Below are 72,089 nucleotides of genomic sequence, written 5' to 3'. Positions count from 1 at the left end.
TTAACTGTTGTTATAGAGCATTGAATCAAAATCACCTTAAATGAAAAATAATGTGTCACAAAGCTGTTGTATTAATTCTTCCTAATTTACCAGAAATATATGATAGAGATTTTGAAGAAAAATGACCCATATTTACAAATAATATGTCAAAGTACTGCAAGAGAAAACTTTCGGTGCTAAGCGTTATTCCACAGTTATTTTATTATATTTATTTTTTGTTGTTGTTTTGTTATAAATTGTGTTCATATTATGCTGTAGGGGAAACTGGGATCCACCGGAATACCAATGCGCCCCTTAATTGTCATCACTAACCAAACTTTCTAAATAACCATTTGATACACCAAAATGAAACAATAAAGAAGCAATTAATTGGACATTTTTATTCAACAATGACAAGGCTGTAAATGCCTAGACACTCGCTCTCTCGGCGGTATACAGCTTTAATACTGCATTATTAATGCAGTATTTTGAAGGCATAATTCTGTACCGCCAGTTTACAATTGTTGTGTGTATTATTTCCCTTCTACTGATAGCAAAATTGACAAATGACATCGTGAAAATTAAAAAATCCTCCAATAAACTTTCAAAAATAAGACATCTTAATAGACAGTATTATAAGAAAGCTTCATGACATTTATACTGCGATGTCTTTTGAACAAATTGATCATGATCATTTTATTTTAGCGGCACAACTTTTCAAGAAAATTTAATTATAAAGGGGGTACTATATTGAGATTTGCAGGACGTTTGCAATGAAATAACAAACACAATCAAACCGTTTATGTAAATTTTCATTTATTTGCAGAATAGGGGTAAGAATGGCACCAGTGTCCGTCCGATCGTACGTCTCTCTGTCCGTCCGTTCGTCTTTTTTATTTATACCATATTTGGTGGGCTAAACATTGCGGATTTCGATTGTTTTAAAGGGCTCAGTGTATACTCATCAAATATTGGTGGTCAAAGGGTCATTATTTTTCGTAAAACTCGAGTTTTAGGGGTTTAATCGCCTTAAAATCGCACCCCCATTTTACATAGCATATTATATTGCTATGCACTTGACTGAAAGTAGGTCACGTGTAAATGCGTTTTTTGGCTTCCCGGCGCTGCAGAGCCTAACATACGTCATATTTTCGGTAGGCGGAGCTAGATTGGAGATCCGCCAGAACTAGGAAGTAGGAAGTTATAAAGGTTTCGTGTACATGAGGAATGCCGCAACAAATCGTGCAGAAATGCATGGAAAACATTTAAAGCGACTACGTTTAAAAGTTTGCAATTTTTATCTTCTCGCGGGCAAAAAAAATCGATTGATTGATACATCAGCCATGTTTTCGTCATTTCATTAATTGTTTAATCAGATATTCAATCCATTAAGTAAAGCCACCCAATCACTCGATCGGTCAATGGGTCATTCAGTCGTTTAATCACACAATAAGTCACTTATTCAATCACTGAGTCACTCAATCGGTCACTCAGGCAGTCATCAGGTCAAAAAGTCAGTAAATCGACCAGTCACTCAGTCAGCAAGTAAGTCACTCAGTCAGCAAGTAAGTCGTCCAGTAAGTCGGTACATCACTGAGCAAGTCGTCGAATCGCAGTCAAGCATTAAGACACACAGTCACATATTGTGTCATTTGGTTAGTCAAATAATCTTTTAATCAATCATTCAGTGACTTGGACTATCACGTAATTGTCACTCAGTCATCAAAGCGTAACTCAGTCATTCAATAGGTACCTCAATAATTATTTCATTTTTTTGCACTTCAATAATCATTTACATCGAATAATTATTTATCATCATAGTATTTTATTATTCTATCAATCTCAAAGTATTTATCTTTATATTAACTTTCTCTCATAATGCCTGAGTAAGTTGCTTACTCATTTTGCCAGTTATTTACTCTCTGTGACAGTAAGTACATCAATCACTATGTCAGTCATTCGCTCACTGTGTTAGTCATACAATCAAGTTGTCAGTCACCCAATATGTTAGTCATTCACTGACTCTGTCGCGTCATTCACTCACTCCGTCACTCATATACTCACTTTGTCAGTTATTTACTCACTCTGACAGTCATTCTCTCTTCGAGTCATTCGCTCACTTTGATAATTATTCAGTCACTCAGTTAGTTACTCACTCACTCTTTTAGCCATTCACTCACTATGTAAATCAAGCAATCAGCTATTCACTGCATTTGAAAGTTATTCTCACAATCTGTGAGTTATTCAATCACATGTTCAGGCTTTCACTGACTGTAAGTCATTCACTCGCTACGTCAGTCATACACTAACTCATTTGGCCATTAAGGAATGTTTCAGTTATTCCCTGACTGTCAAATATTTCTCCCTATGTTGGTCATTCAGTCACGCTGTCAGTTATTCGCGCACTGCTAGTCATCACTCAGTTTTTAAGTAATTAACTAAGTCTGTCAATCACTCACTCAATCTCTTAATCATACACTAACAGTGTCATTCATTGATAAACTCTATTTGTAAATCACTCACTTTGTCAGTTAGTCACTCTCTCATTGTCAGTCATTCACTTTATAAGTCATATATTAACTTAATCAGTCATTCCATCATTCTATCAGTAATTCACTCACTCTTTAAGTTACTCACTTACATGTTTTTGCAGTACTCATTATCTCACTATTTTAGTATTTATCTCACTCAGTCAGTTAACTACTCAGTATATCAATCATTCACTCGTTTTGCCAATGATTGATCTGTCACCAACTCACTCATATAACAGTTAATCAGACATCTATTCTGCCAGGCTTTTTCTCACCTGGTCAGACATTCTTGGGATGTTTCACTAAATCACTTGGTCGGCCATACATTTGGTCACTTTTACAATCAGCCAATCACCCATAAGCTGGTCAGTAGGTATGCTATTTCAACCAGTTAATCACTCAGTTTGTCATTCATTCAAGTCAAAGTTTGTCATTCACTCAAGTCAAGCAATAATCAACAATTCAGTCACTAACCCTCTCAATACTCTCTTTCTTCCACCCTCACTCAGTCACTTAGTCCTTCACTCAGTGTCTATTTTAGTAGGAATCCCTCTCCCCCCCCCCCCCAGATGATAAGGTGATTGATGTTGTGACTGACAGATGTGACCCTTTAAGTATAACAACCGCAAATTGCATGGGTTATGTCTTGCGTTTTGTGTGATCGATCACTTAATGTTTTTTGATCTCAAAGAGTCGTTTATAATGCATTCATTTCAGCATAGGATAATCAATAAACAAATTTACTTAAGTTATATTTTAAATGCCTTTTGTTACACATTATACTATGCGTTTTTGTACACTGGCACATCTAGTTGTCTATGTCGGGTCATATTGTTTAATAATCGTCTGTGTCGGGTAGTTAACCAAAGGGTGATTATTGTTCCGTATTGTATTGCTTGTTCATCAAACGCACACGGTACCGTGCTGTCTAAATATAACCCAATAATATAATATGACAATGCATATTCTTCTTGTTTCTGTTTTCATATATCTACAATGCATCTGCTTAAATTTACAATTACATATTGATTGAAACAGCGTTAACAGTTATTTAAGACTTAAACGTAATGCATTATTACGTTTATTGTTCGTTAAACATATTGCGCACGTTAGTCGATATGTCTGTGGCGTGTTATCCTACTCATTTTAGATTGTCTTTCTTTGACATACGGGTTACCTAATCATGGAAATTGTAATGGTAATACATCGGTTATCTACGGAATACTCCGTACAATAACGATGTATACAAATAAATAAATTGTATGTCGAATAAAATGTTAATTAAATGAACGTATGTATATTTTTACGTCTACGACAATTCGTGCAGTGCACGAATGATATATCTCTATTAAAGTATGTTTCTGCTTGTAGCGCTGAATGGGTCAAGTGCCCCATGGGTAGTTCTTCCCCGTACCCCGGGTACTTTGAAGTATACTTCACAGTACACCTATTTTCAAATGATACTTGTGGGTATCCCGGTATACTTACAGGTACCTCATCTTTCCTAATAAAAACATACACTTTGTTTTTTGTACCAAATTTTTTTCGTACCCAATTTATTTTCGTACCCATAGTTTTTTCGAACCCAATTTTTTTTCGTACCCCAATCATTTTTGCACAATCTTTTCGTACCCAAAATTTTCGTATCCAAATTCTTTTTCGTACCCAAATTCTTTTTCGTACCCAAATTTGTTATTTACCCAAAATTTTCGTACCCAAATTTTGTTTCGTACCCAAAATTTTCGTACCTACATTTTTGTTCGTACCCAAAATTTTCGTACCCACATTTTTCACATATGGGTACGAAAAAAAATAGGTAAGAAAAATTTTGGGTACGATTTTTTTAATACGGAAAGATGGGGTACCTGTTTGTATACCGGGTTACCCAAAAACATCATTTGAAAATCGGTGTACGGTAAAGTATACTTCAAAGAACCCAGATACTGGGAAGAAGTACCCATGGGGAACTTGACTCATTCAGAGCTTGTAGCACCAAATTGGAAGCCTTTAAGACTACAAAAAAAGTGTTTATTTCACGAAGAACGTATATATATATATATATATATATATATATATATATATATATATATATATATATATATATATATATATATATATATATATATATATATATACAATGGAAAATTTAATAGATGTATGTTAAAAGTAACGTTTAACGCAAAATATGGTCCTTCACAAGACGGTCAACGTCACAACACCCCCGAGAAGGTACAGGCCAAGCTAGTCAGAACCCTTTATGTATAAACCTCTTCCTAAATAAGAGTTTATCAGATGAATGAACGTTATATATAACTATAAAAGGCGATGAAAAAGACGAATGGTACAATTTCAGAGATTCAAGGGAGGTAATCTGAACACTCTTAAAATGTTAACATTGTTTTTGTATGAATATTGTTGATATATATTTTTTTATTAAATATGGTTTATTTCACGTTTTTAGACATTCTTACTGCAATAAATTTCAATATGATATCAGCAGCACGAAGAGATGCCTCCATAGGTCTTAAGTCTGTTTAGTATAAAGAGCCCCAAATGAAAATTATCGTTTGTATATGTTGACAAAGAATACGCTCTGTATAAGACTTTATAGTTTATTGTACGTTTTACATAAAATTAAAAATAATGCGTGTGCCTTATTGAAAATGATAAAACTGACAATAAAAACAAACTTTACAGTTGTCGCTCCTTAGAGTCTATATCGGACCATTAATAAGAACCATCTATTATGCGAGAAGAGTGTTTGCATAAATAAAGGATATATCCCTATACATATGCACATGGTTACAAGTTAGTTATACGCATTGGGATATGCGAAATACACCGCAAAATTAAAGTTCTTAGTTCTCGAACAATCTCCAGTGACACAACTTGTATGTTATGGGACTTGAAATCATGTTCATTCATCGTTTTGATTGCTTAACAAGATTGATTTTGTGTTAAGTAGTGATTTCTACGGTAAGGAATAATGAACATTATTGAAAATGGTATAATTTGACAAGCTAGCAGGCTTAAACGTCATTACCCCTACGTGTCAATGTTGAACATTTTAATGTGAACCTATAAGCTTCTTATTGATTGCTTATTTATATAACGATGTATCTCTTAACAAACGGATAAATGGTTATTAAATTAAGTTTAATATTACGATAAATGGAAAATATACCCGTAAGGAAAAAGATTCAAGCAAACAAATATCATCAAGGGAGACAATTTTAATTTAATGGCCTTCATTCTAGATATAAAAAAACTCGAGTAGTCTATACTTCATTCTTTTTTAGAAAACGATACATTTCGTAGCCATTTGCGAATTTACCATACTAAAGTGTTTACCATATTTAAAATAGTATACTTGACAAGAAATAAAACCCGTCTCATTTCGAGATGTCTTTGAAATCTCTATAGTCCGTATTAATGAGAGCTCGTAATGCTACAATAATCATGATTACTAACGGAAAGAATTTACCCTTATTAAAAGCATAAATAGTGAACGTAAGTTTTACGTAAAGAAAACAACGAACTCAAACGTAAATACAAGTATCGAGCACCGGGCAACTCTGCATGTAGATAATTTGAACACAAGGGCCATATAGGTATAGAAAACACTTGATTATCATTCGTAATTGTAATTATTTAATATGAAACATTGCTTTTCTAGTTTAAAATTTTACGATTACGAAAAGTAGACCTTATTTTAAAAAATCCTATACGTGGCTTTTGACCGACATAAAAAGCTTAATTTTCCCCAATTTCTGGAGTATGTGTAGTTCATTTTCATTAAAACCCTTAAAGCCTTGCATCTAATGATTATTCATAGTACATGAATAAGTGTTCTCTGAATAAAATTACAATATTGAATTTAAGCGATACGTAAACATATATATATATAAACTATGTCAAAAGGGAGACGGTATAGGAAAATTAAGAAATGCAAGGGAGATAATTTTATATAGCGGCGCCTCTTGTCTTTCAAACACGTGTATATGCTTAATTCCTTTTATTAAACATGAACAATCTCGTTTTTACTTTTTAATTACTCAAAAATAAAAAGCGAATATTATTGAAATGACATAATTTACAATAAAAACAAACTTTAACGTTGGCACCTCCACGGATTGTATTGTCTCGATTTTTAAGAACCCTTTATACATCGACAGGAGTGTTCGCTTAGGAAAGGAATGAACTCTTATTAAAAGTATAAATCGTGAATGTAAGTTTAACGTAAAGAAAACCACGAAATACAGAACACAACCAATTTCGAGCTATAGGATAATGTTTCAGAAAATAATTTGAACATAATGCCCAAATATGTGCATAAAACACACATACATAATTCGCTATTATTATTATAAAAAACGTTCGTGTCTTTTAATAAATTAAACAATACAGACTTATAAACCAAATTACGAAAAAATCATATACACGTCATTTCGACCATAGAAAACGCTTCATTGTCGCCCATCGTTTGAGGCTGCATAGTACATAGTCATTAGAACCCTGTATGCCTCGCAAAGAGTGATTTTACTAAAAGAAGTTTGCTTTTAATAAAATTGTAAACGTTGAATTAACGTGAAACGTAAAGATATATCCAAAATAAAGCAAAGGTGGTCAAAAGGGGGTCAATTTCAAGTAAATTAAGAATTCCAAGGGAGATAATTTAACATAGTGGTGCTTCTTGTCTATCAAACACGTGTATATGCTTAATTCCTATTTTTAAAGATTACAAAAAAAATTTCTATTAGTAAATTTCGCCATAATGAGTAGTGAACCATAGTTACAATGGTATAATTGACACTAATAAAACATTAACGTCGGCTTGCCAAGGAGTGTTCATTGTCTGTATGTTATAAAAAAAACCCGTTATGCATCTAGAACGAGGTTTGCATATGAAAGGCATGAATTTAAAATAAAAGTATGAATCTTGAATGTATGTTTAACGTAGGAAAAAACACTAAATGACGCCTAAAACCAGTTTCGGGCACTCGGACAATATTTATGAAAATATGTTAAACGTAATAGTCAAGTATGTATAGAAAACACGTGTTTATAATTCGCTGTTATTATCAAATATCAAGCATTTGATGTCTTGTAGTAAATTCTACAATACAGAATTGATAACCCAATTAAAAAATATTGTACATGTAATTTCGATCACAAAAGTTATTTATTATCGCACATTTTAGTTTGTGTAGACCATTTTCATAAAAACCCTTTATGCATCGAAAAAATGATTATTCATATGAGGGATGTACTCTAAATGAAATTGCAGGTCTTGAATTCCCGTGACACGTAAAGATATATTTAAAATATAGAAAGAGAAGAAATTTTAAGCAAATTAAGAAATCCAAGGGAGTTAATTTTATTAAAACAAACTTTACAGTTGCCGCTCCTTAGAGTCTATATAGTGCCCATTAATAAGAACCGTGTATACTGCGAGAAGAGTGTTTGCATAAATAAAGGATATATCCTTATAAATATGTACATGGTTACAAGTTAGTTATACGTATTGGGATATGCGAAATACACCGCAAAATTAAAGTTTTTAGTTCTCGAACAATCTCCAGTGACACAATTTGTATCTTATGGGACTTAAAATCATGTGTTCATTTATCGTTTCGATTGCTAAACACGATTCATTTTGTGTTGAGTAGTGAATTCTACGGTAATGAATAATGAACCTTGTTGAAAATATTATAATTTGACAAGCTAGCAGGCTTCAACGTCATTACCCCTACGTGTCAATGTTGAACATTTTAATGTGATCTTTAAAGCTTCTTATCGATTGCTTATGTATAAATGTCTTAACAAAAGGATAAGTGGTTATTAAATTAAGTTTAATGTAACGATAAATGGAAAATATACCCGTAAAGAAGAATATTCAAGCAAACAAATATCATCAAGGGAGACAATTTTAATTTAGTGGCCTTCATTCTAGATATAAAAGACCTCGAGTATACTTTATTCTTAATGGGAAAAACGATACATTTCGTAGCCATTTGAGAATTTACCATACTTAATTGTTTACCATATTTAAAATAGTTCACTTGTCAATAAATAAAACCCCTCTCAAGTCGGGATGTCTTTGAAATCTCTATAGTCCGTATTAATGAGAACTCGTAATGCAACAATTATCATGATTACTAACAGAAAGAATTTACCCTAATTAAAAGTATAAATAGTGAACGTAAGATTTACGTAAAGAAAACAACGAACTCAAACGTGAATACAAGTATCGAGCACCGGGCAACTCTGCATTTAGATAATTTGAACATAAGGGCCATAAAGGCATATAAAACACTTGATTATCATTCGTTATTATAATTATTTAATATGAAACATTGCTTTTCTAGTTTAAATTTTACAATAACGAATAGTAGACCTTATTTAAAAAAAATCCTATACGTGGCTTTTGACCCACATTAAATGCTTAATTTTCCCCAATTTTTGGAGTCTGTGTAGTTCATTTTTATAAAAACCCTTAATGCCTCGCATCGAGTGATTATTCATAGTACATGTATAAGTGTTCTCTAAATAAAATTACAAATGTTAGATTTAAGCGATACGTAAAGATATCTATATAAACTATGTCAAAAGGGAGACGGTTTAGGAAAATTAAGAAATGCAAGGGAGATAATTTTATATAGAGGTGCTTCTTGTCTTTCAAACACTTGTTTATGCTTAATTCCTTTTATTAACCATGAACAATCTCGTTTATGCTTTTTAATTACTCAATAATAAATACTTAATATTATTGAAATGACATAATTTACAATAAAAACAAACTTTAACGTCGGCCCTCCACGGAGTTTGCATAGTCTCGATTTTTAAGAACCCTTTATACATCGAGAGGAGTGTTCGCTTAGGAAAGGAATGCACTCTTATTAAAAGTATAAATCGTGAATGTAAGTTTAAAGTAAAGAAAACCACGAAATACAAAACACAACCAGTTTCGAGCAATAGAATAATGCTTCAGAAAATAATTTGAACATAATGGTCAAATATGTACATAAAACACGCATAAATAATTCGCTATTATTATTATAAAAACAGTTAGTGTCTTTTAATAAATTAAACAATACACTCTTAACCATATTACAAAAAAATCTTATTCACGTCATTTCGACCATAGAAAACGCTTCAAAGTCGCCCATCGTTTGAGGCTGCATAGAACATAGTCATAAGAACCCTGTATGCCTCGCAAAGAGTGATTTTACTAAGAGAAGTTTGCTCTTAATAAAATTGTAAACGTTGAATTAACGTGATACGTAAAGATGTATCCAACATAAAGCAAAGGGGGTCAATTTCAAGTAAATTAAGAATTCCAAGGGAGATAATTTAACATAGTGGTGCTTTTTGTTTATCAAACACGTGTATATGCTTAATTCCTATTATTAAAGATGATAAATCTTGTTCCTATTAGTAAATTTGCCATATTGAATAGTGAACCATATTAACGATGGAATAATTGACACTCAAAACAAACATTAACGTCGGCTTGCCAAGGAGTGTTCATTGTCTGTATGTAATAAAAACCCGTTATGCATCTTGAACGGGGTTTGCATATGAAAGGCATGAATTTAAAACAAAAGTATAAATCGTGAATGTATGTTTAACGCAGGAAAAAACACTAAATGATGCGTAAAACCAGTTTTGGGCACTCGGACAATATTTTTGAAAATATGTTAAACATAATAGTCAAGTTTTTATAGAAAACACGTGTTCGTGTTTTTTTAATTCGCTGTTATTATCAAATATCAAACATTTGATGTCTTGTTGTAAATTCTACAATACAGAATTGATAACCCAATTAAAATATATTGTACATGTCATTTCGACCACAAAAGTACTTTATTATCGCACATTTTAGTTTGTGTAGACCATTTTCATAAGAACCCTTTATGCATCTAAAAAATGATTATTCATAGGAGGGGTGTTCTCTAAATGAAATTGCAGGTCTTGGATTCACGTGACACGTGAAGTTATATTCAAAATATAGAAACAGAAGAAATTTTAAGCAAATTAAGAAATCCAAGGGAGTTAATTTTATAAAAAAAACAACAAACTTTACAGTTGCCGCTCCTTAAAATCTATATAGTGCCCATTAATAAGAACCATGTATTCTGCAAGAAGAGTATTTGCATAAATAAAAGATATATCCCTATAAATATGTACATGGTTATAAGTTAGTGATACGAATTGGGTTATGCGAAATACACCGCAAAATTAAAGTTTTTAGTTCTCGAACAATCTCAAGTGACACAACTTGTATGTTATGGGACTTGAAATCATGTGTTCATTTATCGTTTCGATTGCTAAACACGATTCATTTTGTGTTAAGTAGTGAATTCTACGGTAAGGAATAATGAACCTTATTGAAAATGGTATAATTTGACACGCTAGCAGGCTTCAACGTCATTACCCCTACGTGTCAATGTTGAACATTTTAAATTGAACCTTTAAGCTTCTTATCGATTGCTTATTTACATGTCTTAACAAAAGGATAAATGGCTTTTTAATTAAGCTTAATGTAAAGATAAATGGACAATATATCCGTAAAGAAGAAGATTAAAGCAAATAAATATCATCAAGGGAGACAATTTTAATTTAGTGATCTTCATTATAGATAAAAAGAACTCGAGTATACTTTATTCTTAATTGGAAAAAACGATACATTTCGTAGCCATTTGAGAATTTACCATACTAAAGTATTACCATATTTAAAATAGTATCCTTGACAAGAAATAAAACCCCTCTCATGTTGGGATGTCTTTGAAATCTCTATAGTCCGTATAAATGAGAACTCGTAATGCAACAATAATCATGATTACTAACAGAACGAATTTATCCTAATTAAAAGTATAAAAAGTGAACGTAAGTTTTACGTAAAGAAAACAACAAACTCAAACGTTAATACAAGTATCAAGCACCGTGCAACTCTGCATGTTGATAATTTGAACATAAGGACCATATAGCTATAGAAAACACTTGATTATAATTCGCTATTATAATTATTAAATATGAAATATTGCTTTTCTAGTTTAAAATTTTACAATAACGAATAGTAGACCTTATTTAAAAAAATTCTATATATGGCTGTTGAACCACATAAAATGCTTAATTTTCCCCAATTTTTGGAGCCCGTGTAGTTCATTTTCATTAAAACTCTTTATGGCTCGCATCGAGTGATTATTCATAGTACATGTATAAGTGTTCTCTAACAACAATTACAAATGTTGAATTCAAGCGATACGTAAAGATATATAAAAAGGTAGACGGTTTAGGAAAATTAAGAAATGCAAGGGAGATAATTTTATATAGAGGTGCTTCTTGTCTTTCAAACACTTGTTTATGCTTAATTTCTTTTATTAAACATGAAAAATCTCGTTTCTACTTTTTAATGACTCAATAATAAAAAGTAAATATTATTGAAATGACATAATTTACAATAAAAAACAAACTTTAACGTCGGCCCTCAACGGAGTTTGCATAGTCTCGATTTTTAAGAACCCTTTATACATCGAGAGGAGTGTTCGCTTAGGGAAGGAATGGACTGTTATTAAAAGTATAAATCGTTAATGTAAGTTTAACGTAAAGAAAACCACGAAATACAGAACACAACCAGTTTCGAGCAATAGGATAATTTTTCAGAAAATAATTTGAACATAATGGTCAAATATGTGCATAAAACAGGCATAAATAATTTTCTATTATTATTATAAAAACAGTTCGTGTCTTTTAATAAATTAAACAATACAGACTTATTAACCAAATTCAAAACAATCTTATACACGTCATTTCGACCATAGAAAACGCTTCATTGTCGTCCATCGTGTAAGGCTGCATAGAACATAGTCATAAGAACCCTTTATGCCTCGCAAAGAATGATTTTACTAAGAGAAGTTTGCTCTTAATAAAATTGTAAACGTTGAATTAACGTGAAACGTAAAGATATATCCAACATAAAGCAAAAGGGGGCAATTTCAAGTAAATTAAGAATTCCAAGGGAGATAATTTAACATAGAGGTGCTTCTTGTCTATCAAACACGTGTATATGCTTAATTACTTTTATTAAACATAAAAAAAAATCTCGTTTTTAAATTTTACTTCCGCAATATTAAATAGTAAATATTATTGAAATGACATATTTGACAATAAAAACAAACTTTTACGTCGGCACGTCGGCATTCCACGGAGTTTGCATAGTCTCGATGTTTAAGAACCTTTAATACATCGACAGGAGTGCTTGCTTAGGGAAGGAGTGAACTCTCAATAAAAGTATAATTAGTGAATGCAAAATTAACGTAAAGAAAACCACGAAATGCAGAATATAACTGGTTTCGAGAAATAGGACAATGTTTATGAAAATAATTTGAACATAATGGTCAATTATGTGCATAAAACACGTATAAATTATTCGCTATTATTATTATAAAAAAACATCAGTTCATGTCTTGTAGTAAATTATGCAATACAGACTTATTAACCAAATTACAAAAAAAAAATCATACACATGTTATTTTGACCACACACAATGCGTCATTGTCGCCAATATTTGGAGTCGGTATAGTACATAGTCTTAAGAACCTTTTATGCCTCGCGAAGAGTGATTTTACTAAGAGAAGTTTGCTCTTAATAAAAGTGTTTAACGTGAAACGTAAAGATATAAAATAAAATAAAGCCAAAGGGGCCAATTTCAAGTATATTAAGAATTCCAAGGGAGATAATTTAACATAGTGGTTCTCCTTGTCTATCAAACACGTGTATATGCTTAATTCCTATTATTAAAGATAATAAATCATGTTTCTATTTGTACATTTTGCTATAATGAGTAGTGAACCATATTTACAATGGATTTTATAATTGACACTAAATACTAACTTTAACGTCGGTTTTCCAAGAGGTGTCCATTGTCTGTTTATTATAAAAACTAGTTATGCATCTAGAATGGGGTTTGCTTATGGAATGCATGAACTTAAAATAAAAGTATGAATCGTAAATGTATGTTTAACGTAGGAAAAAACACTAAATGACGCGTAAAACCAGTTTCGGGCACTCGGACAATATTTATTAAAATTATTTTGAACATAATAGTCAAGTATGTATAGAAAACACGTGTTTATAATTCGCTGTTATTATCAAATACCAAACATTTGATATCTAGTTGTAAATTCTACAATACAGAAGTAATAACCCAATTAAAAAATATTGTACACGTCATTTCGGCCACAAAAGTACTTTATTATCGCACATTTAAGTTTGTGTAGACCATTTTCATAAGAACACTTTATGCATCGCACAATTAAAGTGATAATTCATAGAAGGGATGTACTCTACATGAAATTGCAGGTCTTGAATTCACGTGACACGTAAAGATATATTCAAAATATAGAAAAAGAAGAACTTTTATGCAAATTAAGAAATCCAAGGGAGTTAATTTAATAAAGTTGAGCTCAATGGCTATCAAACACTTGTATATGCTTTATTCCTGGCATTAAATATGATAAAGCTCGTTTCTACTTGTAAATTCCGCCATAGTAAATAGTAAACTTTATTGAAAATGATAACTTGACAATAAAAACAAACTTTTACGTAGGCACTTCATGGAGAGTGCATAGTCCCAGTAAAAAAACACCTTCATGTCTCAAAAGGAGTGTTTGCTAATGGAAGGGATAAACTCTAAATAAAAGTATGGGTTTTGAATGTTTTGAAAGTGATACGTAAAGAAAACCACGAACTGCAGCGTAAAAAACAGTTTTGCGCACTCGATCATTCTCGGATTGATCTCAAATTTTAACACATTGTTCAACTTTGTCTGAAAAACAAGTGTTTATATATCCGTTTTATACCTTAAAATGATACAATGCGTGTCTAGATGCCAATTCTACAATGACTGTTGAAGCTTATTAAAAAATGATATTATATGATAAGAAACGTGGTTTTGCGCGTCACTTACGCTCGATAGGTCATTGTCGGCTCGGGTACCACTAAAATGTACACCGGGTACCCTAAAGTATAATTAAATGCACCCCGGGTACGGAAAACATACTCAAACGTACACAGGAATTCTAACGCTAAATTGGTCGTTGTGGGCATTTTTTTCAAATAATTTTTGTTCATAGTCATGTCAATATTTTGAAAAATGGCCTCTATATTATCGAAACTCGTACTCAAAACAGAATGTTGAGGCAGGTTTTATTCAAAAGGAATTTCGATTTGTATTCCATCGCGCGTTTTACGACGCCGGAATTTGGGCGGGAATAAAACTCGGGTACATTTAAGTATAATTTACAGTACCCGGGGTACATTGAAGTAGTACCCGAGCCGACATTGACCAATCGAGCGTCACTTACCCGTATGCGTCAATGTCAGAACTATTTTGGTGGGATTCTCGATAATAATAAGAGCCGTTTGTGCATCTAGAAGACAAAATGTATTTATTTCAGGTGGACGCGTGTAGTAAATAAAAGAATTAATAATGAAAACAAGTCATATAAAAACTTAAATATGACATACAATCTTAAAACGAAGCATCCGAAAATCAGAAAATACAAAGGCTATATACTAGCAGTAGTAGTAGTTGTAGTAAAAGTAGTTTTTTCTTCAACTATTTAAACTGATCATATTTGACGAAAACCAAAGCTTCCACGCCGACGCTCTCTTTTGAGTAGGTGGAGCCCATATCGTTCAAATCCCGTGTGCTCTCAAACGAAAGTCTTTTGCGGGAAAATGTTATACAAATAACAGTATATTTCATTAATTAATTGTGTTTGCAAAGATGAGTGCTAGCTGGAGTTAAACAAATAATTGTCCAGTGAAAAAGAAAATTCAGGGGAGATAATTTTAACGTTTTTTTATTGTATTGACTATTAGACCCGTGTATTTATTGGTTTTATATAAATAAATTCAAAAAAATCCAAATCAAACCATAAAATTCTAATATAATGATTTTTTTATTTTATTTTAAGGCAAGTATTAGTTACAAGAAGCACTGCCACAAAACCGGCATTCTTTGCAACACATATGTGACTTACCTTTTTTGTCGTTTCTAGTTCCGATTTACTAATAATTCTTGCGTGTTTCACTATTGTACTAATCTAAGAAATAGTTTTCATTGTAATATAGCCTTCTTAAGCAATGTTCAGTATTATAAATCCTTACCGTTTCTATCAAAAAGGTCGTCGGTCGCTGAAAAGCCATGTCCGAAAGGACGTCATATTGGAAAGAAAACAACAGACATTACGCCCACCAACATATCATTCTTTGCTTATTACATTATATGTGATTCATATACTTTATTGAGGTGTTTTGACCAATCATAGTGCAATTCATGCACTCCTGCGCATTAATTATGTGGCGCTCTTATGTCATTATTGACACCACATTTATTTAGATCACGTGATGATCAATAGTGCAATCACATACTATTCTTTTAGGGTAAATTCTGAGCTTATGAGTGTAAAACACTGAGTTATCATCACGGTAATTACAAAAAAAGGCAATTCCGTTTCCTTAAAAACGACTGGACATGGTGTTCTTGGTTTGCAACATGGATTCCCCGTGTACAGACGTGCGCAATCCTTTGAAGAAAGCGTACTATTAACCGTTTTTCTTTGTGTTTTAGACGGGAAACGTTCTTCGGGAACATATTTTTGTGACTTCTTGCATTTTTGTTTATGTTTTGCAGTTAGATAGTATTCTAAAGAGTTCCACGCACCTTTGGCGCACACATGAGGGAGTTCTAGAATACCATACACATACATTTGGTCCATTATCACGATGTTTTGCATGATTTCTTGTGTCAATATTTGATAAAATGAGTGGACAACATAATAATATAATTATTTAGACGTATTTAGATGTTATACATTCATTTGATTAGATAAAAACAATTAAAATGCTTGAACTTTATAGGTTGCGCCCCAAGCCAGACGTAGTGTGTATCCCATCTCTTTAATTTTCGCTAACTGACCATCCAAATACATGTTATTTAACGAATTAATATATAATAACAACCCCTTACTAGAAAAAGCCCTTAATTATTCGATTAAAGCAAGGGTTTTCGATGTTTTTAGCAATTTTAAAGATTAGGCGCACAGAACCCACCATATTTTGCCTGAAATCCCGCTAATTAGTAAGACGCGTTCCGTCTTTTAGTGCTCCGTGTAAATCACAAACATCCGGTGTATTGCAATTTCGCGGCCGTTTTAAATTGATTTTCCGAAGTCTTTCACACAAGACAAACGAGTGACATTTGATGAGTTTTGTACGTATGTATACCATCTTGTCCCTTTTATACATCCTAATATACTATATTTTGGTTTAATTTTAGTCTAATTACGTAGAAATCCGACTCTGTTGTTTGAGGAATGTCACGTATTTTCGTGACCTTGATTTTCTCGAAATCGTTTGTGCATGCAATTTCTGCTAAATGCATTCTTCTGTTAGAAAGCGCTTCAATTTAACTTAATTATGGCCGCTGCAAAGTTGCAAATCTCAACAGATAAAGATGTAAGCACACATTTTGTTAAAGATAAACACTGCCTGTCCTCATTCAACAAGGCGACCGCTTTTGCCTCCCTTGAATTTTGGCTTAGTTTGCATACAAACACATAGCAAAAATTCATATCTTGTTTATGTAAAATGTTCTTAACTGTTTAGAAATGTCAAATCAAATTCCCTGTTTTAAGGATAATGATTAAGATGTTTATGTCAACATAAATGTATGCCACATTAATTCCGAAAATGTTTTGACTTCAGTTTAATTATATTTTTTAAGTTTAGAAAACATGCAATACCATGATTTTCATTATTCAACAATCAACAGCATTGAATATTTTCAATATAATGTGATCTGTATTCTGATCATTTATAGTTTTGCCTTTATGATATTTTATAACACAGAATTTGCATGATTCAGTATTTGTAAACTGATTGACTACTATTTCGTTACATTTCAGATTCTGGGAAGCTGTAGAAACTGGGACTTAGAGACTTTTTTGTTCACTCTGGTGGCAAGGCATAAGCCATAGTACAGAATGGCAAGCGAAGGGGAATTGGCCTGCCGCCTTCATGACTGGGTCACCAACGAGATGCATTTCTATCCGCAGGGATCGCATGCCAGCATCCCAAAACCTGAACAACTCAAGCTGTGCGTTGCAGGGGCATATTACTTTTATCTGTGAAAATACCTTGTTCAGATATTTGAATTATTGTAGGGACCATAGTGTGCTTCATATTGCTTTAAAAAGTTTTATTTATAAGTGATTTAATGATTGGTATTTGAACTACATTTAAATGTCAATTATATTTTTCACTTTATGATATATATTTAAGTTTTTGAGCTTTGTGAGCTGTTTTTGTAATTTCTGCTTAATTTATGTCACAAAAAATAAGAAAGATGTGTATTTGATATGAATATATGTTTGACATGTTTAAGAATGTTAACTTATTTATTTCTAACTTTTGACGAGAGTTTGTTATTTATTGCTCATTATAACATCATCTTTTTCTTTTAAATGTTCACTCCAATTCAATTTTAAATGGCTAAAGGGAAACAACCCACATAGTTACTTTACATACTCTAAAGTTGTGCACAACAACTATAAAACCATTTTTTGCATTAGTTCCATTAATGATCATGTATTAACCATGTTATTAAAAACCTTCAAGTTTAAAATATAAGCAGAGTTTGAAATCATGTAATTGTTACATAGTATTCTTTTGAGATTCACCAATAGAACAACAAATAATAGCAGTTATAACTTCATTGGCGTTGCATATGTTAATTAGATTTAACTTGAACAGCAAAAGACAAGACCCACAAATTATGTGTTTCATTGCTTACATTATTCATAGAAAACTAAATTGCAAACAGTCAAAAACATGACAAGATGACAGTTAAATAATATTGTGTCATTTAGCTCTATTTGTGTGTCATCTGACATTTTTTGGGGATTCTGTGCTGATTTTTTTACCTTGTTTGATTGACTATGATATTCACTAAATTCACTTATACATACAAATAATCTTTTGCTGAGAGTTATTTATGATTTCATTCATTGATCCTTATTGAATTTGAAAATAGCCAGTGTATACTAAAAGGGGGGAAATAGTGTTTAGGCTTGTAGCTTAATACAGTTGATGGTACAAGTTTGGCCTACCCAAGTACCTTTTTTGTGATGTAATGGAGGCAAACAACAAGTAGAAGTTCTTGAATCCATGTTCTACTTCTAAATGCCTCATAGTTTGTATACTTCATTTCAGATTGTGTCGAGGACCCTGTGCCCCAATCTGGCAGTGGGTTATTAAACATGTACGCTCCACAGAGTAAGTTATGGTTTCAAACACTGCATTTTATCTTGATATATGAGCTACTTTTTTGGAAGGTATAATAATATGAAGTTATTTTAATGGTTTGTTTCTGTCTTAACTGGAGTTTTTCACAGATTTGCAATATAATTGTTGTTAAGTTGTGACTCAAAATAATATATCAATAACTCGCGTCAGAGAAAAAATATTGTTTTGTTCATGGAAAGTCATAAGTCAAAATAAATCAAGTTGTTAAGTGTTTGTTATGATTTTTATTTCCAATTATTTAGTATTAAGCATATACAATTTTGTAGTTAACTTTTTGAATGTTGGGAAAGAACTTATAAATGCCATGATAAAATGGAATTTAAATGATGCCATCATAATGACAATGCCCATTTATTTTTTAAATAACTGCTGATCCTTACTGCCACATATGATATGAAATTATTTTTCAGGACAGTAAAGACAGTTACAGGAAACTTGGCTCTGTATCCTTGCTTCAAAACAACTTTTAATCATCAAGAAGCAGTTTCAGTGATGGATTGCAAATGAAATACCAGCAGTTGTTAAGATAAAGACATATTTTGGGGGTTGAAGGCAAAACTATTGTATCTTAGATAGAATTTTTAATCAGATACTACAGTTTAATACTAAACTCTTAATTTATCGATATGATAATTGGTTATCTAATCAATATTAATTTGTAAAAGTTGCAATTATATGGTTTATAGATCAGCGCAAGGCTGAGGATGTTAACAAGTAGTTAATCTCTTCAATTAATGAAATTCAAATTTGCTATTAAGGAAAGAGCCGTTGAATATATTGGAAGGTAATCACAGTTGAAACATTTTCATGCCTTGTTAATTTTATTATAGGTAATAAAATTTCTCAATTTTATATTTGAAGAAGTTAGAGCAATCTGAAATAAGAATAATAGTTAGAACAAAAAAGTTGTATTTGTTCTAACAGATCTTGAAAAAATGTGTTGTTTTTTCGAAATCTAGGAATCTTGAAATCTGATATTCAGACTTGTTAAACAGTGCTGTTACCAATGCACAGGAAACAGCATTTTGTAGTCCTATTGCCATTCTTAACAGTATTCCAGTAAAAACAAGTCAAGCAGCCCCCAGTACCGAGTGAACTATGGGGTTGGTGGGGAACAGTTTGAGGAGACCAAATGTGCTCTCCTGGAGCGGAGAGCGGCTCTGTCAGGGGAGGTTACCACAACTCTGAGAGATGTCGGCCATTTTGAGCATGAAGTTGAACGGATAACAGCTGAGGTGACAGAGACAGGTATTGGTTGAATCCTTTGTGAAACCATATAAAGTGAAATATAAAAATGTACATAACATGTTTACATTTAAAACATAATTTTCTTTAATTTACATAAATTATTGACACTTAAAATTTGTTTTTCTTTGAACTGGTTATTTGTGAAAGGTATTATGTAAACCCTTACACAAATTCAGTAGTTTTTATTCCTAAACAAGTGCAATAAACTTCACTTTCTACACAAAAGTAGAGATTTTATGATAGCATAACAAGTGTACAATTCACTTGGCAAAGTCCCCATAATAGCATCATTACAATTTAAGAGTGTTGATTATTGACCTTTTTTTTTAAAAAGAACTTAAACAATTATAAATTTTGTGTGAAATGTCAATAGTTTAAATGAAAAGGAAAAAGTAAATTGCATACTATCTTTTTCCTTTAAAAATTTAAAGATCATGTGTACATACATTTTTATAAGGACTACCGGTGTTCGTGGGCTGTAAAAAATGTACACATTTCCCAGTCATCAAACTTTGCAGTTTGGCCAAGTAGGTCTAAATTCTTTTATTATTATTGCAGTGTTCTCCATAAATATTTGAGTAGCCAGTTATGTTTTTAAAGTAGCCAGCGACTTAGTACTAAAATGGCAGTTTTTTTCACTGTTTTGAATTGATATTTTTGGGAAAAGTAGACGGCGCCAAGATTGTCAGTGACCAGTGAAATTGCCAGCTGCTGGTGCTTCTGGAGAACACAGTATTCTTGCATTGTTATATTGTTTCAGAGCAAGAAATGAAACATAAATCTGTGATTCTGGGAAAGTCAGATTTAAAATGTACTAATGTAGGCCTAACTTGCGTGCATATCGATCTTTGGTCATACTTTATTTCACAGTTAAATCATTCATAAGACACTTGTCTACTTATTCTTCATATTGCTCATCCTCCATTGAACAGAGAACAAGTATCAGCAACTGAAGATGAGTATCAACACCAGTCGGCGCAAGGCAGCCCTGTTGACAGCATACTGTGCCCGCAGTGCCGACGTGACTGCACAGTACGGGGAGTACGTGAAGGTCATCAACACAAGGGTGCAGGATATCAAGCAGAGGGCGCAGTAAGCAGGCTTCATGGGAAGGGGGGCTTGTTATGCATTTTAAGGGGTATTCAGGGGTTACAATGGGTCACAAAAAATGTGGCCATTTTTTGCGACGTAAAAAACCTTTACATTTCCTTGTACATATAGTCAATGACATTTATGTAAGAACAGTTTATTGAATTATTGTTATTATGCTGTATTCCATTAATGTCTTTGAATCTATTATTACTTTTACAAGTATATAAACAAATACATTTCAAGATTAACTTTCAAAGTCTTAATAAGCTTTTTTTTTTATATAAATAATAACATTTTTGCACGTGGGTCATTTAATTTTCTGTTGTTGTTGAATGTTCTTTAAGCTACTAAATTGTCATGTTTTTGCCAATGATTTTCCATATTAATAAAATGTATAATAAAAATACTTTATATTGACACATTTCAAGAATCAATAAACATAATTGTCACCATGACTTTTATCATTATTGATAATGGGAGAATCATTTACAACACTATATCAAGTCATTAAATTATGTCAACATTATTGACAGTTTCATTGGGTCACTAAAATATATGACAATATCATAATAACACTTTACTTGCAGAGTGCTTAATCCTCCAAACTAGATCTTTATTTGTTGAAATAACAACTGTCGGTCCCATTTTCTTATTAAAATAAATCATGATAAAGTACAGACAGTGTTTTTAAGTTCAGAAATCAAATCCAAAACAAGTACGTTTTTCTATGCTGTAATTTTGCTTCGTTTTAAAAAAAGGAAACCACACCCTCCCCCCAAAATGCTCAAATAAAATTTTTGCATTTGTATAATGAATTAAAAATCACTATATTGCAAACAAAATCATTATTAAAGGGACCGTCGACCACAAACGACCAAAAAAAGAAAAGTTGCAAAATACCGTATTTTTTTACAATTATTAGTTTATATTGATTAAAATATCGCGACTGGTATATTACATTTCTTGAAAAAAGTTCATAGTTTCAGTATATTCAGTAATACAATTTTGCGATGTAAAATCGAAAGTACATCGCGAAAATATGTGCCATAACAATATGCACACAATAAATAACGCAAGTAGATTGATAATTTTAAATATAAAATATACACAATTCACTACCCATGCACAATTTGCCTTCCTGGGTTTACTATGTGATGATGATGATCAAGCTACTTGTGTTATTTATAGTAAACTGGTAGTTACCTGGTACCTGTACAGTACCCAGTAAAATTTTATTACAGAATATACTGAAAATATGAAAACAACTTTTTCAACTGCTTCCACCTACAACTTTGAAACGTCATATGTATATGCACCTTGATGAGTTCTACACGCCACACCCATTTTTGGGTCACTAGGTCAAAGGTCAAGGTCTCAGTGACCTTAAAAAAAATATTCTGACAAGCTCTAATTTATTCAAAACTGCACCCGCAGCCGAGCCTTGGCACCAGTTATGCGGTGCTCTTGTTTTACATATGGTATTGCGTATGCGTTATATTGTGGTTGTTTGATGATAAAGTACAATTCCTACAGATAGCAATGAATATTTAAATGTTCAAATATTTAGATAATACAAATATTTGCTTTTAGAAATATATCACAATTTATTTGAAAACTTTGTTTTGAACCTGATAAAGGACCCTGTAATTAATATTTTTAAAAGTCGTAATAAGAAATATGATAAAAGATTTGTTGTGACCTATTTCAGGAAGACCCTGGAGACTGAAGAGTTCTATAGCAGGGAGGTAACTCAAGATGAGAAGGAGGAGGAGGAGCAGACATCAGCACTGGAGACTGCATCTGCTGTAAGTAGGGCAGCAGTGATGGTTTTTTGTTGAAATTTGGGGCCGCTATTCGGCCTCGCTCCTAATATCTTAAAGCATATATATTCCCCAAATGACAGGGTTGTGAACGGATATTTTGACCACAGTTGTCCAGATTGTTGTTTGAATCAGGTTTTATCAGAAAATGATAATTTAGGGGCACACCATTAACAGAAGGGGCCAAGGGCACAAAGCTTATCATTGCATTCCAGTGTTCTTACTATAAGCAGGGGTGGCGAAATCAAATGTCCGAGTTGCCCGTATGACAGTACATGTACCCTACATGTATGATAATTTGAATTGAGTTCAGTCAGTTTACTAGGACAGAAAAAGTGTTACATAATTGTTTATATTATACTGCAATAATGAATGTACCATTGAAATAAAATTAAAAACAAAACAAGCAAATAATACTCATTTTCATATATTCCACATTATTTAACACTAATCAATAAATGCGTTTATAATTTATATAAACATTAACGGACAAGTGTAGTTCAGCAACGGACAAGTTAAATTTCCTAAATGGTTGTCCGTGGACAAGTATAGGTTTTTGAGATTTCGCCACCCCTGCTATAAGTACATTGTGTTCTTTTGCAATTTTTCCTTCAAAGCTTCATCATAATAAACCTGTATTAAATGGAAGGTTTTCCCAGGCTGTCAAGCGGTCATACTTTTTCCTACTTTTTCCTACTATTTCCTACTTTTTCATCAGGATCCTACTTTTTCCTATTTTTTTACCAAATCTTCCTACTATTCCTACTTTTTCATTTTCAATGGAGAATTTTTTTTTTAAAGAGTTAATTTAGTAAACTTGCAGGATGAATGAATCTATGGCATGACTGTATCCCTGTTAATGTGCATTCATCTAGATGAGACCTGACAACCCATGCTGACTGTCTGCTAGCACCTCTTCAGGAGCATAAATATTTATTTCTTATGTAACTTTTAAAATTATTGACAAGTTTTTTTTTGAAGTAACAATAGTGCCTTGTTTACTTCCTTAGCATTTGTACACTGCAGACTTCACTACCTTACACAGTTCCCAGTGATGCAAGAGCTGAGGGAACCCATTGTTTATTCCAGTTTTATTTTGTTTCCATTGACAACAATTTGACCAAACCTTATGCATGTTTACATGATATTGCTGTTTGGAATGTAGAGATATAGAGATACATGTATTGTATGAGTGGTTATGTAATATGGAATTTATTACACAAGTTATTGGAAAAAAGATAAAACTGATGCTTTGCCGAGTTTTCATCATTTACAAATATAATGTAATAAATTCTGTATTACATGACAACGGATATGATGTTCTATTGATATCATAGGTACATCATGTTTAGTAATTAAAGATAAATGCACAGAGCCTAAATGCCCTGATACATTTTTATGCTCCCGGTAGGGTTGCATATTGCAGTTGTACTGTCAGTCCGTTTGTCTGTCTGTCTGTGTGTGTGTGTCCAGGGGTTTTTTTAAGAAAAAGGGGAAGACGCTGGATGCTGGGTAAAAGGGGAAAATCTAGCGCGAAAGAGACATATTTGGGGAAAAAATAAAAACTGTTCATTTCAATGTCTATAACTCACCTACAGACTTCAGTTGTTTTCTTTAGAAAAAGAGGCAGGTCTCTGACCTTTTTGTTCTTAAACACATGAACAAGTATGATATTAAAGTCAAAGTCCTAAATAAAGTTGCAGGTGTAGATCTAATAATGGAAAATGTTTTCAACTGTGGCCGGGGAACGATGTCAATATTATGATTTCAATTTCATGATGAATGGGTTGACGATCTAGATCTGTTACAGTATTGGAAGGGAAAGGTGCGGCTGCTGCCGATTGTCTACTTTCACTTTCACAATAATCCGACAGTATTAATCGATGTTGATTACATGTACCTCCGAATCCTGCTGGGTTTCAACGGTTTTTGATGATTCATTCTTAAAAAATGCGTCAATGCAATTAATATTTTCCGAGTCCGAACGTTTTATTTTGTTCGTGTATGAACGCCAATTGTGAGACTTTTTCTGTTTTAACGTTTATATCTTGGCTTTCACATAACCCGGATGAAAATTCGACTGGTTTCCGGTAATTAATTGACGAAACACCCTTCTCGCGCAAGACCGGAATCCAGTAAAATAGTTACATGATTAATACGATAAGTTGCCCGGTTTCCATGACGTAATTTAAGAGCTATATATAGAATCACTGGGATTCCCAGATTTGAGCGTTCGTCGGGAGAGAGAGCGAGATCGTTGTACATGGTACAAATTGGATAAGTGTCGACTTCCTAAAACAAAAAGAACATTTCTTTGAGGGTAAAATATTATATTTTGGTGAAAAACTATATTTTTGGAGGGGAAAAGGTATTTTTTAGGGGAAAAATTCTGGTTGGGGAAGACGCCGAATATCGGCGTAACTTTCTTAGTAAAAAAAAAACCCTGGTGTCCGTCCGAAAACTTTATTATGGGCCATAACTTTTGCAATATTGAAGATAGCAACTTGATATTTGGCATGCATGTGTATCTCATGAAGCTGCACATTTTGAGTGGTCAAAGGTGAAGGTCATCCTTCAAGGTCAAAAGTTAAAAAATACAATCCAAGGGAAGTAATAAGCTTTAAAAGGGAGATAATTTCTAAACCTGCCAAATGATACATTGAAATTTTATTTCAAAGCTGCGCAATAGTGGGCATTGTGTTTCGGACAAACACAATTCTTGTCTTATGATGCCATTGCTAGTGAGGTAACTTCAAGGTGTTAAAGCGAAGTATTAAAATTATTAAACGGCATTATTACACTCCCGCAAAGTCATCAATAATGTAAAAGCCATTATTTGAAACTGGAATAAACAATGTTGTGCAACTGTTTCATTCCTCAATCAATGCTGTCATAAAAGAGGTCAGGTGATAAGGTCCTATCTCCAGTTGCATAATCTGCTCTGCAATGACCAGTCATTTTGAATGTAACTTAAGTCATTATAACTGCACCCTATTGTCAATTTAAAGGTTTCACAATGTAGCTGTAGCAGAGCATTTACACTGCTTTATATACTAGTATTAATCTTGTACAACAAGTTGGTGTATCACTAAATAAATTTGGTCTTCTGCTTAAGGATATAACATGCACAATATAATTACCAATTTTATATCGATACACAGAAGACCTCTAACCACTTATTTGATGATACACCAAAATGAACAGCATCTAATTACATGTATACTTCTTTATCAGGGTAGCTTTGCTTGAAACTTACTTATCATAGATACACTATAAGTGCTAAAATTCCTAGTGGGAAAACAAAGTTTAACCCTTCATGGATGGAGAAGTTGGACAACAGTGGAAAAACACTGGGATCATTGTGCAAGAGAGATACCGGCAATGAGTTTGCAAGATATTGTACTGTCTGAATGAAGTCCATCTTGTAGTAATTCTGGTGCTAATCAACTTATAAGTCATGCAGATGGATAAAAACACAAGGAAAACATGAAATACATGCATGATAATTCACAAAAGCGTTTGTTTGGAAGTGCCCAAAAGCCAAGCAGCTCTCAGGGTTGTGGGGATAAATCTATCTGTATGCAAGTACATCCATCACACAAGGAACAGGTACAAAAGGCTGAAATCTTCTGGGCCCTTAAGGTAGCTTCAAGTGGGTATCCATACAGAACATGTGATGGCACTCCTGCTCTGTTTCAAGCTATGTTTCCTGGACCTGTGGCTTAAAAATAAGTATTATGTATTCCTACTTTTGAAGGAAAAGTTCCTACTTTTTCCTACTTTTTTCCTACTTTTCTTGCAAAAGTAGTTCCTATTTTTTCCTACTTTTTGAAAAAAGGTCACTTGACAGCCTGTTTTCCTTAGTTTTTCTACAAAAAGTTGTTTACATATATTATTTTCAAAATTTCTGATTCAAAAGCAATGGTATTTTACAATAATAAAAAAGAAATTCAATATAAACAGAGTTTTTACTTGATGGTTTTCACCTCTATTGTCAACACTTTGTAAACTCTTTCACCATTTGAAGAATAATGAGTCACATTGCCAGCAGTTAAATATTTAATATTTTACTTTTAACCATGATTGACACTGATATAACATTGGAAATCTACATGTTGACTGTGTAAACAAATATTTCATCACACAAACAGCATTTTGACATAATGGTTTAAAAGTGGTTTCAGAATAAACACTAATTTCTTTATAGTCTTGCGCTCATGGTTCACAGTATTTAAATAATGGACATGAAATGAAATATAATATAAACATATACTCAAAAGAATGGTGTTTAAGAGACTGATATCTTTATTTTTAGCTCGACTATTAATATGAAATATATATAGTGGAGCTATCCTACTCACCCCGGCGTTCGTGTGAGCGTGCAAATGTTAAAGTTTGCGTACCACCCCAAATATTTCCTATTTCCCTTTACATATTGCTTTCATATTTTGCATTCTTCTTAACCCACATGACCCCAACTTATAAACAAGAGTCGACAACTGTATCAAGCATTTTATAAGAATTATGGCCCTTTTTTTACTTACAATATGCATATTATTGATTAATCGATGTTAAAGTTTGCATACCACCTCAAATATATCCTATGTCCTTTGACATATTGCTTTCATATTTTGCATACTTCTTAACCAACATGACCCCAATCTATAAACAAGAGCAGACAACTGTATCAAGCATTTTGTAAGAATTATGGCCCTTTTTTATGCCCCCCGATTGATAGATCGGGGGTATATTGTTTTTGGCCTGTCTTTCTTTCTTTCTTTCTGTCTGTCATTCTGTCCCAAAACTTAAACCTTACAGTAAAGTTTTGCAATAACTTTTGAAATATTGAACATAGCAACTTGATATTTGGCATGCATGTGTATCTCATGGAGCTGCACATTTTGAGTGGATCCTTCAAGGTCAAAGGTCAACAAAAAAAGCAGCGCATTAGGGGGCATTGTGTTTCTGACAAACACATCTCTTGTTCACTTAGAATATGCATACTATTGATAAATCTATGTTAAAGTTTGCGTACCACCTAAAATATTTCCTATGTCTTTTGACATATTGCTTTCATATTTTGCATACTTCTTTACCAACATGACCCCAATCTATAAACTAGAGCAGACAACTGTATCAAGCATTTTGACAGAATTATGGCCCCTTTTATACTTAGATAATTGAACATTTTGTTAAGTTTTGTGTTTTGGTCCATTTTACTCCTAAAGTATCATAGCTATTGCTTTTTAGACTTGGGAAACTCGCTAACTATTGTAAGAGGACTGTACAGGGCAAGTTGCATAACTCTGGTTGGCTTTTTAACGGAATTTTTGCCCTTTTTTGTCTTTGTAACTTTGAATATTTTGTTAAATTGTGTGTTTAGATCCACTTTACATGTTACTGTACCTGGCAAGTTGAATTTGACCTTGACCTTTAAATGACCTTGACTCAAGGTCAAATTGATAAATTTTGCTTAAATTGCCATAACTACGTTATTTATGATCACATTTGATTCATACTTTGACAAAACAACACTTACCTTACAAACCACAATGGACTCCACTTAAACCATCCCCCACGCCCCTCTTTTTTTTTAAAGATCATCTATTAAATGACCACACACACACATTTTATCCCCCTTTCCATGATGGCTTATGTTATACTGTCAAGCACTCGAATAGTCGAGCGCACTGTACTCTGACAGCTCCTGTTATATTTTCTTGCAAATATGTCAATATTATATACAGATAATAAACTTACTAACTTATGGCTTATGTCATTTCTCATGTGTATATCTTAATCCCTGGAGCTTTTTGATGGTCTGGCTAAATCCCTTATTAAGATCTCTCAGTCTGTGCTTGTCTTGTCCAACAAAATTTACCTTTAATGTCTAATGTTCAACATGCAAACTTGCATACAATTCATTATACATCAAATTGTGTTTATATATTGGTGTTTTCCTGCATGATCATTCACTCCATTTTAACAATTCTGCAATAAAGTCTTTGGAAATTGTAAGTGTTGATTGCAATTGGTTTCAGAAACACGTTCGAGAGAGCTGTGAGCTGATTGGTCAGTTCCTACAAGACATGCTCAGTGGAACCTTCGCCAACGACAAGTCTCTCATGTGAGAATTGTGCGGTTTTCAGTTATGTGTGTAGTAAATTAATCTAATAGGTAGTGCCAGGGCTCTCCAAGGAAAGTATGAAGATTAAGCTTCCATTTTGCGCCATTTTATCTGTTGCAAAAATGTTTTAACATAAAGTATTCAAAAATCTAATGCCTTGTTTTACGCTAAGCAGCGCTTCTGCTAGCTTGCAAAAGTTCTGACTTCCAAGCTTTAAATTTTGGACAAATGAAAGTCCCACTTTTATTTCAGTATTTTACTGCGCACATTGGCCATATCAGTTGCCTGTTTAATCTACTAGTTTTTCTTTTTACTATACCTCTCAAATAATAAATCCTATCTTGAAAATAGTTTTCCTATTAAAAACTCCAACAAAAAATCTTTAATACTGGCAATCATGGTGAAAAGAAGCTAAATATATTGTAAACACTACCTTATGCGTTGAACACTGGATACATACTTGTTCCAACTCTATCGATTACTCAATAATCCAGTATAATTACGATTTCAATTGTCCGTACCAAAATATGGCCAATATAGATGATAACTGTGTGTAAGAATTTCATGAACACAAACGTCTGCCATTTTCATTTATGCTGGTGGATATACATATAAGTAACTTGTGGAATGAGGAAATTTCCATTGAAAATGTGTGAATATCGGGACACGGATGTGCGCGCATCGAGCACTCCGTTCATATTTTGAGTGTAACAAGTACCCACATTCAGAAAAACGTGTGAAAGTGAATGTGTATTCCTTTGAATTAAACAAATATGTCTTTTGGTAAACATTTTACATTGGGTGTATTGGATGTCCAAGGGACTTCCACCATTTGTAACTAGACATATGGCTGTCTTCTTTGGGCGTTATTTACGCCTGGATGTCCATTATTGGAAGCGCTGCACTTAGTAGCTATTTTGTAGCCAGTGAAATAGTAAAACACTTTTACACTAACTAACCATGAAGGATACATGTTGCAATTAAAGACTGTGTTTTCAAATATTTAGCACACACAGTGTTGTATTAAAATGTAAACAAAGTTGTGGTGCTGGTTAAGTAGTGCTGCTACTAAAAACTTGTCTCATTTAGTAAGAATTTCAATAAGATTACAAGGTGTTATTAATATCTGGTAGAAACAAACACAAGGAGCCTCTATGGCAGAAGGTGGAGCACGTGTGTGGCACGTTCTCGGCTGACCAGGTAATGACTGGCCTGCTGACCTACACCTCGGACACTACATCCAGGCTGCGGACACTGACCGCTAGGGTGGACATCAGGAGGGATGCACAGGCTTTACGGTACCAAACATTCTGGAGTGTGATTTTTCCTCGGATCCAGTTGTCCTGGGGGTCACTTCTAAATTCGCCTAAATTTGGTTTAAAAAATGTGGTGGAGAGGGGCTACCACCGATTCTGAGGACATATTTCATAAGCGGCCCGAAATATCCGCGGCCTGCAAAATCTCTCCGCATTTTACACTGGTAGATTCTGCCTAAGAATTTTTAAAACAAGCGATATAATTGGCTGTCGTTTCCCAATCTTCCAATGTGAATCGTTTTCTTAAAATGTGTTTGGTATTTCTAAGCTGATTTGTTTGCAAATGGCGCCGTTGTGAAGCGAAAATTAAGATTATTGAAATGACAAATGGCAATCAAATAAACGACTGACATCACCTAGTTTGATAGGAATAATGAAATGTGTTTGTCGACGAAAAAGACTACGTTTTAGATACAAGCAACACATATTTTGTTAAGAAATGTGCTCAGTGAATTTGTATCACGGAAACCAGTGTTTGCAAATTAGAGTTCAGTCTACTCGCGAAGTAAAACAATTTAGAAGAGTATCGTTCGAACATGGAAAAAGACAAACATGATTTGATTTATATGTTAGTGGATCTGTGTATAATCAGATTCATATGCATATTCTGCTTTATTGTCCCCTACCGGTTTCACCAGAGGGGACTTATGGTTTGCGCTCTGTGTGTCAGTCAGTCAGTCAGTCTGTTTGTCTGTCCGTCACACTTTTCTGGATCCTGCGATAACTTTAAAAGTTCTTAATATTTTTTCATGAAACTTGCAACATGGATAGATGGCAATATGGACATTATGCACGTCATTTCATTTTGTTCTTACGTCAAAAATTGTGGTTGCTATGGCAACCAAAAATAAATAAATCTGAAAATGGTGGAATTTCTGACAATGGTGGAGCCGGTAGGGGACCATATTGCTTGACAATAGCCTTGTTATGTTTGTCACGCTGTTCAGTTAACTGAAATAGCATTGAACTGAGTGAAGATGTGAAATGCAAGATATTGAAAGGTAAACAAATTAAATATATTAATTTAACTCAGTTTAATACATCAATAACTCAAGTGTGTTTGTTTATATTTAATCCATTAACTGTAATTCTATACATTGAAAAACTGCTGCTATTGATCACAACAAATACTGTTTACTTTGCATCCTCAGTATGTTAAATGTGAAGTTTAACAGGTTTTTTTTAAAGAAATATTGTTATGAAGTTCAAGTTGTCTATTTTAATGTCTGTTTTAAGAAAATGGTTCCAGTTGCTTGAAAAACATGGTCACCAGGGGGCGGGGCATTTTTCCTTATATGGCTTCATGAATCTTCATGAAACTTTGTCAGAATATTTGTTAAAATGATATCTTGGATATGTATAAAAATGGTTCTGGTCTGTTCAAAAACATTGCTGCCAGGGTGTTCACTAGTCATGAAAGTTGGTAAGAACATTTTGTTCTAATGACATCTTGGGCTGCACGGAACAGGTCAGTTCCTTTGAATCTCAGGTGAGCGACTTTGGGCCTTTTAAGCCCTCTTGTTGAAAGAAGCCAACTGGAAAGGGTCTAGTCTAAATAACAATATTTAAAAAAAAATCCACTTACACACTTAAAGGTCCAGATGAGATGACTATCTATGTAAAATATGCTTGAAAAATATCTACATTCATAGGAGTAAAAAGTCTCTTGAATTATGCCTATGTCATGTATATATGTACACATCAACTGAAATCCTTTCGATAACTTGACATATGATCTTCAATCCAGGCTTTGAAACCAGTGGCAGTAAGAGTGTAACACAAGGGTCACTGAAAAATGCATCTGTCAGTATATGTACATATCATTCTAGAGACTCGAGGGAAACTGAAGATTTGATGAAGCGATGAAAAATACAACAGCAGTTATTGAAATTGAAAGGGTTGTGTTATATTGAACATAATGATGAAAATGTTCCAACAATTGGATAAACACGTTTAAGATTCATGGGAGTAGTAAAACTATGTAATGTTCATTTTTTGCGTACTTTCAAAAAAGTGGAGGTTTTTTATTAACCAGGTTTTCCGAAGGAAAAAACTGGTTATTAGATTGGCGAATGCGGGCGGGCTGGCGGGCGGGCGGAACAAGCTTGTCCGGGCCATAACTATGTCGTTCATTGTCAGATTTTAAAATCATTTGGCACATTTGTTCACCATCATTGGACGGTGTGTCGCGCGAAATAATTACGTCGATATCTCCAAGGTCAAGGTCACACTTTGAGTTCAAAGGTCAAAAATGGCCATAAATGAGCTTGTCCTGGCCATAACTATATCATTCATTGTGAGATTTTAAAATCATTTGGCACATTTGTTCACCATCATGGGACGGTGTGTCGCACGAAAGAATCACGTCAATATCTCCAATGTCAAGGTCGCCACGACTAAAAATAGATTTTTTTAAAAAACAAACTTACAAAGGGGGGTTAATTTTGTTTGTTCATTTCAAAAGTTCAGTTTGAGTTTTCTCCCTTTATCAGATTTTTTTTCACAATGAAAACCTGGTTTTGTGACAATTTTGTCCCTTGTTAAAAAGTGGCAACTCAATATTGCAGTACAATATTATTCATCTAAATAAATCTTGGTATTTGTTTTTGGCTCGACTATTATATATGAAATATATATATAGTGGAGCTATCCTATTTACCCGGCGTCGGCGTGCGCGTGCAAATATTAAAGTTTGCGTACCACCCCAAATATTTCCTATGTCCCTTGACATATTGCTTTAATATTTTTCATACTTCTTGACCAACATGACCCAATCTATAAACAAGAGCAGACAACTGTATCAAGCATTTTGTAAGAATTATGGCCCTTTTTCCATTAAGAATATGCATATTATTGATAGATCTATGTTAAAGTTTGCGTACCACCTCAAATATTTTCAATGTCCCTTGACATATTGCTTTCATATTTTGCAGACTTCTTAACCAACATGACCCCAATCTATAAACAAGAGCAGACAACTGTATCAAGCATTTTGTAAGAATTATGGCCCTTTTTTGTCTTAGTAACTGAATATTTTGTTAAATTTTGTGTTAAGATCCACTTGACTCCTAAAGTTTCAAAGCTATTGCTTTCAAACTTCAAATATTTTCTTACTATCATGAGGGTACTGTACCTGGCAAGTTCAATTTGACCTTGACCTTTGAATGACCTTGACTCTCAAGGTCAAAAAAATAAATTTTAGTTTGCAATAACTTCTTTATTTATGATGAGATTTTATTAATACTTTGACAAAACAACACTTACCTGAATACCACAATGGATTCCACCCAAACAATACCCCACGCCCCAAACCAGAATCCCTGCCCCCCCCCCAAAAAAAAATTAATTTTTTGTGTTCCTTTTTTTATTTTTGAAAGATTGTCTAATAAATTACCCCACCCCACATTATACCCCCCTCTCACCCCCCCCCCCCCCTCTACTCAACCCAAAAAGATTTTATTTTTTCTTTGAAACATGGTTAAAAAAACAACAAAAATATTTATTTACTTTATTTTTGAAGGACCGTCCAAACTTCCCACCCAAGCTATTGCTATCAAACTTGAAATAAAATCTTATTAGTTTGTTTTATGTCTTTACAAATGTTCAATACATTGTGGAAAATATACCTGAACTATTACTTTGACCTTATTGAATAATTTGAACAATTTCCCCATGATGTCTTACGTTATACTGTCAAGCACTCTGACAGCTCTTGTTTATGCATACATTCAAATTTGTATGGGTGAAATACCTTTAGAGTAGAGATATAAGTATTTGTTTTCTGATATTAGACCTTTCAATGTGAATACTAATGTTTCCAAACCAGGGGTCATTTCACTTCAGATTTTCGCAATCTACAGATGTACTCATATAATCCCTTTTGTATATTTTCCCCAGGTTCCGTTATGATGGAGGTGAAATGAAGGACCTTGCAAACCAGCCGTCTCTATACAGAAGTGTCCACCAACTACTGCAGGTGAGGAGTTTCAGGCATTTTCCTGGGTTTCTGTAAAAAGCTACACAATTAAAATGAATGGTTTGTGATACAAACCCTGATGTGCGAATTTTCTTGCCAGTTTTTGTGTTTAAATATTAGGATATAGATTTTGCAATCATTTGCTGCACACTATATGAAACATAGTTTTAAACAAATATTTCTTCAGCTCGTAAGATAAACCCTTAACCCCAACCTAATATTCTCCCATTTTGGCTATTTCTCCCCCAATTTGTGATACAAATGAGGCACGTGTCAGTTATTGACATATGTATGTGCATCTAGTTCTTGTTAATTTCCCAAAGCAGGAAAAATGTGAGTAGGTAAACAGACTGCCATGATATGACTTAACAATTGTTGAAAACGGTCCGTCAGTAATTAGGTTGCAGGATCAATGAGTAGTGTTTTTCCCAGGAGGCAGGAGGGCATTGGGGGATGGCACAGTACATTCAAAAAAGGCATTAAACCTGCAGTTTAGGCAAAAAAGGGCAAAACATTTTGTGAAAACCAGGTTTTTGGGAGGAACATTTAAGCGCATCAGTGGCAGTTTTGGGTAAATAGAGAATACTAGGTCGGTGCCGAATAAAGCAAAGTTTATTTTGCGAGGCTTAGAAAATCTGAACCACGAGCCTTGGCGAGTGGTTCAGATTTTCGTGCCGAGCAAGATAAACTTTGCTTTATTCGGCACCGACCTAGTATTCGATTTATCCCATCAATTTTCTTAGTCGTAAATTATTTCTTTAAACATAGAATAGGAAAAAAGAACTAGACGGAAAATCCCAAAGATATTTTAAGCAAACATTGTTTCATTATTTTAATCGTGTCGAGCCTAATACATTACAAAAAGATCAGTAACCAACCTGTTTTTCGTTTATCATACCTCTACGTCCCCGATTTTTAAGAAATAATGAAAAAAAGACACTAAACAACTGCATCTTTTAATAGCGTGAAACAACATGCATTGTGTCGTATGACGTATTAATAATGACGTCACGAGTACGCGCACTTAATATTTGTAAATAATGTTTATTTGCTTTTTGAGTTGCATTATGTGTAAAAACTATATTACATCTTGGTATCAAATTGTTTGTTTTGTTAAATCTGATTCGATTTTACTAAAAATGATTACTTTATTGTTGATTCCGAGTAATATGAACATTCTTCGCCGCGCGTGACAGCTATATTTCAGCACTGCTGAAATAAAGGTAAATTTATTTCACAGTAGTTTATTTCGACAATGCACGTCTGATGATGGGATAAAATATTAACAAATATAAACAAACAAAGTGTCTTGATGTATTTAGCTTACTGTAATTAATATTAATATGTTTACCTAGAAATGATTTTCCCTTTTAGTTCCATGCTGTTTCAGTTAATAGTACAGCATGACAAACATAATAAAGCAATATATCCATATGAATCTGATTATACACAGATCCGATAACATAAATGAAACCATGTTTGTCTTAGCCAATTTTCTAATGATAATTTTGTGAAATCTTTTAACTTTGCGAGTAAACTGAACACCAATTAAATTTTTGCAAACACTAATTTCCTGGACATACATCCACTGTGTAGATAACTTAGAAATATATGTCGTTTGTATTTAAAATGTATTATCAATCGTTAATAAACACAATCATTTCATAAATCACTACTATGTCCATCGTTAATTTGATTGTTATTTGTCATTTTTGCCTTGAATCACAATTTCTGTTTTATATTTTCTGCCTTCTTGTTGAAATGATGTAAGCGACAAGTGCGCAGAGCAAACTAAAATTGTGTATGTCCGACTACATTCACGTTTTGCATTTGTTTAATCAGTATGCAGTACAAAAATTGTTTCAATAATTTCTAATAATTATGGTCTTAAAATGCACAATTTCCACCAGGTTTCCATCATATGTCTCCTAAATAACAGTCCACGATTTAATCATGGAGCAGTACACATTAGGGAAGGATTAGCGTGCTTTGTATAACAAAGCCACAAAGCCACTGAAATTATCTATAGATATTTATACGGGGTTATTCATGCATGACTTATTCAAAACAGTGCACATCTTTGCTGCCTTGGGGCTGTACTCTGATACTATTCGGCTTAGAAGTTTGGTCAAGAGGCAATTAAGATGTTATCAATAAGGGCGTGTGGCAGCTTTTGCCTTTGAAAAGGGCAAAGTGGGGCTTCAGAACAGCGGCATGGCGCAGCGCCACGCAGAAAGTGCCTGGGAAAAACACTTATGAGGTTCACAGGGGTTTACACACAAACTGGACAAAATGTAAACTCACTGGAAAGAACTAAATTTTTAAAAATATCTAAAGTTATTTTGAATGCAGTTTGTGCCGATATTTTAAGATGTAAAAATAAATCCTTGAATACGTCTGAAATTGTTGCCAAAATGTTGACCTGCTGAGAAAACTATGTAAACATAACCGTTTACATGAATGCTGTGCATATCAAATTTTTGGCCAAGAACACAGGCTTATTAAATAAAGTAATTCTGACGTATTTCACATTGCCATTAGCAGCATAATAACTGTCTGTTATGCACTGGTTAAAATTCTTAATAATTAAAAAAAAAGTTATTTGAAAGAAAAGCACCTCTAACTGGTGTGTGTACATCTGTTAACAAACCGCACAAAGTCAAGCGATCCTGCACCCGGGTACTGGTAAACGATCTTAGCCAAGAAAAGTGTGGGTTGGTCAACTTACCTTCATGATGAGACTGAAATACTGTTGAATACGGCAAAATATCCAATTGTAAAAATAAACAACCCTGTCTCGTTCTAGGAGAGAAACAAGGAACACTTCTTAAGTTTCATCCAGTGTCAGAAGTCTCAAAACGATGCACGCAATCTTGAGCAGTCTGTTGCTATGGTGAAATCTCGCATAGACAAGAAACTGGAGAAGGTGTTTGCGCAGAAAGCTGCCGACTTGAAACTAGCAAGGTATGGTGTGTCATTGGATCGAGTGTAGTAATCTTGGATGAGTTCGAAAATGGTTACGTTTGCTTGAAAAACATGGCTGCCAAGGGGCGGGGCATGATTACGTTTGCTTGAAAAACATGGCTGTCAAGGGGCGGGGCATTTTTCCTTATATGGCTATATATGGCTATATAAAAACCTTGTTAACACTCTAGAGGTCACATTTATTGTCCAATCTTATTGAAACTTGGTCAGAAGATTCATCCCAATAATATGCTGGACAAGTTAAAAAATGATGCAAGTTGATTGATAAACATGGCCGCCAGGGGGCGGGGCATTTTTCCTTATATGGCTATAGTAAAACCTTGTTAGCACTCTAGAGGCCACATTTATTTTTCAATAAGCATGAAACTTGGTCTGAAGATTTGACCCAATGATATCTTGGACAAGTTCGAAAATGCTTGCGGTTGCTTTAAAAACATGGCCACCAGGGGGCGGGGTATTTTTCCTTATATGGCTATTCTATTTATGGTTTTTGTAAAACCTTGTTAACACCTTAGAGGCCATATTTATTGTCCGATCTTCATGAAACTTGGTCAGAAGATTTGTCCCAATGATATCTTGGATTACTTTGAAAATGGATTCCAGTTGGTTGAAAAATATGTCCGCCAGGGGGGGGGGGGGCATTTTTCCTTATTTTGCTATAGTAAAACCTTGTTAACACTCGAGAGGCCACATTTATTTTCCGATCTTCATGAAACTTGGTCAGAAGATTTGTCCCAATGATATCTTGGATTAGTTTGAAAATGGTTTTGGTTTCTTGAAAAATATGGCCACCTGGGGGTGGGGCATTTTTCCTTATAATTCTATATATGGCTTTTGTAAAACCTTGTTAACACTCTAGAGGCCACAGTTATTGTCCAATCTTCATGAAATATGGTCAGAAGATTTGTCTTATTGATATCTTGGTTCGAAAATGGTTACATTTGCTTGAAAAACATGGCTGCCAAAGGGCGGGGCATTTTTCCTTATATGGCTATGTATGGCTATAGTAAAATCTTGTTAACACTCTAGAGGCCACATTTATAGTCCGATCTTCATGAAACTCGGTCAGAAGATTCATCCAAATAATATCTGGGACGAGTTCAAAAATGATGCCGGTTGGTTGAAAAACATGGCCACCATGGGGGTGGGGCATTTTTCCTTATGTGGCTAAAGTAAAACCTTGTTAACACTCTAGAGGATACATTTATTTTCTGATCATCATGAAACTTGGTCAAAAGATTTGTCCGTATGATATCTTGGATGAGTTCGAAAATGGTTTTGGTTGCTTTAAAAACATGGCCACCAGGGGCGGGGCATTTTTCCTTATATGGCTATATATGGCTTTAGTAAAACCTTGTTAACATTCTAGAGGCCACATTTATTGTCCAATCTTCATGAAATATGGTCAGAAGATTTGTCTTATTGATATCTTAGATGAGTTCGAAAATGGTTACATTTGCTTGAAAACATGGCCACCAAGGGGCGGGGCATTTTTCCTTATATGGCTTTAGTAAAATCTTGTTAACACTCTAGTGGCCACATTTACTGTCAGATCTTCATGAAACTTGGTCAGAAGATTCATCCCGATAATATCTTGGGAAAGTTGAAAAATGATGCCGGTTGGTTGAAAAACATGGCTTCCAGGGGGCGGGGAATTTTTCCATATATGGCTAATATCCGGTTTCACCGGAGGGGACTTATGGTTTGCGCTCTGTCTGTCAGTCTGTCTGTCCGTCACACTTTTCTGGATCCTGCGATAACTTTAAAAGTTCTTTATATTTTTTCATAAAACTGGCAATATGGACATCATGCACGTCATTTCATTTTGTTCCTACGTCAAAAATTGTGGTTGCTATGGCAACCAAAAAAAATAAATATTCAAAATCTGAAAATGGTGGAATTTCTGACAATGGTGGAGCCCGTAGGGGACCATATTGCTTGACAATAGCCTTGTTTTATTCCTATTTTTATTTTATTTTTGCAAAAAAAGCCTTGAATAATTTTTAATACCCCGAATATATGTTGAAAAGGCCCTATATGAATCTGGAAAAAGTAAGCCCTGCCTGACATTCCTGTGTAGTATCAACACTGCGCTGAATACATAATGCTAAGCCTAAATTACATATATTTGTAGCCAAATATAATCTTCCATATAAATGGGTTGATTTGTAGCAATTGGCTAATTTGCAGCATGACACAGAAGCCTTACCAATACCTTTAATAGCTATTCTCCTCAAAAGTTTTACTTCCCTGGCTACCAAGAGCAATTACTATGCTTGGCTGGAATAACTGTCTGAGATAAAGCAATTTCATTAAAATGTGACAGATAACTTATATGATTGATACATTCATGTAGTTTAAATAGCTAATAATCGATTGCTTGTTTTATCTAGCTTATGTATGTTTCATGTTATTGTTCATTTGTTAACGGAACATAAATATATGTGAATTTTTTGTATACAGCCAAAAATCAACAATGTAAATGCAGTCATTGCAAAGCTCAAGTGTAAGCCAAGGAATAACAGATTTTCAGAATGCCTATTAACAATGTATGAAATATCTTAACTGAATAAGGATGCGGTTAAATTACTGGAAAAAACAACAACTGAGGAATGCGACACTGTATCAACATAATCATAGATTGTATTTGCATAAAAGGTGTCTGCCTTGCAACTCTAAGGTCCCTGGTTGGATTCTCTCTTGGGGCTCCGTTCTGCGGATCTTCAAGGCATATTTTTCGTTTTTGATTGGGCCCCATTCCTCCCGCCTAAAAGTATATATATTTTCAAACAAAATCAAAAAAGATCTAATAAAAAAATAGAAAATTTAAGTAAAACAAATATTACAATGCCTTTATAGTTTTCCTTTTTTAGCTCGAATATTAAATATGAAATATATATAGTCAGTGGAGCTATCCTACTCACCCCCGCTTCGGCGTTTCCGTTAGCGTTAGCGTGCAAATGTTAAAGTTTTCGTACTACCCCAATTATTTTCATTGTCCCTTGCGAATTGCTTTCATATTTTGCATACTTGTTAACCTACATGACCCCAACCTATACACAAGAGCAGACAACTCTATCAAGCATTTTGTAATAATTATGGCCCCTTTTCCACTTAGAATATGCAGCAAATGTTAAAGTTTTCGTACTACCCCATTTATTTTCATTGTCCCTTGACATATTGCTTTCATATTTTACATACTTGTTAACCAACATCACCCCAACCTATAAACAAGAGCAGACAACTCTATCAAGCATTTTGTCATAATTATTGCCCCTTTTATACTTAAAATATGCATATTATTGATAAATCTATGTTAAAGTTTGCGTACTACCCCAAATATTTCCTATATCCTTTGACATATTGCTTTTATATGTTGCATACTTGTTTACCAACATGACCCCAACCTATAAACAAGAGCAGACCACTGTATCAAGCATTTTTACATAATTATTGCCCCTTTTACACTTAGATAATTGAACATTTTGCTTAAATTGCCATAACTTCTTTATTTATGATCACATTTTATTATTACTTTGACAAAACAACACTTACCTGAATACCACAATGGATTCCACCCAAACAATACCCCACACCCCTACCCAGAATCCCTTCCCCCCCCCCTCAGTTTTTTAAACATCATCTAATAAATTACCCCACCCCACATTATAACCCCCTCTCACCCCCACCCTCCCCCCCTACCCCACCCTCCCCCCCCCCAAAAAAAAATTTTTTTTTAAACATCATCTAATAAATTACCACATCCCACATTATACCCCCCTACCCCCCCCTCCCCAATTTTTTTTATTTTTTAACTTTTTTTTGCTTTTTGAAAGATCGTCTAATAAATGACCACACCCCAAATTATACCCCCTCTCAAACCCCCCCCCCCCCCCCAAAAAAATATAAAAAAAATCCTTTTTTTATTTTTGAAAGATCGTTTAATAAATTATTGAATATGAAAAATTTCCCCATGATGGCTTACGTCATAATGTCAAGCACTCGAATAGTCGAGCGCGCTGTCCTCTGACAGCTCTCGTTTTAAGAGGGTATCTATTGAAAGAAACAATGAAAAAATGTTCCTATGTTCGCCTTTGTAAGGTTTTCTGCTTTTCAATTCCTCCCTGGAAAGGCCCTGGAACAATGCCCTCATTAGTAAGAATATGCTCTTATCTTTCGAAAGACACCTAAGTACTATTTCATCCCAGTAAGTGGACTGGAGAGTGTCCCTATATGGCTATAGAGTTTGAGGCAATTGAGCTAAAATATATAAGTTTAAATTGGCATAATAACAGCTATAATTTCTCCTACTTCTGCCCACAGGACACTTGCAGACACGGAGATTGAGGTTGACGGTCACAAGGCGGCCCTTCACAGTCTCAGTACGGAGTGTGAGTCTCTCAAGGAACTGGTAGACCGGAGTGCACGCCACAGGCAGGAGCTGTTTACCAAGTACCATCGCATACAGGAGTTCCAGGAAATCACCGTAGGTGGTTTACATTTGAGCAGTGTTTTGGGAAAACTGGGCTTTATGCAATTGCTGAAAGAGTCGTCCCAGATTAGCCTTTGCAGTCCGCACAGGATAATCAGGGATGACACTTTCTGCTTAAGCTGTATTTTGCTAAGAAGAGACTTCCTTTTAAAAAAAAATACCATAAGAGTGGAAAGTGTCTTTATTAATTAGTCTGTTCAAACTGCACAGGCTAATCTGGAACAACACTTCATGCACATGCATTGAGTCCAGTTTTCCCAAAACATTTCTTATTTTCAAATATATTTATTTTTGAGGCTGTTTCCTAGCCCAACAGTTTTGGGGAAGTAAAATGTAATTTTCTTGACAAGATTAGTTAACATTTGTAGAAGAATTAGTCTTTATTCATGCCATGTATAACATCATGCATGTAAGGCATTTGAAGATAATAACTAGGGATGGCATCGAATACCAATATCGGTATTCGAATGTTCGCAAATTCATTCATTCGAATATTCGAATATTCGCATAAAACGGCTGGATTGATTTTACCTTGTTATGTGTTAATTTCCATTGGGTTTGTAAGTTACATGTATATCCGTTTGCTAAATACGAGGCTGTTTATTAACGTTGCTATCGAATTATTGTATCGCTGTCGACTAATACTATGACCGATACTGTGATCGGGCACAAATAGAATGAAAACATCGTGTCATAGAATTTTATTTTTTAATGATTCCAAAGATTTGTAGCAGATCGCGCATATGTAAAACTAAGTTTACACACATAACACGTTGCGGTCTTTTTATCCACAGACCGTGTAAAGTATTCCATACTGCAGAAGGGGCTGGTGGCATTTTCAGATTTGAATAATGATTCCTTGATGACTGTTTAATTTATATCATCTGTTACTTTTGAGTAATACACATATTTAAATGTCTGTTCAAACTGTGATCACAAAAACTAAATTATTATTCGCAAGTAAATTGAAGCCCTTATTTAGTACCTAATTGACAAAAAACAGTTCGGGCCCTTTCTTATAGTAAGTATATTGCATTGCGCGATTTGAGTAATTCACACATTTTAATGGCTGTACATACTGTGATCACAAAACTTAATTATTATTCGCCAGTCAATTGAAACCGTTAATTAACACCCCATTGGCAAACAACAGTCGGGGCCTTTCTTAGAGCGTGTATATTGCATTGCGCAATCAACACTGATACGGGCCGCGTTATCAGTTTGACACGTCAAACATGTTACTCCCAAGTGATTTCGGTTGCTTTTTAGTAAGCAGATCATTAAATATTGGTGAAATTACATTTGGAAAAAAATGCGAATATCATTTTTATTATTCGAATGCTGACCATTCAATCGAATATTCGATTATTCGAATAATTTTGCCATCCCTAATAATAACCCATGAGGAAAGGTTTTTCAGTTCGATCTACATCCATGCCACATAACTTGTGTGGACATTTGTAATGAAATCCTTTTTACCCTCTACCTCTGATTCAGGGAGGGCAGTTGTCAGTTTTTGGCATAAGTATGTGCACTTAGTTCTGGTAAACCAGCCACATTAGGGTTAAGTTGAGTGATTTGAATGCTCTTTTGATATCATTAAAATACTGTTAAAAATGACACAAAATCCAAATAAATAAACAATTTTCTGAACGTGGAGCAATGTTTAATATAGACGCAGGGTAGGATAAGATGCAGGGTGTTATATGGCGCTGGGTATAATAAGTGAAGGTTATAATAAGATCTAGGGTATAATAAAGTGAAGGTAATAATAAGATGCAGGGTATAAATTGTGCTGGGTATAATAAAGTGAAGGTTATAATAAGATGCAGGGTATAATAAAGTGAAGGTTATAATAAGATGCAGGGTATAATAAAGTGCAAGGTATAATAGGCCGCAGGGTATAATAGGGTGCAGGGTATAATTGGGTGCAAGGTATAGTAGGGTGCAGGGTATAATATGGTGAAGGGTATAATAAGATGCAGGTTATAATAAAGTGCAGGGTATAATAATATGCAGGGTATAATAAGGTGCAGGGTATAATAGGCCGCAGGGTATAATATGATGCAAGGTATAATAGGGTGCAGGGTATAATAGGGTGCAGGGTGCAATACAGTGCAGGCATAATTTAGCTGTAGAAGCAATCCATCTTAAGTATTTTATCTTGCACTCTGTCTGTAGGACGCCAAGCAGGGTGTGATCCAGGTGCTGGTGAAGCAGAACATGAATGCCCAGTCCCGCCTGGACCAACAGCTGGCGGAGATAGGGGGCTACCTGGAGCGTTCCTTTGTTTCCCAGCCCTCCCATTTGACGACCACGTCCGGCAAGCTGCGGGACTCTGTACAACGGGAGGTGGACAGCTTTGCAAACCTGGCCCTGCCATATATCATGTTCTCTCAGATTGACAGGTGGGTCCAGTGTGTTGGTTGTTTACCCTTTACCACTCAGATATGTACTTTGACATGTTTAAAGTTCCTACGGGAATCAGATGAAATTTAAGACCTTTCTTAATTCAAGATTTAAAGGCTTCATTTTTCCACCCCTAGGTTCTGATTAGAAGGAAACAGTATAAAACCTGAACAGACTGCAAGTTACTCGCAAGCTGTCATGGTTTTTATGCTTTTTGCATATAGCCATTTTCAATTTGCTGCTGAGTGGGAAAGGATTAACATATTTTGTTGGCATTGTTATAATGTTCCGTTTACACCCATTGCAAATAATATTTGTAAGGCGGTATATATTATAGCCTCTCCGTCAGTTGGTTGGTCACTTTGTCCCCATACAAAATTTTAACTGCTTCCTAAAGAACGGGGAATAATACTGGAACAACCGTGGCAGACGGTTTGGTCAGCGGTCAGTGTCCAAAAGAATGATGTCTGCTCATTATGTCAAATAGTTTAAATTAGATTATCATAAAACTTGGTGATAATGTTTGTGGGCATAATATCTTGGCTCTGCAGAGTTATGATCTTTGAATTACACAATGTACATTTTAAGGAGCATATTTTAATTTATCCATTTTGACTACAAAAACAGATCTACGTTTTCATATTGTGAATGTGACCTTCTGTTGTAAAATGTGTATTAGGCTATACAACACTGTGAAGGATGCCTTGTTTCTGCCTGGATCCAGACGACTCAAAACATTATTCCTGTTAGTAGGGCCTGTAATAGCCCCATATAAAGTTTGAAATCTGCAGCACATCAATTGTATACATGTACCAACATGATGCTAGAATGTTGAGTTCTTAACGTAATTACAATGACAAAATAGTTCAGATTTAAACAAGCTTAAAAGAAACTCATATAAAAAATAATAATTAAAAGCTTAAGAAAAAATGTGTATGCTTTCTAGGTAAATCCTTGAAAAGTTTTCTTAGTAAGGGAGAAAATTAACACATTTTTACTTGCGCTCTCTTTTGACTTAGAAAAATATTTTAAGGTTCTACCCCAAAGGAAAAAGAATATCCGCTGTATGCCACTCTTCAAATACTCAGGAATTAATTGCTTTGCATGTGTCTGTCAGGTGGTTGATCAGATGGTCTGTCCATAGAACACAGCATTTCTGCACTATATCTTTGATCGCAATCATGGTGACAAAGTTGTTTGGATGTATTAGTCATGTTTTTGTCAATACTCTAGTTTTAACAATTATATGAAGCAAATTGTTACTGACCATGACTGGATTAGCATTACTTAAAAATATAAATTCACATGGGAAAGCTTCGCACAGCACATATAGAACTTCATCGGACCTAGTATATTTTCATTTAAGTTAAACTATATTAGTTAGGTAACATTTTGATGACAATCATTTGTAAGTAGACTTTAAAGAAAGGATAATTGGACAATTCGTTCATGAGTATGATTTATTCTATATCAGAATTAATGGTTACAGTTTTGTGATATGAAATGACAAAAATAGGTATTACAAGCTTAAGAACAAGAAATAAGAACTATGCTTATGCAAAATGATATAAGAATAAAGAATCAAATTATGGTTAAATTTTGTTATAGGAGTTTGCTCCCCTGAATTAGTGCCAATATTGTTTGAAGTTGAAATTGGATGATTTAATGGTGCTGAGTTTTTTTCTGTGATCAGGTTTACAAAAATCTTTTAATTTTAGCTTGTCTATTCGTCGAATAATGCGATCTTTATAACTTACCCACATGTCATCGTCGGGGTCATTGTCTGGGAAATGCTCTTGTAAGGTAAATTTGCAACATCTCAATTTCACTGTTTCTTCACGTCTACAGGTGTTTAAATGAAACTTTTTAAATTGTTTGGGTCATTGTGTGAGGTCACTGACCAAGTTCTTTTACTCTGACTCAAAATTTAGCAGAATTATGACCCATTTTTGTGTTTAGAAATTTGGGTTAGTTAGACATGAAACATCTCCATATGAAATCACTGTTTTTATGACAGGTTTTCAATTGAAACTTCACAAATGTATTACGGGTAATTGTGTGAGGTCACTGGCCAAGTTCCATAACTCTGACCTGGAATATAGCAGAGTTATTCCCCTATTACACTTAGAAATTTGGTTATGGTTTACTTTCAACATCTCCATATCACTGTTTCTACGACATTTATTCAATGAAAACTATATACATGTGTTAAGGGGTCATTGTGTAAAGTTATTCACCATGTTCCATAAATCTGACCTGCAATTTAGCATTATTCTGCCCCATTCTGTACTAAGAAATATGGTTAAGGTAATTGTGCAATATCTAAATCCATTATCACTGTTTCTACTACAGGAATTAATTCGAAACTTCACCCGTGTTCTGTTTTATTCTGTGAGGGAACTGTTTATGCCCCTTTTGGTAGTTAGAAAAGTAAGGTAAATATTTGTAAGCAACAACTCCATATCTTTACCTGAACACAAAAAATTGATTTAAAATGTTAGGTTCTTTATAAATAGTCCCCAACCAAGACCTACAAAGTTGACCAGCCTTTTAGCATGACTATGCCCCTTGTGTAATTATACCCCCACAAATAATTATATTATACCCTGTCGGTTGGTCTGTCGATCGATCGGTCTGTATTAAGTGTCTGCTCTCTAATTCAAGTTGTTTTCATTGGATCTTCACCAAACTTGGTCAGATGTTGTATCCAGATGATGTCTAGGTCAAGTTGGTATATGGGTCATGCCGGGTCAAAAACTATGTCATGGGGTCACTTAGTGCGTTTAAAACAATGAGCATGTTGTCCGCTCTCTAATTCAAGTAGTTTTCATCCGCGCTTCACCAAACTTGGTCAGAAGTTGTATCTAGATGATGTCTAGGCCAAGTTCAAACATGGGTCATGGCAGGTCAAAAACTAGGTCACAAGGTCACTTAAAGTGTGTTTTAAACATTGAGCATGGTGTCCGCTCTCTAGTTAAAGTAGTTTTCATCCAATGTCTTCACCAAACTTGGTCAGAAGTTTTATCTAGATGACCTCTACGCCAAGTTTGAACATCGGCCATGCTGGGCCAAAAACTAGGTCACGGGGTCACTAAGTACGTTTTTTAACATTCAGCATTGTGTCTGCTCTCTAAATCAAGTAGTTTTCATCCGATCTTCACCAAACTTGGTCAGAAGTTCTATCTAGATGATCCTAAGACCAAGTTCAAACATGGGCCATGCCAGATCAAAAACTAGGTCACGGGGTCACTTAGTATGTTTTACACATTCAGCATGGTGTCCGATCTCTAATTTAAGTAGTTTTCATCTGATCTTCACCACACTTGGTCAGAAGCTGTATCTAGATGATGTGTAGGTCAAGTTTGAACATGGGCCATGCCGGGTCAAAAACTAGGTCACGAGGTCACTTAGTGTGTTTTAAACATTGAGCATGGTGTCTGCTGTTTTTTCTGAAGACAACATGCAAGATATTCTGTGTCAATGCGGCATGTGGGGGTATTCTCCACGTCTGTGACAAAGCTCTAGTTAGAAAGGGTCAGGAAAGGGTTTGCATTCAAGTTTAAATTAATTTGAAAGTTTGCCCTAAACAAGTAGATATCTCTGTAACTCTTATAGATATTCAATGGAAACTTCATACATGTCTTAGGAATCATAATTTGAAGTGCCTACTAAGGCCCATAACTCCAAGCTGCTTTTATCAGAATTATTCCCCTATTTTTAGCTTGACTATTATATATGAAATATATATAGTTGAGCTATCCTACTCACCCCGGCGTGGGCGTTAGCGTAAGCATGAGCGTGCAAATGTTAAAGTTTGCGTACCACCCCAAATATTTCCTATATCCCTTGACATATTGCTTTCATATCTTGCAAACTTCTTTACCAACATGACCCCAATTTATAAACAAGAGCAGACAACTGTATCAAGCATTTTGTAAGAATTATGGCCCTTTTTTCACTTAGAATATGCATATTTTTGATAAATCTCTGTTAAAGTTTGCGTACCACCTCAACTATTTCCTATGTCCTTTGTCATATTGCTTTGATATTTTGCATTCTTCTTTACCAACATGACCCCAATCTATAAACAAGAGAAGACAACTGTATCAAGCATTTTGACAGAATTATGGCCCCTTTTATTCTTAGATAATTGAACATTTGGTTAAGTTTTGTGTTTTGGTCCATTTTACTCCTAAAGTATCATAGCTATTGCTTTTTAGACTTGGAAAACTCGTTAAGAGGACTGTAGAGGGCAAGTTGCATAACTCTGGTTGGCTTTTTAACGGAATTATGGCCCTTTTTTGTCCGTGTAACTTTGAATATTTTGTTAAATTTTGTGTTTAGATCCACTTTACTTCTAAAGAATCAATGCTATTGCTTTCAAACTTCAAATACTTTCTTACAATCATGATGTTACTGTACCTGGCAAGTTGAATTTGACCTTGACTTATGAATGACCTTGAATCTTAAGGTCAAATTAATAAATTTTGCTTAAATTGCCATAACTTCTTTATTTATGATCACATTTGATTCATTCTTTGACAAAACAACACTTACCTGACATACCACAATGGACTCCACCCAAACCATTCCCCATGCCCCACCCCAGAATCCCCCCCCCCTCAAAAAAATTTTTTTTTTTTTCTTTTTATGCTCCCCAAAATTTTCGGGGAGCATATAGTTGCCAGTTTGGGGTTCCTTACTTCCATCACACTTTTGTTACAGTTTCTCATAGCGCCTTCAATATTTTACCAATATCTTACATATTTGGCATGTAGGTACCTTGCATGGACCTCTACCTTTTGATGATGTTTGAGGTCACTGGGGTCAAGGTCACCAAGGCTAATAATAGATTTTTCCGTACAATTTTGTTACAGTTTCTCATAGCACCTTCAATATTTTTCCGATCTCTTACATATTTGGCATGTAGGTACCTTTCATTGACCTCTACCTTTTGATGAGGTTTGAGGTCACTGGGGTCAAGGTCACCGAGGCTAATAATAGATTTGTATGCCCCCTTTCGAAGAAAAGGGGGCATATAGTGATCGGACTGTCCGTCTGTCTGTCTTTCCGTCATACTTTGCGTTTAGGTTTCGAAAAATGCTCATAACTTCTATATCCCTTGAGATATAACCTTCATATTTGGTATGCATGTGTATATGGACAAGGCCTTTCTATATGCACAAATTTTTTTACCCCTGTGACCTTGACCTTGAAGTTAGGGTCCGCGTTTAGGTTTCATAATCTGCGTTAAGGTTTCTGTTTCTGTATTCTGTTTCCAATATCAATATAAATCTGGATAGTTTGTTTAACGGGTTTTGAGACAAATCACAGATGGAACAATTAAGGTTGTGAACAAAAATTGACAGATCTGGTTTAAATGAGTTTTGCCAGTTACGGAACTGCCAAATTTTCATCATGGACTTTTTTCGCAACTACTGCATATGAGGTTTCTTGCTTCATGTAAAAATGTAGCTATACATTTCCAAATTGATTTCATTGGTTTGTGGAAATATGGGTGAAAGACGAAGGGATTACTTTTACTGGTATTATAAAACAATAAAAACATAAATTATTATGTTATGAGTGGCATGATTGTTTAGTTTTTCCTCACAGCGTTGTATTTTATTGATCTAGGAAACAATACTTCAAAATTAAAAATGAATGCAATACCCCACCCACTGCATGATCTCTGCATAAGACACATACTTACAGCCTTGAATATACCATTGTACTTCGATGTATTGCAATTTCATAATGCTGTTTGTTAAACAGAAGTTGCTTCGTTTGAACAAAATTGATGCATGTTCAATACATGCTGAAGTAAATTATTAAAAAGTTGCCTCAATATGCATAGGCGGATCCAGGGGGGGCGGATGTGGCAAAAGTAAAGTCAATTCATTTGATGTTTTACACTTGACTACATCTAAATCACCTATTTAAACTTGTCAAAGCCTCCAAAATCACTAAAATCGTGGAGCTTTCGAGGGGCTTCGCCCCCCTGGACCCCCAAAACTATAAACTATGCATTTTTTTGGCATTATAAGAAGGTACTTTGATGAAAGTATATAAGGCGTGACATGCTCGAGAAGTGGTTGTGAAAGCCTTCAAAATCACTAAAATCGTGAAGCTTCAGGGGGGCTTCGCCCTCCTGGACCCCCTAAACAATAAACTATGCATTTTTGGCATTATTAGAAGGTACTTTGATGAAAGTATATAAGGCGTGACATGCTTGAGAAGTGGTTGTCAAAGCCTTCAAAATCACTAAAATCGTGGAGCTTCTGGGGGCTTTGCCCCCCTGGACCCCCCAAAACTATAAACTATGTACTTTTTTGGCATTTTAAGAAGGTACTTTGATGAAAGTATATAAGGCGTGACATGCTTGAGAAGTGGTTGTCAAAGCCTTCAAAATCATTAAAATTGTGAAGCTTCAGGGGGGCTTTTCCCCCCTGAACAATAAAATATGCACTTTTTGGCATTATTAGAAGGTACTTTGATGAAAGTATATAAGGCGTGACATGCTCGAGAAGTGGTTGTCAAAGCCTTCAAAATCACTAAAATCGTGGAGCTTCTGCAGGGCTTCGCCCCCCTGGACCCCCCAAAACTATAAACTATGCACTTTTTTGGCATTATATGAAGGTACTTTGATGAAAGTATATAAGGCATGACATGCTCGAGAAATGGTTGTCAAAGCCTTCAAAATCATTAAAATCGTGAAGCTTCCGGGGGGCTTTGCCCCCCTGGACCCCCTAAACGACAAACTATGCACTTTTTTGTCATTATAAGAAGGTACTTTGATGAAAGTATAAGGCGTGACATGCTCGAGAAGTGGTTGTCAAAGCCTTCGAAATCACTAAAATCGTGAAGCTTACGGTGGGCATTGCCCCCTGGACCCCCTAGCAGAGCTTTGCCCTGCACCCGCCAGGGGCCCTAGCGGCCCCCTAGACCCCCGAGCAAATCTTTCAATATCCCGCCCCCCCTAACCAGAAATCCTGGATCGGCCCCTGATATGTAGAATACATATTTTAATACAATATTGATCTTAAACATGCTGAACATGTCTTTCACATTTGAGTTAGATTGTCCACTTGGGATTTTAAAACCTCTTGGTATTTTTTGCGACATGGGCATATTTTCAGGATGGCAATTTTGTCTCAGTACAAACCCTGATGCATGTTTATTAACACGAATGACCTGCCAAATATATTTTGATCTGTGCATCCTGCGAACCGCAATGTTATGGACCTGTAGTGTATGTGAACCTTAGGAAATAACTGGATGAATAATATTGAAAAATAAATACAAACAAATAAAGCTGTGCTGTTTAATAGCTCTGTGCCTGGAAGAATTTCAGGTTCCATTGATATCTTGGCTGAGTTCTTAAATCAGCAGACTCATCTCCTGACCTCATTGGTATATTGAAATTGACCTATTTTTGGACTAAGACCAATATAGAAGGTCAATACTAAAAGCTTGGACAATTCCATGCAATACTTGCACATTCTCATCACCTGACCTCATTTTGGCATTGACATTGACCTAATTTGGGACTAAGACTTATTCATATACAAGTCGGCCGATGAATGGTTTCTTTCCAGGCTTCCACCGGGTCATCAGCGTTTATATAACACAGCATCTTGTTTAATAACCTTAGATGAAGTGACAGTATTATTTATAACACACAGGACTAAAGTTCTAACGTCAAGGCCTCATTTTAAGGTCAAGGATTGAAACAAGGGTCTTGAGCATGACTTTTGATTTTACAATCATATGGCCATTGACTGGCTTACACAGTAACACAGTCCCTAGGTTGAAGGTCATGGCCTAAAGTCAACAGTTATCAGCTGGAAAATTAACATACACTTGATATCCCCTGCCATAGGCGGAGGGATATAGTCCACCCTTCCATCCGTCCTTCCATCTGTCCCGAACTCTATTGTGTCACGAGCCATATTTCGGAATTACTTGGGCAAATTTCATTGAAACTCAGTATGAGTGCATACATGGATAAGAGGATGAAGCACGTCAAATGGTATTGCAATCCATTTGCAAGTTAGGAGTTATGGCCCTTCTTGATTTGGATATAAGCACGCTTTTGTGTCCGGAGCCACATCTTGAAACTATTGGGCCTATTTCATTGAGACGTACGAGTCTATGCATGGATAAGAGGATGATGCAAGTCAAATTGTGATGCAACCATGTGTTTATAGCGGATTTATTACCCTTTTTGACTTGAAAATACCCTTTTTATACAGGATTTTTTCTGTCTTGAGCTGTTATCCATTAACATATGAGATACAGCCATGCAACTGATCAGAGTTGTTCTCTATCTACTGGGACTGGGTCACATGAAAGATTGTTAACCCTACAGGCAAAGTCAAGGTCACACAGTGAGGTCAAAGATAGCAAATCTGGTGAATTTTTAATAATTTAGCCATAACTTTACTACAGATCAAGAGATTATATAATAACTATCTACAATTGTTCTCCTTTATCTGGCTGTGTGTCACTGGTAAGACTCTGGTCTAGGTTGCAAATTGAGGTCAAATTCTACAAATTTTGATTAAATATGCTTTATTTTGTTAGGATTCTACCATACTGCAAGGGATTTGCACCCATCCACAAACCAAAATTTATTTGGCGGCGATATCAATTCAATGAATTTTCTTGTTATATTCTAATTATGATCTATTCCTTTTGTCCAATCCAATGAAGAGGGAAATTAAGCGTAAACTTGTGCATTACTGTCGGAAGTGATTTTCGTGCATCTTCAGCTATAACATTTGTGTTTTCTCTATTTATGATTAATCTACTGTTAAAACTATCAATGCCTTTAGAGACTGGCCAAGCAATTTTCTTGACTTTAGTTTAAAAAATTGATCAATTTCACTAGTGTGTTTTCTGTTCGACTAATCTTCTTGTACCTACTTGTGTTCAATGTCTGTTTGAACAGATGCCCTCAAGGAAGCCAGAAATGCATCCATCCACTCATTGACTGTATATCTGTATAAAGTGATATCCTTAGAAAAGAACAATAAATTAAGAATCATTCCACAGTGCCCCATGACATGTTTTTATAGACAATTATTTTTTTTAATTATGATTTATTCTGCAACAAACAATGGGCAGAGCCTTACTTTTTGGAAGTAGTTTAAGATGTTCAAGAAATTTTTAAATGTGTATGTTTAAATGTTCCATCTAGTAAACTTTAGACAAACAAATAATCTCTGTGTTACTCAGTGTTGTAAAACCAAACTGGTAGCACAATTGTTTGCCCATGTGGTTTAATTCTTACACATGGGAACTGTAAACCGATGTTTATTCCCTGAATAACCAAATATTTGCGAGAAATTATTTCTTAATTAAACTTGGTTATACATTTATGCTGTAATTACAAGATAATGCATGCCCTTTATGTACTCGTAGCATGCATCGTTCATTATGGTATGAAACTGTGAATCCTATGTTAATATTGTGTCCTTTTTTCAACTGAAATCATTTCTATGATATGAATTATACAACTTGCTATATATTATGAAATTGGAATTTATTTTTCTCAGTGACAAGTTCTAGTTAATGTCACCTTGATTGTTTTGGATTGAAACATTTAACACAGATGGCTGATGATCTCTTTGAAGCTGGTCATGGGGAGGCTGTGATAAAGCATAATCTTTAGCATTGCTTTATGTTTCTTTCTTCAGGGTTTTCTCATGTCAATGTATATTTTGAAATATTTAATAAAGTATTAATAATCTCAGTAATTGGGTAAGATTGAAAGAAACTTAATTAAGCTGTTCAGCATCATTTGACAGGTGAAGTGTTATTATCAGAGATGGAAGTTTACAAGGGCCCACAAGCCAATGGCCTTTAAACTTTCTGAGAAAACTCATGTCATCTGTGCAGGATTTTTTATTGAAAAAAGAGAGGGTGTCTAAACATGGCAAAAATGTTAGTTTCTAATTGAAATATTTAATTTTCTTCATTATAAAACATATTATAAACATATACATAGGTTTATTCATGTTAATACTTATTTATGTATCAATCAAACAATTCAATGATTAACAACTTAAGAGGAAAATTGCATCACAAAAATATAGTTTGTGGCACTTTTTCTAAATGATTCTTTCATATTTAAAACGTACCAGTCTTGAAATAGTTTGATAAAATGTAAGCAAAAACACATTGACTTACATGTACGTGAACAGAAATATAAATTGGTGTAAAATCCCATGAAACACACTGCTTGTTTTGCTTATTACATTTGTTTGGCCTACTGTTTACCTGACATTCTTTTGAAATCGGATAGTGCTGTGCCCAGTTTAATCAAACAAGGAAGTGACCTTGAATTTATTTATGGTTAAGCAAAAAGCATTATAAGATATTTCGCCATAATAGTCCCATAGTTTTTAGTTAAAGGGGCTTTACAGTTAATGTTATGTTTTACAATATTTAATCTAATATTAAAACTATTATACATGAAATATCAGAAGTTTGATATATAAAATATTCCAACATGGACAATTTTGTGGGCACATTTATAGATAAAACTTGGCTGTATTCAAGAAGTTCTTGTTAAGAAGTATATTTTGCAAAAACCATGGCCATTATCTTTATGAAACCTTAATTTAAATGATGAATCCTACCTTATTATTTATATGTTAAAATTTTTCAGTGCAAATTCTCTGTAACTGGTAAAATTTGATATTATTGAGTTTGAATACAAGAAACACACATGTTAATTATGTACATGATATCGTTTCTAGAGAGTTAAACATCCTAAAATTAAACATTTCCTGTAGGAAAAAACAATCATACAAACAAATAGATATCTCAGAGACTGTACAAATTATCAAGGCAGCAACAGGTGTCCAATGGGTTTCGGTACCTTTTCTTCTTTACACATCTTTCACAGGGTGCAAAAAGTCTTTTTGTAAGTACAATCTAAGAAATCCTTTACCATCGAGGGTTTCGACCCTCCACTCACCCGTTGCAGCCTTAGCAATGTTCTAGGCATAGTCAGCTCATATGGGGGTTGCATGCCAAAACATAAAAGTAAATTGTAAACCCAAGTCTCTTATGAAGTTATGTATGACACTTATATTGTGTATATAATGTAATTAGGTTGTATAATCGCTCTTCATTGTAAAATTTACCAAGTAAACCCTGTAAATAAATAAAGCAAACAAAAAGAAAACAATTCAAAATCTTAAAAAAAAAATCGATCATTTGCAATGACTCAAATTCACTTTTTGTGAAAATTCATTAATTGGTGCAATACAGATTTAGCTGTAATTACATAATTGTTATTGTATGTTTTCTCCTTGGATGTGTCAGTCATGCCAGGACACGAAGCGTGGACAAAGTATAGTGAAGTTATTATATCCCCGAGCTTAAATTTTAGTGTTCTGAAAAGAGAACATGATAAAAAGGCTTTTAAGAGATGTGAGGTCCCCGAATATTCAATCAGATTTTAAAGCAAAAATCACCAGTGAGAACCAAAATAAAATGTCAAAACAATTGAATTCTTTAATCATTAGAGATAAATCATGTCACTGAGAATAATAAGATATGTAAGAACTTAGTACTTAAAACTATTTGATGACAACCAGTTCACTTTGCTTTGTTCTCACTCAATAGTATGAAACTCTTTGCTAGGTTTTTATTTGATTGTTCAATTCATACATTGATTTCAAGAATGTTCACTTAAGCTTGAATTGCTAGAAATACCCCTTTAAAACCATTCATTTGTCAGCAAGGCAATTGGTCTTCATATATTGCCGCATTGCCATCAACATGCAGATCTCTTGCCTAAAGTATGTATTAGCCATGAAAGTCAATTACCATTATTTCACCAGTTAGAGTGCTTTCATGGAAATAGTAAACTTGAAACACAGATATCTTAAGGTCAGGGAAGAAAACATGTTGAATCATGCCAGGCAGGCTTAGATAACTGATATTAATATATCTTCCTTCTTCCTGCTTTATAAGGCTTAGCATGCATGCATTCTGTGACATGTTTTTGCAGTGGGCTTTACAGCTTGTCATGATTTACAAGCATTACAAAAGATGTCTTGATTTTGGGGTAGATTTTCTCAACACTAATGTGTTTTTGTATTCTATTTTTAGTTTAATCTTTTGTCAGCCAGTTGATTGGAGGCCAGAAAGAAAATTGCTTTTTTGAGGGCTATTGCACTTAAATTTGGTGTGCATGAGAGTTTAAACTGACACTTGCTGTTTATGAGATATATAGATTCAAACCATGTTGAAACAAATCAGCATTTTTTGTCAGTTTAGGAAATAGAATGAATGTGTGCACTCTCTAGGGTGGAATTAGACATTATATTAATTAAGATCTATCTAAAGGAGATAATAATAAATTTGTTAGACTTATGGGGGTTTAAACATAATATCTTGTCAGTTATCTTCCAAAATATGGTTAAAAACACATGTAGTTGGGAATTGTGTGGAATTTATTGTATGAAGTTGGATAAAGATATTAATTAAAATTACATTAAAAAGCAAAGATAACATAACTCCAAGTTTTGGTGGTGATAAATATAAAAGTCTTTAACTAAATCCTGCTAGTGCATTATTATTTATGTATATTGTTTATGAGACACATATTTTAGCGCCATGTAAGATCTGTTTTTCAAGTGAGAAAAGCTCCATTATTTGAATATTGATAATTGTTATCCTTGTTTGTACAAAATTCCAAATTTTGGTTATTAATATGATTGTCTATTGACAAAGAAAAACTGTGTTTTAAACGAGTGTAGGACATTAGCCCTCTCAGACATTAGCCCCTAGGACAAAAGCCCCTTTGAATATTAGTCCCCTAGGACATTTGCCCCTTAGGACAAAAGCCCCTAAGGACGTTAGCCCCTACCTATTTTTAAATTCATTTTTTAGTCATTTAATTTTATCTTTTTTAAAATGAAATGCAAATAAAATGTAGAAAATGATATAAATATCAAGATGACATTATAAGATGTTTAGCAACACACAGAGCACGTAGTATATGTATATAAAACCATGTTTTACTTTAAATATGCAATTTTCATTGTATCTTGTTGTTACAGAAGGAACAAAAATATGAAAATCTTTCAAAGTAAAAAATACTTCATAGTTAATTAATAAACCACTAATAGTAATAGTAAAATAGTAAAGCAATTGTTAAAAAACACTAAAATTTATGCGTGGTACAAGCTATATATTGAAAAATGTATGTATTGACTTTAACATATTAATTATTTTATTTAACGTTTTAAAACATTTGAGGGCTAACGTCTGAGCGTGCACTTTTTTGAAGGGGCTAATGTCCTAGGGGCTTTTGTCCGAGAGGGCTAATGGCCGTACCCCATTTTAAACACATGCATGCCGGTTTTAGACCCGAAAATATGAAGTCAGATTTAATCTGTAAGTCTGAATGAATATGAAGTTGTATTTTTGTCTGTTATTTGCAAATGCTGTTTCAAGGCGTCACATGTATAATTTTCTTTTCAAATCCGAAAAAGCAAGGCAGTCAATAGATTTTCCATCTGGGCTTAATATGTCTTAAACTGCATGCTATTCCACACATGCATGTAGATCCAAAACAAAGTAAAGGATTTATAATTGTATCACTTTAAGTTTAAAAAGTGTTCAGGACATGCATTGGACCGTGTTTTATCAATGCATATTGTGTCTTGAGTGTTCAACAATTGTATTTGAGTAAAAAGATATTGCAGACAGTTTGAGCCCTTGATATGGTAACTCTCATCAGAATTTGATAAAAATTTGATATTTTAGTTCATTTATTTCCCTGAATTATATGGGTCACCTATTAACAGCTTTGTGAAATATTTCATTTGAAAAAGTACACAAGTCATGTTGAAATTAGAGGCCTCTCAAAAAAAGATCCATACAGAAGTCTCATAATCCTATGGCAACCATTTATTTATTAATTTTTTACTTAATGTGCCAGGCTTTTTTCCTCTATTGTATGGTTTTAGAGACAGTTTCTTTTTTATTAATCTTTTTATTATGTCCCCAACCACTATAGTGAGGGACATATTGTTTTTGCCCTGTCTGTTGGTTTGTGTGTTTGTTTGTTTGCGTCAAACTTTAACATTTGCCATATCTTTTGCAATATTGAAGATAGCAACTTGATATTTGGAATGCATGTGTATCCCATGGAGCTGCACATTTTGAGTGGTGAAAGGTCAAGGTCATCCTTCAAGGTCAAAGGTCAAATATATGGCTTCAAAGCGGCGCAGTAGGGGACATTGTGTTTCTGACAAACACATTTCTTGTTATTAATGGACTTTAATGTTCTTTAATGATTGAGTCATGTAAAGTTCCTCTTTCCTAGCAGTGACTGTGTCAAGTATAGGAAATTTGTCGTATTATGTGTCTTGTAGTGACTGTTTTGATACAATAGGCACAGCACCTAATTTTATATAAATTTATCATTTCTGTCAGTATTAACATTAATAATGGTATTTTTATTAAACCATACTGGATATTAATGCATACTTAATTTAGCGTTTCAACGTAAACAAATTCTATTAAGGCAATAATCCTTAGCCAATATGATTTAAATCAGATCCTAATGTTTGGTCCATTAGTTTTCACTGTTAGGTCAAAATAAGTGGACTTTTCTAGAATATTCTGCAATTCAATTTTTGGAATCTAAAACCAAAATTCTCTAATTATATTTTAACACAGGAGACACAAATATTATTAGACTTCACTAGTCCTGCTGGTTCAGTGCCTTACAATTTCCCGTCATCCTGCAAACACATGCACTAGTCCTTCAAATATATGTGAATAAGGATTGCAAGGGGCTGATGTGACTTTAATATTAAGTTTCCTATATCACTGCTGCAATGTTTTTTTCGCAATAATTAATAAGAATAATGATACTGATAATTGTTTGAGACAAAATAAAAGATGCAGATAATGGTGATGATTAACTTCAATTTTCTTTGGATAAAAACAATAATTCTCTTTGCAGTGCTCTGAAGACAGCAGTGATGGACTTGTCTATACACCAGCTGTCCCCAGTACACATCAGACCAGCCCTGCAGACAGTGCTGGAGCTACTGAACTTCAAAACATTCCAGGTAACACACTTATCCTAGGTCGCAGTTATCCATTAAAAACACTTTATATTTTCAGATTGAAGTTACATGGCAAGATGTCATTTATATTAACCTTTTTTTTAAATCCTCACTTTAACTTGCGTGTGGACTAGGTTGGTCAATGTTAATAGCAAATTTATTTCACTAGAATAAGTCAATAACAAATATTAAAATCAGATGCTGGAATTAAATGTTATTTAAATGTACCAATTATCCATTTGATAGAGATTACATTTGAGATTACATTTGCAGTTGGTGTAACCATGGTCAAGGTCACTATAATACAGATATATAATCTAGCTTTATGAACAATTTTGTGTTACATTGTTAATTATACCCCCACAAATGAAGTTTAGGGGGGTATGGGGGTATATAGGAGTGAGCCTGTCTGTCGGTCGGTCTGTCAGTCGGTCTGTCTGTCGGTCGGTCTGTCAGTCGGTCTGTCTGTCGGTCCGTATTAAGTGTCCGCTCTCTAATTCAAGTTGTTTTCATCTGATCTTCACCAAACTTGGTCAGATGTTGAATCTAGATGATGACCAGGTCAAGTTCGAACATGGGTCATGGCAGGTCAAAAACTAAGTCACGGGGTCACTTAGTGCGTTTTAAACATTAAGCATGGTGTTCGCTCTCTAATTAGTTTTCATCCGATCTTCACCAAACTTGGTCAGAAGTTGTATCTAGATGATGTCTAGGTCAAGTTTGAATATGGGTCATGCCGGGTCAAGAACTAGGTCACAAGGTCACTTAGTGTGTTTTAAACATTAAGCATGGTGTCCGCTGTTTTTTGTGAAGTCAACATGCAAAATATTCTGTGTCAATGTGGCATGTGGGGGTATGCGTCAAAGCTCTAGTTTGGATCTAATCTCAGCTCAATCCATGACTGGGCAAATGTGTACAAGATTGAAAATGCACAGTATTTGAACCCCACTAATTAAACAGATATCACAGGATATCAGATTTCAGTTTACCCTCAACACTATGAAGATAGTTCCAAGCCACATACTATGTTTAAATATATGACCATAGTATCCTCCTCTCCTTTGTTCATGCCCCTGATGATTAGTTGTGCCCTTTTGTCTATGTATTTCTCCATTCTTTAGGCTTCTGATGCTTAGTATTCTCCCCTTTTATAGGCCCCTGATAATGTGCTGCCCCTCATTTCAGTCCCCAATGCTCTGTTGTGCCACTGTGTCATTGTATTCTCCCATTTGAGGACCCTGATGCTCTGTTGTTTCCCTCATCTCAGGCCCCTGATGCTCTGTTGTCCTCTAATTTCAGGCCCCCTATGTTCTTTTGTGCCACTGTGTCATTGTATCCCCCCATTTAAGGCACCTGATGATCTGTTGTCCTCCAATTTCAGGCCCCTGATGCTCTGTTTTGGCACCGTGTCATTGTATCCCCCGATTCAGGACCCTGATGGTCTGTTGTCCCCCCATTTCAGGCCCCTGATTCTCTTTTGTCCTCCCCTTTCAGCCCCCCTATGTTATGTTGTGCCACTGTGCGATTGTATCCCTCCATTTCAGGCCCCTGATGCTTGGTTGTGCCCCTATTTCAGGCCCCTGAAGCTCTGTTGTCCCCCGATTTCAGGCCCCTGATGCTTTGTTGTCCTCCCTATTTGAGGCCCCTGATGCTCTGTTGTGCCACTGGGTCATTGTCCCCCCCCCACCCCATTTCAGGCCCCTGATGCTTTTTGTGTGCCCCCATTTCAGCCCCTGATGCTCTGATGTCCCCTCATTTCAGGCCCCTGATGCTCTTTTTTCCCTGCATTTGAGCATTTCAGGCCTCTGATGATCTGTTGTCTCCCCATTTCATTATGCTGATGCTCTGTTGTGCCACATTTCAGGCCCCTGATACACTGTTGTGCCCCCAGTTTAGGCGGCTGATGCTCTGTTTATCCCCTCCCCAATTCAGGCCCCTAATGCTCTATTGTCTCCCCCATTTTAGGTCACTGATTCTCTATTGTCCCCCCTTTTCGGCTCCTGATGCTCTATTGTCCCCCCATTTCAGGCCCCTGATGCTCTGCTGTGCCACTGTGTGAGGTTGAAGGAGGAGATAGGGGAGGTGCTACGCAGACTGGAGAGGGAGAGTCAGCACACACGGCACAGGAACATGTCTGGGGAGGAGGATGTGGTGACTCAAATCAGAGGTAGGGCTTTAAACAATGGTGAAGTGTAAAGGAGTTGAGGAATATCACATGGCTTACTTGACAATGCATTTACCCTTTACCACTTTAACGTGTTTGTAGTCTCTTAGAAAATTAAATTAAAAGCTTTCTTACTAGATTCAAGTTATAAAGCCTTGATATCCAACCCTAAGATACTGATAAGCAGCAAACAGCATAAAACCTGAACAGACTGGGAGTAACTACCAGGCTGTTCTAGTTTTATGCTTGTTGCTTATATATTTCCATTTTTGCTTTTAAACGAGAAAATTTTAACAATGTTGAAGTGTAATTGAGAGGAATAATATCACATGGCTTAATTGGTATTCACTGAAGAACGTATTCAAATCAGCAAGTATTACTCAAGAAATTTCAATTTAACCTCATTGAACTTCAAACTAATATCCAAAAAGAAAATATTTATTATGTTTATGACTGTAAAGAAACCAATCAGAGTGGTTTAACTGCCATCACATGTTCATGGTAACATACACTTTTTTACTAGGGAATTTACAAAAGGACAAGGGGTACTGTAAAATCATTTCTGTCCTGGTGGTGGTTTTATCTTTTTTAGCACTGTACCAATTCTACCTTTGCAACATTTAATTGTATTAGCCCAATACTTCTTTCTATCACACTAACATAAATTTATTTTTACTTTAGTTTCAACAAGGTAATTTTACAGATTATTCTGCAAAGTTTTTTAATTTAACATATTAAAAATAATCTATAATTGTGACTGGAATCACTGTATCTGAATAGTTAGATACTCCTCATTTGTACTGATAACCCAGCTTAATTATGATGTTAAAGGTATGACAAGACCACCAGTAATTATTCTGCTAACAACCATGCTTTTCTACCTTAGAAGCAAAGAGGCCTAAATAATGTGTGTTATATAACATAAGGAAGTAGATGTGGCCATTGTTAAACTAAGGTGGCAATATGCATCATGAACAGGATCTGCATTAAGTATTTATACATCCCCCACTTTCATAAGTCTATAATTCTATTGCATCATGTTACTCATTAAACATGTGGAATTGTGAGTGGGAGAGAGGGGGGGGGGGATTAGTCCCAGGCATTTCAAGTTATTATCCTTACAATATGTTGTTTTATGACAATCAATAGGAGAAAGAGGTATTCACACATTCTATGTCTGTCTTGTAACTTTTACACCACTAGGAAGATTTTAATATAACTTGTAATAAATTTTTTCCATGACGAGACACGGTGTGGCAAAAGTCAAGGTCATTTGTTATAAATGTGAGTGACTGCTTTGCATCTTTGCTTTGTCTGTAAGGTTTTTAATATAGATAATAGTATTATTCCTCTGGATCAGACAATATGTCTCATACAAGTCCCCATTTTCCTGGGTCAAAGGTCAAGGACAATATTCAAGGTCAAATGTAATACATTTGAGTTTCTGTTTGCAACTTTATCAAGCCTGGAAGGATTTGAAAATAACTGTGGATTATTATTTCTCACCACCAGACAATGTGTTGCATACAATTTCCATGCTTCTGGGGCAACAGTCAAGGTCACTCTCCTAGAAAATGGAAGTTTGTAAATTTACGTTCCTGCTCTGCAAGTTTTACATGCCATGGAGGTTGCTAATTTAACTTTGGAAAATTATTTCTTATGTCCAGTCATTTATTGGAAACAAATCTTATGCTCCTAGTTCAAAGCTCAAGGTCACAATTCAAAGTCAAAGGCAATACATTTGTGTTGTCACTCTGTAATTTTAACAGGCCATGTAGGATTATTGCAGTGTGCAAGCCCCATGGTCTGGTGAATTGCAAAATTGATAATTAAAGTTTAATGTTGCTGAGTAATTATTTCTGTAACTGTTTATGCCTCCAGCATGTGAATTTGTGCACCTGCATATTCTGCTTTTCTCCAATATCTTTGATATAATTGAATTTTTGGCCCCTTGTGTAGCAAGAAATAATATTTTTAGTCCCCTTCCGATTTCACCGGAGGGGACATCTGGTTTTCACACTGTGCGTCTGTCTGTCACACTTTTCTGGATCCTGCGATAACTTTAAAGGTTCTTAATATTTTTTCATGAAACTTGAAACATGGATAGATGGCAATATGGACATTATGCAGATCATTTCATTTTGTTCCTTTGTCAAAAATTCTGGTTGCTATGGCAACAATTTTTTTTTTAATTCTGACAATGGTGCAATTTCTGATAATGGTGGAGCAGGTAGGGGACATATATTGCTTTGCAATAGTCTTGTTAATTTGTGTCTGGTGTAAGTTACAAAGTATTGCTCCTAGAAGGCTGAAACTTGATAAACATTTTAACCAACGTGTGAACTTCCACATCTCCATATGTTGGTGTCCAGCTTTTCTGAACAACTGGAGTTGCAGCCCCTTTTGGTTATAAAAAATACATTAAAAAATGTTGTGTGGCCAATATCTTGAAAAGTATTGCGATTATAGAGCTTTAACCTTACCAAAAATATTGACCAGCATGTGAAGTTAAGCATCTTTCTTTTTCAGTGAGGATATTCTTTATATAACTTGAGATATGTTCCTTTTTGAGAAATAAAATGTTTAATTTGTGTGGCTCCTAACTCAACAAGTCTTACTTTTTAAAGGCTGAAACTTCATGCAAACTTCCCAACCTCCATAATTTGGTTAAGTTTTTTCTGACGTCAATGGACTTCTCAGCCAAAAGCAGAGTGTGGAGGAATATTAGTTACATTTTAATTTAATGTCTTGGCGGATGTTACTATTTATTCCCATTGTTATTCCCATTACCAGTTTATGTTACTTATAATTCTTTGTTTTGCTCATTGAAAGGTCAAGGTTACAAATCAAGATATCTGATTGGTATACATGACAACTGGGGAGTTGTAAATTACTTATGTCCTTGGACAAAAACTGGAAGCGAATTACATGCAAAGAAATAACTCAATGCAAGTCTTGTACAAATGAGCCTTGTTTTGGGAAAACTGGGCAAAACGCATGTGTGTAAAGTGTCTTTCCAGATAAGCCTTTGCAGTCCTCACATTCTAATCATGGACGATACAAACTGCACTATATTTTTGTTTATAAGAGACCTCCTTTAAACTACAATTACAATGAAACCGAAAATAGTTGTCCCTGATTAGCCTGTGCAGACTGCAAAGGCTAATCAGGGACAACACTTAATGCAAAATGAATTAAGTACACTTTTCGTAAAACAAGCTCATAAAGTAGTAGTTTTTATCAATATTCTTCCTGCATGTTGCAGACACCTGTGAGCGGGCGAGGGAGTCTGACAAGCGACAGATCACCCAAATGTTACCTATGCTGCAACAGAAGGTCGCCAAGACAACTGTCGCCCTTGACAACTGTAACAAGACCAGGGATGCTGCTAATGCTTGGTAGGGAACCTGTAAGGGTTTACTGGATCCAATAGAATCTGTTGGTGCTAAGAGTTGTCCATATTCAGTAAATTAAGTGCTGATTCATTTACTGCTCTTCATTTTGAGAAACGTAACTAGTATGCCCTGTACACCATGACCCGAAACAGAAGTGTCCCAATTCCGCAGTTTATTGCTATAGAAACATTCGATTTGGGTTCATATGAATGCTTTTTGGTTAATACCATCCTAGTCACGAGCTTCACCTAATGATAGTCATGTGCCATATCATGAGAATGTCTGTCCGTCTTTTTGTCTATGTTTGCTGTTTGTTTTATGCTAACTTATTTTATTCATATATTAAAATACAGCTTCCTATATTTAAAATGCTTCAGAAATTCAAACTTTTGCAAATATTCAGAGCAGTAATAAATATTGAAAACAATCAAACCATGTTAAAGAAAAATCAGTATATTATTATTAGTTTTTGTTGTATTTCAGACACTTTAGCCTATGATGACTGCTCTTTTGCATTTTGTTCATTAATTTATTAAATAGGTATGCAATTTGCTAATAATACAATGCTAAAGATTTCGTAACTACAATTTATTACCATATATATAATCAATGCTATATAACAATTGTTCTGGGAAATCAAAGTTTGGTGCATATGCTTAAAATGTTGTCACAGAATAGCCAATGCAGTCCGCACAGGCTAACCAGGGACGACACTTTTCACATTTGTGATATTTTTCGCTTTTAAGAAGACAGTTCTTAGGAAATAAATCCTGTGTAGGTGGTAAGTTTTGTCCTTGAGAAACATGTGCAGACTGCACAGGCTTATTAAGGAAGACACTTTATGCACATGCATTAAGCCCAGTTTTCCCAGATTAAGGATCATATCACAGTTATTGTCATTTGAAATCAGGTGGAGGGAGCCAGGACAGAGCTGTGTGCCATGGGTCAAGGTAGATGACCGCACATTACAGCAGTACATGGACCAATGGACTGTCCTTGTGACAAGCCTTAGGCAGCACCTCTTACAGTAACAGAGTGCAGCACCCCTGGATTATATGAAAGTGTACTGATTACATTCAATACTGTCAAAGTTCATGCACTGTGATTTTTAAACCCATCATTTTATGAGCGAGACTGTATGAAACAAAGTGCATGCACAGTGGATTTATATCTTTGTTGTTCAGAGTGCACTTACAGTGTTCGTCAACTTTTGTTGTTGCAAAGTGCCTACACTGTGACTATTTATCGGACTGTAAAAAGTGCACCTACTGTGTATAGATTTTGCAGTTGTTACCAACTGCTTCAACAGTGTAAGTATTTCTGATTGCTACCGAGTTCCTTCAATGTGATTTAAATTCGCCACTGTGACAAAGTTCCTCATGAGTGAATAACATTCTTACTATAACATAGTTCCATCTGGGTGATATATAATTCCAAGTGTAACGAAGTGCCTCTACAGTGCGTGAATTTTTTACCAAAACAAAGTGCCAAGGTGGTGATTTTGTTTTCTTCTTGTGTCATAGTGCAACATTAGTGTATGCATATCTTTGTGTAAGGAAGTGCACAGACAGTGAAAAGGTAAACCAGGTGTCTTCACTGCCCATCACAAAAGTGCCTGTTGGGTGAATTATTGACAAAAAGATAGCTCAAACTTCACTGTGTCACAGTTCCACATAGTGACATATTACCTGTAGATACTAAACATTAATATTTGGATTTTAATCAAATAAATTACTGTTTAACTTTAGTTCTATAAGAACTTCTTATAGTAATTTTGTTATAGGGTATGAGTTATCATACTTATCACATATTGAAAAATCTGGAGTTTTTAATAAAGATTGAAGATACAATATGTATGACATTTAACTTGTATTTCTACCTATATGCCTGCCCGTCCATTGGTCTGTATGATGCTTAGCAATCACCAGTAAAAATGATCTTATATGTTAGTTTGTTACTGTTAAATTGTGAAGAAAGTAATCGAAATGTTCGTATGCATGGGAAACACAATATAATATCATTCCCTTTTGTAGAAAAGGAAAAGTTTGTTACTTATTAAGAATAAGAAATTATTCATGTCTTAATTTAACACCTGTAATGAATTAGACATAGGGCTCAATCCTGCTGGCTTGAACTGGCCATATGACAGTGTGGTCATGACTTGAGCACTGTTTGATGTATAGCTTGCCAATGTTAACCTGGCACCGACTTCTATGCAAAAATGTAGTAAAGTACCAAAGAATGAGTTTCTGCACTAGAAGAGATTCTAATTGCTTCAATTGTTCCTCACTTTAATTTGTTAATGCCTCATTAAACTTTAGCACAACATGCAAGAATGAAAAGAAACGTTATGCAAATATATGAAACAATCCCTGCTGAAATGTGTGCTAATGGAGTTAAGGTGTGCAAGGTCCATTTTGTTGGGCTGTACAATACGGGCGCCATTTCTATAATTGTCTAAGAAAATATGCCTTAGCAAAATTTATGTTTAATTGAAATGTTTTAATTAATGTGATTATCTGAAACACAATTTTCAAAATGCAATCGCTCTTTACATGTACAACATCTGTAGTGCATGTCTTATTGCACTATCATTATGAAATTAGTGAGTTTAAGCTGATCTTATGAAACATTGTTTGACAAATTTTAATGAGTTTGCATTTTTAAGATCTATATTTGCTATTAAGAACTCTATTTGATCTGGAAATTGCATAATTATGTTCATTTCCTTTCAATTATGTATATGCCTTTTGTAGGAACATCAGGAATGAGCATGAATGATCACATACGTTTTTATGTTGAGAACTAAACAATGGATGGTAACTTAAATTTTACCAAATACCCTTGATAAGACAGGCTCTGGTGAACAAAATAGTTTTCCAAACTGTTGATTTTGTTGTTCTTATGTTATTTTTAGTGTTTTTATTAAGAATGTTTTAAATCAGAAATACCCTGTTCATATTTTTTGCTGAATGAAAATGTAGTTTATAATTATTTCTGAATAAATATAAATATTTATTTGTTGATTTTACTTTTGCTTTTTATTTTGCCACTTGTGTGTATTTAAAAATGTAGTAGCAAATATGGTCATGTTATCAAAAATGACCGAAAACTTAGCCTTGAGTACAAACAAGTGAATGAATTGCACTGTCAATTAGATGATTGGAAACAAACAACTTTTCTGTGTGCCTTAGTTTCGTCAAATTATAAGTATTAGTTGGCATTTCTGAAAAGCAAACTGTGTAACCCTAAATACCGTGGGTTACCTATACTGTATTAGTACTTTTAACAAGGTCGACGCAATCCCAGCCATCCTTGAAGGGATATAGTATAGTCGTAGTAAGAAGACAAGATTTGTTTAACATATATCTACAAAACATGCTGAAGAATGTCTACGCCTCAACTAAGTATTACTGAGTGTGACTACTGCGTACATAATTTGAAAAATGCACTTTCAGTAGAGATTTACATTTGGGATGGAAATGCTGCTAAATATCGCCCACAGGAGAGACTAAGCTTAAAACGGTCTGTCAGTCATCTGCATATTTATAAAAAAAGTCGTCAAACCTCTCCAACTGCTTTTTATGCAACTAAAAGATAATACAACAGTGCTCATTCTTTTCAAAATCCACAGAAAAAGTCTTAAATTCCTGAAATCTTTACAAGAGTAAATTTCGTATATTCATAAAAATAATATTTGAAAGTACAGTGTAACGAAACCACGCCCACGTGCGGTCCAGATGTGGATGAATGATTTCAATGCAACTATGGGAAAACAAATCTCAACAGCACAACATTTATGCTTTTTCAAATTGATAGCTTGAGCCGTTTTTGAGAAATAAAAATATACATTTTCCCGATAGAACTGCGAATCTGATTCATTGTATAAGGTAATCATTTAAATTCGCTTATATGATGGCCTAAGCGTTATTTAAGCTAATAGCCTACCGGTAATCCTAAGGAAGTAAGAGTTAATTAGACCTCACGCGAAATTTGCAAACATGAAGTTTGACACACACATTTAACGCAAGGTTGGCATCTTTAAGACTGACCCCTCTTCAGCATGACATAATGTAACTGTGCTTAATTAAAACAGTGAACACTGATGGCCATTATTGTATTGTGCTCACGTAACTGAACTGTGACACGGCCGTAAATGACTTCTAGCGAACGAATGTGAATATAATTGACCGTAGTTGAACAACGCAGCTGGTCGTTGTTTAACTACGAGTGTCAATTTAAGGAATCGTAACTGAAGTACTTGAACTTTTGTGTATCATGAGCGGTCCTGTAGCGAATCGGCGCTAAACAAATTGTTTATCAATGTATTTTTTTAAACATCGGTGATTCGCAATGTGACAAATCGTAATAAAACCCTGGGAATCGTAATTGAAATGAAACAAATCAGTATTAATCTGCATACAATTGTAGCAATGTTTAAAGCACTACAAAATATAGTTGTTTAACTGTGTCGAAAGAATCCATTACATTCACGGATACGGAAGATATTTTCCAGTTACTGCAAAGTGGCGAAGTCTTACATTTTGAGAATAAGAGCTTGAGAGGTTTGAAGGTCGAATGAAAGTTATACTTCAAACTTTGACTGATCCTCTTTATGCATACTTGACAATAATTATCCATATAAGCATCACACGTCAGACACAAAAAAGCAACTTAACACTTCAGTTGAGAAGGTTGTATGTTGTCATCTATTTACTCTTATTCCGTGTAATTGTTTTCTTTTAAATTATCATAATTCCTGTTCAGCTTAAACTCTTGACAGAAAAAAAAGTAGTGTGGTGCAGTTTTGTCACCCACGCTGTCAATGTTGACAATTTTTATCGAATACTCTTTTGAAATTAAATATTGTTTATGAAAATTAATAAAGCATAAAAAATATTGGTTTGCTTTCACTATCTGATCCCATGATAACGCTACAACTGACTGGAATGCAAAAGCACCATGTGTCCTTTTGTGAGCTTTAATCTGTCTAGATCATTTGTTGCGAAATGTTCAGCGTTTCGGTGCATATACTAACCATAATGATTGCGACCATATAGACCATTTAAGTAATTTTGATATAACCAGATACACTTCAAATCTGGATCGAAACGATTAAACAAATCCGCGTGCGCTGTTTGTATATAACACTCTTATTTTAATGATTTAATGATCATCCAGACAATTAATGTTATTCTTAGTATTCAAGTGGTCCCGTCAGACAGATATAATTATCGAAATCAACACTTGTAGATGTAAAGTTTGAAAAAACGCACTCTTAGTTCGAATCTGCAAGTAATTAAATATCACAAATACCAGTTTATTAGATTTCAAAATATTAGATCATGGCAATAAAAATCTAACTAATAATACTATGTAAGTTTTGAAAAAAACTATACACAAAACGGCAAAAAATAATTCATATTTCACATGAAGAATAACTGCACAAGTCAAATATATGTACCCTTTATAGAGATTGATTCTCGATTGACCAGTATTTGGACAGTTGAAAAAGTATTTCTCATATCTTACGGTATAGTTAAATGTTGTGAACTACTAGTTTTATTTGAGTTTTTTGGTTTTGACGAGTTCTTACTGAAAAATCAACGTGCTGTTCATACTTCGCCACAGTTTTAAGATAAAAAATGATTTTTTAAAATTATTATAACTATATAAATATTTATAACGTTTATTCCCAAGTTACTATTATTTTTGACTGTGTGTTTTCCTTGGTGATGTTAATTTATTGTTACTTCATTTTAGACGCGATCGTACATTAGTTTTAATGAGTATTTTTATCACGCAATAAGTAACTATAAATTATTCTTTGAATCATAGAAAACTTCCTTATTGTTTCCTACGTGCACATTGTGACTAACCCAAAAACCGCGACATCACAGGAAGATAATTGAGCTTACACTTACTGTCATTATAGTTCTTCTTTGAAGGGTTGAGCGTTCATGACTGTACACTTTCCTTGATCAGAAATGGGATCTTATTAGTATAGAGATGCATGTTTAATGATCACTACGCATGACAGCCACGAAACTACTTATTAGTTTATCTTTTGCTGGAATATCATTATGAAGAAGATTGGAATGTCTGCTGCATATCGCTTTTCCTGAATATTTACTCATGACGGATTAAGTATTTCAAAGTGTGCAACCATGCTGACTGAATTGACCATCGCTTTATCAATTTTCATTCGTAGTGTATGCTGCGTTAGAACGAATGTGACAGACTTAGTGACCCAGTCAGTGAATGTGACAGACTTAGTGACCCAGTCAGATGCTGAAGAAAGATGCACGGCATTTGGCGGATTGGCCTCGTTTGAATATTTCAGTCCACCACCCGGGACCAGTCAACCATGGCAACTTCAACCGGAGAATGTCGTGCCACAGTCTCTAAATAAGAGTTTAACTAAGTTGAATATAAGCGAAAATGAATCTGTGTGGGTGTCGGGAAGAACAAATTACAGTGGTTTCATCGCTTGGCATATCTGTTTATCATCTATAAATCAAGATTTCCTTGTCAACATTAGTGTGCCGAATAGTAACATTTATAACTGTTCGGAAACATGTAAAAACAAAACTTCTTTCTTTGGTATAAAACTAAACGAATGTTATTGTGTTCGCAATATCGACAGCAGGGTTTGCACTGACGATGACTTTGCAACTGGTATTCATATTTATGAAATATTTAATGATACATTTACCGAGAAGCAGTCATTTCAATGTGTTCAGGTTATGTATAATACCAATGTGAAATACAAAACCAGCAAATGCTCGGCGAACTTTCAAGCATTGTGCACTAGTTGGAGGAAGGCAAACGAACAGTTGATTTGCACTGATCAAAATACTACAAAACCGGTGTGCGTTTATAATGATTCTATGAACTGGTTCAAAAACAGAGAATGGTGTTTTTCGCACAACGGAAAACTATTCCCGTATTTGTATGATTCCACTACAAATTTCACAAAACCGGATACCTGGTATTCATTAGGAAAGTTCCGAAGTTTTAAGCCAGTCAAGAACGCTCAACATAATGACATATGCTTATCAGTGACTCGTATTGGGA

General features: G+C 34.6%; 1 protein-coding gene across 4 annotated transcripts; it reads left to right on the top strand.

The window, feature by feature from the left end:
- Positions 1-16,688: 16,688 nt before the first annotated feature.
- Positions 16,689-68,030, top strand: LOC127860274 (uncharacterized). Of its 4 annotated transcripts, none has more exons than XM_052398269.1 (17): positions 16,689-16,791; positions 17,486-17,676; positions 18,792-18,854; positions 19,295-19,327; positions 19,945-20,132; positions 21,065-21,224; positions 22,933-23,029; positions 29,086-29,171; positions 30,305-30,469; positions 34,385-34,463; positions 37,270-37,427; positions 41,772-41,934; positions 44,122-44,348; positions 59,348-59,456; positions 61,482-61,620; positions 64,883-65,015; positions 65,923-68,030. In XM_052398269.1, exons 2-17 carry the CDS (start codon positions 17,564-17,566, stop codon positions 66,041-66,043), a joined length of 2,034 nt encoding a protein of 677 aa, XP_052254229.1. In that variant the 5' UTR covers positions 16,689-16,791; positions 17,486-17,563; the 3' UTR covers positions 66,044-68,030. The 4 variants fall into 4 exon arrangements, with proteins under 4 accessions (XP_052254229.1, XP_052254230.1, XP_052254232.1 ...); XM_052398270.1 differs by having other exon boundaries at positions 16,689-16,795; XM_052398272.1 differs by lacking the exons at positions 16,689-16,791; positions 17,486-17,676; positions 18,792-18,854; positions 19,295-19,327 and adding an exon at positions 19,575-19,668 and having other exon boundaries at positions 19,937-20,132.
- The last annotated feature ends 4,059 nt before the right edge of the window (positions 68,031-72,089 follow it).

Source organism: Dreissena polymorpha, chromosome 15, assembly GCF_020536995.1.
Source record: "Dreissena polymorpha isolate Duluth1 chromosome 15, UMN_Dpol_1.0, whole genome shotgun sequence".
In the NCBI taxonomy this organism is placed as follows: domain Eukaryota; kingdom Metazoa; phylum Mollusca; class Bivalvia; order Myida; family Dreissenidae; genus Dreissena; species Dreissena polymorpha.
The sequence above is the reverse complement of the archived record's forward strand: the minus strand, read 5'-3'. Positions and strand labels throughout refer to the sequence as shown.

Excerpts from the sequence above, each read along its gene's own strand:
- LOC127860274 (XM_052398269.1), top strand. The coding sequence starts at position 17,564 with ATGGCAAGCGAAGGGGAATTGGCCTGCCGCCTTCATGACTGGGTCACC. Across the intron at positions 19,328-19,944 it reads GTTACAGGAAACTTGGCTCT|TAAAAACAAGTCAAGCAGCC; the intron begins GTATCCTTGCTT and ends ACAGTATTCCAG. Across the intron at positions 34,464-37,269 it reads GTGTCCACCAACTACTGCAG|GAGAGAAACAAGGAACACTT; the intron begins GTGAGGAGTTTC and ends GTCTCGTTCTAG.